The sequence below is a fragment of the Sphaerodactylus townsendi genome, linkage group LG02 (assembly GCF_021028975.2).
Source record: "Sphaerodactylus townsendi isolate TG3544 linkage group LG02, MPM_Stown_v2.3, whole genome shotgun sequence".
In the NCBI taxonomy this organism is placed as follows: domain Eukaryota; kingdom Metazoa; phylum Chordata; class Lepidosauria; order Squamata; family Sphaerodactylidae; genus Sphaerodactylus; species Sphaerodactylus townsendi.
The window spans coordinates 36,239,669-36,311,757 of NC_059426.1; the positions used below are offsets into that span (position 1 = coordinate 36,239,669).

General features: G+C 43.2%; 1 protein-coding gene across 3 annotated transcripts; it reads right to left on the bottom strand.

The window, feature by feature from the left end:
* Positions 1-1,321: 1,321 nt before the first annotated feature.
* Positions 1,322-53,857, bottom strand: TANK (TRAF family member associated NFKB activator). 3 transcript variants are annotated; one of them, XM_048485829.1, is made up of 10 exons: positions 53,773-53,857; positions 52,299-52,411; positions 37,658-37,778; positions 32,842-32,950; positions 27,023-27,153; positions 16,272-16,430; positions 14,163-14,236; positions 13,325-13,443; positions 9,477-10,021; positions 1,322-3,535 (listed from the first exon to the last, which is right to left on the bottom strand). In XM_048485829.1, the coding sequence occupies exons 3-10, from the start codon at positions 37,754-37,756 to the stop codon at positions 3,359-3,361; spliced, it is 1,413 nt and encodes a 470-aa protein (XP_048341786.1). In that variant the 5' UTR covers positions 37,757-37,778; positions 52,299-52,411; positions 53,773-53,857; the 3' UTR covers positions 1,322-3,358. The 3 variants fall into 3 exon arrangements, with proteins under 3 accessions (XP_048341786.1, XP_048341787.1, XP_048341785.1); XM_048485830.1 differs by having other exon boundaries at positions 13,358-13,443; positions 16,251-16,430; XM_048485828.1 differs by having other exon boundaries at positions 16,251-16,430.
* Between the last annotated feature and the right edge of the window lie 18,232 nt (positions 53,858-72,089).

The following is a 72,089-nucleotide window of genomic DNA, read 5'->3' on the forward strand; positions in this document are numbered from 1 at the left end:
GCAGCTACAGTTGAGGGGAGCAAACCTGGGGCTCCCCGTCTCCTTTTTCCAGCTCGGGATTGCCTTATGCACCAATCAGCTCCCCTGCTACCCAAAATATCCTGCCAAGCCCCACTTCAAACATGGCTAGGGGGAGGGAGAGGCAAGCATCTTACTATAATCAAAGGTGAGAGAAAGTAGGGGAATTTTATTCTGTTCTCTCCCAAGATCAGCTTTCTTCTCCCACTTTTAAAAATAATTCCTCTCCCTGTTGGGTTGAGTCTCCTCTGCTGAGCAAAGATGGTATTGTTAGTACTTCCTAGTGCCTGAGCTTCCCTGGGTGAGCATAATAAAGCAGATGTCCCCACTGGCAGCAGAAGCAGCAGTTTTTAACAAGGGGGAAAAAGTTGCATTAGACTGGGGGCTGCTCAGGGTGTGTATTTGCTTCGCATCCACCAGAGCCAACAATTATGCAGAGATCTACAAAAACATCATGGGGGTCCAATTTTTTTTTTAAATGAAAAGCGTGGCATTGTGTACTTCAAAGAACTACCTGCAGGCCCTTACGCTTGCATTTGAATTTTGTAGGCCTAAACTTTTCTTTTGGAGGGGTGGTTAGTAGTCCCCATGGGTGGATCACTGAAGGGAAATAGAATTAACATCTCCTTTCCAGAATTAAGATCGATTTCCAGTCCCGTTTGTGTGTGCGTGTTTTTATGTTTCAAACCTTTGAAAGTCATTCAAAAGGACTTGCGTAATGTGTGAAAAAAATGTAAACAGAGTGAGCTTTAGAGAAACATGCTATTTGACCAGAATAATTCAATGACTGAAATGTACTATCAGAAAAAATACAGTACAAAATTACATTTCTTTTCTTCCAAAGCCTGTCTGGACTTACTACTGGATTACTTTTAAGTTCAAAGACAGAAGGTTATGTCCGAGCACCACAGTTCTTTCAAGAGCAGTCCAGCTGTACATTACCAGTTCGCCACCAAAGTGGGAACTGCAAGATCATCCTATCTAAGCAAGACTAAAACAGTTGAGTCTCTGCTATATCACTTATGCATTCATAAATGGTAGATTTGTTATAATAAAACCAAAGCATACATTCTAGGTCACATCAGAGACAAACCCCCTCACACTACAGAGTATTACAGTGCAAAGGCAGTTAACAACTTGTCAGAATCAGACGAGAAGTTGAAATCACAATTGTAGAAAAATGCTTGGTAAAGCCAAATGAGTTACAATTATTCAAGGTATGCATTCTTGTCCCTTGAACTTTAAAATGGGCATTTGCTGGAAATAACAGACACTTAAAATAAAGCCAGTCAAAACATCAAGAGCAGATACAGACTATTTATTAAAAATTACTACACAATTAATACTTTTGGACTGAAATTGGCACAGCCCAAGATTACCAGTCTACAAATATTATCGGGTTCTCGAAAATATTACAGTAAAACTCTCAGGTCAAGTCTCATGATTACAAAAAGCTCAGTATTTACATCGTTCACCTATGTAGAAAATGGTTAAAAAAACACATACAAAACCCCAACAAATGTAACCAATGTTGTAAACCTCATGTTTAACACCCCCCAAATCCAGAAGCTGAGCTAGCATTTTACTTTTAAAAAATAACTGTAGGAGAAAGATAAATGTATTTGCCTATTAGACTCTTTTTCCATAAAATTGGCAGACATTTTTACTGGGTGACATTGGGCATTGAGAGAGAAGAGGGTAGTCAAGGCCCCTTTCTTTGTGGGGCCCAGGTACATTAATAGACATGGTAAAGTCAGCAGCTCTCCCTTCAACTGTGAACAAGATCCACATACATACTTTTTATGCACATTTCTTTCACATTACTGTATTCATAGAACTGGCTGCATGCGCCTTTCAATGCAAATAAGGATTTGCATCCACCGCCACCTGTTGTCGTGCATGATTAACTGTTTGCAATTAGATATGAAGTGGGGCCTATAATTTAATCAGAATACCCTTTTCTCTCTTAACTGGGAACTTCAAGAATAACAGTTGTTGAACACGTGAGCAGGAATTGCAGAGTTGGAACTTGGGGGCAAGAATCGGAGCTGGTTTACAGCTTCACCTACATGGGCAAAGTTTGAAGGATGGTAGATGTACACATTGGGATCTACCAAAGGATTACATACTAATGGGAGGAAAAGCAATAGGGTAGAAGGGACCACCCCAAAGGTCTGAATGGATGATACTTTATTGCATATTTATGGTACCGGTGTCACTGTTCTTACAGATGTACACTTCTTTAAAAAAACAGCATCCAACTACTAAAAACATAGAAAGTTAAATTCCCCAATGAAGGAACTTCTGAATATAAAACAGAATAGAAAACAGAATCCCATTTCACCTGATAAAGTCACACGTAAATTGTATCTTGTAACTGCAGTGAAAGGCACTTGTGTGAAGAACACATGCATAAAGTTACATGTTGTGTGAATCAAATCTTGAAAAAATATCTTCTGTTATAAACTGCTATGGAGTAAAATTATTTAAAACCTTAAAAATCCTTCATTGATGCAAGGATTAGGATTTAAAAAAAAAACAGAGCAAATTTTGTATTTTTAAGACATATGTGATACCACCATTCCATTTGTAAAATGTCACACCTGGGACGCTTTACTCACAAAATCAATTTTTACTACAATTAAGGGGGTCATATACAAAATGAGATAAGAACTAAAATTGTGAGATAAGAACTAAAATCCAGTTCTATTCTAAATGAGTTATTTCAGTCCTAAAGACTGAAAAAGTATTATGTGGGACACTGGTCAGCATTCCAAATGTGTCCAATCGTTTTAAAATGCAATTATCTCAATTATCTCATATATGCCCATTTGCGTCTTATGCGAGCCACAATTTGCCATCTGAATTACTACAACTTCCAATGGCCTAAGGAACCAGCTTACCCAGCAAGAGCATTTAACGGCGATGGGTGCAAGTGAAATACTTGCTCTTAACTTGTGGCTCACATCACATCTTTCTCAGACCTCAGTACTCAGCATCAATTATATAAATAGGCAGACCTTGCTTCTAAATTAATATACTTAATGAGGGTGCAAAATGCATCACATTCCGTGAGCACATTTGTTTAGAGATGTTTCCGATGCAAACAATAGTTCTTTAGAAGTACAGTAAGAGATCAGGTCATCCTCCTTTGTAGTCCCACACTGGATGACCTATGTCTTCCCAGCTCCAATTTTTGAGGTTAACAGGAGCATATTTATACATGCTCCTCCCAACAGTGGCTTTAATTACAACCTAATGGTCCATACAAGTCTGTCCAAACTCATTTATGCAGAAACTATCGCGTTTCAGTTCCAAAGAAATTTCCTCTGCAGTTACACTACGTCTTCTTGTCGAAGTGTGAATTCAGATGCCTTAGAAAGTCCTCGCTGGACGTAAGAGATGGTGGGAACACTTTTTGGCAGAATTCACATACTCCAGGCTGATCAAGTTCTGGGTCTGCAGAAGCAACCGTTGATAAGTCATTGTCTTCAGCATGATACGGTTTCCAGAGCGGCTGCAAGAGATAAGGGGGGAAAGTTAATATTCTGTGCAAAATGAATGTTTCTCTTTCTGGACATAAATGCTGAAATATAGAAGGTTGGATTCAACCAGCTTTGGGGGAGTGAAAAAAAGGAAGCTGGGGATTTCCTCTGACCACCCCAAAAAGGCCAGTTGGGAATCCCCAGAACTATGTTCGAAAAAGCCAGGAGGGATGGATTGGGGCTAGTAAGGAAGAAAACTCAGCAAGATTGAAAAATCTGGTTGAATCTAATATAAAATATCCAGTTAAAAATGTATTTTGCTCTTTAGTGAAGTTATCATAATATTACGGCTTATAAGAACTCGCCTATTTACTGTTTTTTATTCCAGTAGCATTTACTATAATCAGCAGAAGCATTTCTTGCTAAAAACTGCCATCTGATACACCCAAGTGCTACATTCTTTATTTCAGTCTATGCAGAAATGTTACCCTAAGGCACTGACCTAAGAATCCCTACTCAGATGGCATCCCTATTTTCAAGAAACAGAACACGTTTAACAATGCTTCAAAAATACATGCTTGTTTTACTGATTGCAACGTGCAAAACGGATTTTTATTGTATGGTGACATGGCTGCACGGGGAAAGAATTTGAAACCACAAAGGCTAATTTGGGAGCTAATTTTTTTTTCATTATTTCTTCACTATAATCTCTTAGCCTTCTGATTGTTACATACTCTTGATGGATAATTTGAATTTTATCTGTACAAGGATGCTGGGGGACAAGTATTTAGCCACTGTTCTCAGTTCTGTGCCTTTCTTTTAAAAAATGAACCTTTTGAACGGCATCCAAACTGCAGCAAATTTGGAAAGAAGGGGAAAGGCAAAAAGCAAAAGTGTTCTCAACTGTCATATTGCTGTGTGATTTTTAACCCTACATTTGCATTAGGAAGACAAGGACAGTACATCTTTGGGGTTAGAAATGCAACATGGGTTTGAATGCTCTGTAAGCCATATAGGGTTTATTCTAAGCCTTCCTCCTATTGCTCAAGGACTTGATGCTGCCTCTAGTCCACCCCCACCCTCCATCTGTGAGTACACCCCCATAACTTTTCCTAACTCAAAGGGGAAAAAGTCAGAAAAATAACAAAGACAGTGTTCATCTGCCCTTTTGATTGTATCATCTATTTATTTTAAAGAGAGAACCCAGCTTCCTATTAAACGCCCATAAGCCCACCTTCACAAAACAATGATTCCCACTGTAGTCCCCTCATTACCATCACCACACACACAAAAAAAATGAACTCCGAACCGGCTTTTTAAAGTTCTAGAACCTTAAGAATTCTGAAGCACGCTGGCTCATTAAAAAAGAATATCAGCCACAATATCTTTTCAGGAGTCCTTTACCTAAACAATGTTTAACGTTGTCACAAGGTCTTGGCAGATTTATAGCATGGCTCTTTTACCGTGGTCAGCTATCAGTCCTTGTAGAACAGAAGCTAATTAGGTGTAATTACAGCAAGTTCTCCTTACAGTCTACTTTTTGTTGGTGTAAATTGCTTCGGAAAGCTGTCTAACCACTGATGCGTGTTTTAAATATCGCCACAGAAGTGTGCTTTTAATTACTTATTTGCAACTCCACCTTGATTTAATCTGGCAGTTTAATAACTGTCATAGGAAGTACGATTACTTGACCAAAATATACCTGCTAGTCTTATAATATTTGATCAAGCATCCACACCAGTGAAAGGACCAATTCTTAAGGATATTTGTTCACTGGGTTTAGAGTTTCTATATAACAGAGCTAAATGCTTGACTTACAAAGCATTTTGGTAGAATGAATTTTTCTTTGTGGAGGGCATTAAGTTACACAATGGCTTTATTCTGCATTCTTTCTAATGATTCTACTTTTGCTTAAGTGCGTTGCGTGCGCTATGGTGAATTTCAAGCCTTCCATTTGAGATCTCAGTTAATAGTCTGGCTTTTACTTAGTTAAAAAAAATTCTGCTCCTCTAAATGTGACCTGCTTGAATGATTGAAAAGTAAAAAGATTCTCTTCATTAAACCTATCACTCAATGTCAGAAGGAAAAGTAATCTTTTAACTATTCCCTGCATCCTATTACAGAAACATACCAGAATCAAAGTAGCCTTCAAACCCCACCCCCCCAATAAAAATACACGAATCCTTAATTCATGGCATCACTGATTACAATTTGCCCTCACTAACACACAGACACACATCAGTTGAATACCCTACTCATGATGGTAACCCCACTAATTGTACTGACTTTAAAAGCTTATTTTAGTTGCATCTGGTTGGCAAAAATGAAGGATTTATATCTAGAGATCAATATGAGCAAATATTTTTCCAAATAGGTATTATTTAAAAGATTGATCAGCTTTTTAGATTCATAGCCCACATTTCAGTACATCAAGCCCTACACAGTTTGGCTCACAATTAAAATCATCTGTGGTGTTTTAAGGCAATAAAATTAGGGTTACAAGTATTCACTACGCATGCTTTAGAATCTGCTGGAGGGAGCTAGTAACATAATAATAAAAATCCGATTAAAAAAAAATCTTAGTTAAAATAACAAACTCAAGCAGCAGTTATGAAACAAATCGTCAGGATTTTGAATCAGCAACCGGGAAAGCCAACAATATAAAAATGAGCATTAAAACAGACCTGAAAAGCAAAGAGCATGAAAATGGGGAGAAAAGGGCAAGGAGAAAATATTTACTGGGGTGCTGTGTGGTTTCTGGGCTGTATGGCCGTGTTCTAGCAGCATATACAGGCCGTGTTCCAGCAGCATATACACAGCCATACAGCCCGGAAACCACACAGCACCACAGTGATTCCGGTTGTGAAAGCCTTCAACAATACAGAAAAGATTCAGTTTAAAAACCAGCATAAGCAAATCACATTTTATCCTAGTGCCTAAAACCACGTTGTCGTGCAGGTGAGCTTCAAGAGGCAGGGCACTCCTCAGGTAGATTCATAGATATGTGCGACACATTTTGTTCAACTGCTACCACAAACGCATATTTAGTGATTCACAAAGTATCTTGGCTGATCTCTTCCTGTTTTGCTTTTTTTGTGCAAAATAAAAAAAAATCAAGCGCTCTGCTTGATGGATCAGAACTCCAGGTGAACCAGAACGCAAGAGTGCACCAGAATTTCCCGTCCATGTGAATTTCTGTTGAGTCCGTACTGTTTTTTCAGAATTACAGTTTTCAACCCAGGTGTTTAAAAAACTGCAATTTACTGAGGAAGCCTGATTGAGTTTTTTATATTTAGTGTCTGCAAGGAAGAGCTAAATTTATTACATCAACTGAGAGCCACAGCTCTAACGACTTATGGCTGCCAATTACACTGCATTTAACTTTCACCCTCCTCATCTTTATTTGTTAACACATGTACTAAGTATATGACAGAAAGTCCTTATTGAGGGTGGAGGGAGAGGAGAGAAATACAAGATCAGGCATGTAAGTCATCATGATAAGGGGACTGGCACTGGCAAATCCTTTCTACAAGGATTCAGTCATTTTCAACGAAGTGCCTTCAAAACCGTCACTTTTACAAACTACTCGGCATGGTGAGCAGCCCCAAACGATGTTTGTATGGCTTATCACACGAACGAAGCTTTAGGATCCATCTGGTGAAGACCTTAGCGAGCTTCAGAACTGACAACCGCTCATGCCAATAGATGAATAAATCTGGGAGATTCTCACACGGACACTCCCTTCTCCCTGCATTTCTGCCTAGCTTGAAAATTAAAACACTTCCATGGAAAACTATAGATTTGCCTGAAGAATCAGTATGGTTTGTTCTCTCTCTCTTTTCCAAACCACGATTTAATTCTGGTCTGGAAGGAAAAGAACCAACCAAAGTTTATGGCTTCAACATAGGAAAGTATAGTTTGTGTAGAATTTGAAGGTGTTTTACGGACTTTGTGTGAGGAAATGAGGGCTGAGGATCTCACAGGCTTGTTCATGGAAACACAAAACCATGATGCGTTATTATGTCTGACCTATGCAACTGCTGCAGTGGCAACATCTCAAACCAGTCTTTGTAAAGGAGCCAGGTACAAAAGATGTGGCTATCAGTGGAGAATTCTGACTACGCACTCACATAGTTCTCCCAGCAATGGGGCTCACAGCCATTTCGAAATGCCTCTAGAACTGGACACATTATTTTCAGCAAACAGAATTTTCTTACTTTCCGAATGGTTCTTTTGCAAAGGGCTGCAAAAGGGCATTTATTCCCGTCTATCATTTAGCTGGATTCAAATTATTGATTTTTTTCCCAGTGATTAAAAATTATGTTCAACACTTGTAAATTAAAATGAATGCCTGCACTCAGCGGTAGCAGTAAAGATAACAGAAATATTTAAAGCAATTAATACAGCTGTATATTTAGTGGATTCTTAAGTAACATTGGCTTCTCTTGCAGAAGCTTCTGGATAAGAGACACAATTTTAATCAGTGGTCTAATGTCCTACGTTTCTACATGGATGCAACTAACAAATATTGAAACCATTTTTTTTATTGCCAGTTGTCTTCCCAAATGTAAACACTTAAAAATATTAAGATTTCCAGGCTACAACTGGCTTAAAGAACTGGCCCTTCGCATTCAAAATCGGATGCCCTAGACATCATCTTTTTTTTTTAAATGCAAGTTTTCTAGCCTGACACTCTACATCTTGTAACAGTTCGAACACCAATTCTCCTGCATTTTTTAAAGCTGTATCTCTCTGCATCTATTTGCAACCACACTGCCAGCTGTTCCAAATGTTTTAATATACAATACAGGGTGCCATCTATTTAAAAACAAATACATGAGTACTAAAAGAACAAGCAGGCAATTTAATGCAGAAACAAGAGCCAAAATACATTGGGAGGGAAAGTCTGGAAGTCTGGTCTGATACTGTTACAGGTTATTGCATATTTGGATGGTGATCCAGCACCAAGTGGCAATGGCAGGTACATAAAGGGGGAATGGCAGGCTGCTTTTGCAACATTATTGGTAATGCCTGAGTTGGCCAGCTTTTGCATGGAAACTATAAGTCCCCCATGTGCTCCTAATGTGAGAAGTTACATGTGCGCTAAAACATCTGTGGGTGAAAGCTGCAGTCAATGAGGACTAGTTTTGGAGGTATAAAGTACTAAGTATTTTTCAACCCAAAAAGACCCCTATGGCACAGAGAGAGATGCTGTCCTCCTCATAGAAATGGAGCGGCAATATGCATGGTGGGCATCAAAGGAGAAAAGCATCACAGAGAACATTAGGAGAGAATGCTGCTAGAACACGGCAATACAACCCGGAAAACACACAGCCCCCCGCAGAGAACGTTGTTTAGAAATATCTTTCAAAAAATGCGGCATGACGCTGAAGAAGATTTATGCCCTGCTTTCTGAACTAAGGAGTCTCAAAGTGGTTTAAAAACTCCTTCTCATCCCTCCCCACAATGGACACCCTGTGAGGCAGGCGGGGCTGAGAGAATTCGGACAGGACTTTGACTAGCACAAGGTCACCCAGCAGGCTTTATGCAGAGGATTGAAGAAACAAACCTGGTTCATCAGTTTCGAGTCCACCGCTCACGTGGACGGGTGGGGAATCAAATCTGCTTTTCCAGATTAGAGTTCACCTGCTCTTAACCCACTATGCTATTTTGGCTCTTAACTATCACCTGTCTTGAGTACTGGAAAAGGAAAGATACAGATGAATGAATGAATCTGATTTAAGAAAACGCTGCAGCAGCAAATGAAGGCTTCAAATGGGAGTCTGCGAGCTGCTGAGCCCAAGCCGAACTGCAAACCACCACTTCATGAATGCTTTGAATTCAGAATCCCCGACAGGGCTGCAAACGGAGTATGCGTTAAATTAAACAAATGCTCCCGATTGCCATCTATTTTACAGTTTATAGAATAATCGCATGCCAATGCAAACTTGATAAGAAACAAAAGCAATATACCTGCTGAGGTGCCCCCACCGTTCCCTCGTTAGCTTCTAGAGAGGAAAAGGCTTCAAAATTATTTAAGAATGGTGCTGTAAAGCCCAGAGCTTTGTCCAAAGGACTCTGCAAGAGCTCGTTTGTGTGGGTTGGAGGTTTGATTTTGTTCACAGCCAACAGGTTATGCCCGGCCGCAGTAAAAGGAACAGCGGCGCGTTCTTCAAACAAGTGACACGTTGCTTCACTGAAGTTCACAGCTGGATCTCCAAGCTCCCTGTCAAACTGTGGATCCGGAAGCAAGCATTCTGGCCCCACCGCACAAGGCACTGGCAGAGTATCTGGTGTACTCTGCAAGAAAGTCGAGTCGCTGTCTGTAGGGGGGAACTTGACGTTCAGTTTAGAAAGGGACTCTACAGAGTTCTCTTCCTCATCTGGGCCTATGCCTCTCGGGGTGATGGACGGGAACTGTGGAACGAGGTCTCTATTGAGATCCTTTTTAACCCAAGGGTTGCAAAGATCATCTGCGTGTTCATCGGTACACTGAATCGGCTTGGAGAATGAAATTTCTGTGAAGACAGAGGCAAAATGTAAATGGTTATATATAGTGCCGCAGAGACTTGTTTCAAGCTCATTATCAACTAATCTAAACTCTTTTAAGGCTCCACCGTCGACAAAGATGGTCCGTCAGGACATATAAACAAAAAGGGACCCTAAATTTGCATGGATCATTAGAAATTTTCTTCCCTTCTGGCAAATCTTGATAACAGTTTCCTTGAGCTGGCTCCCCAGACTGGAAACAAAGACATTTTTTTAACTAACATAGATTTCTGCTGAAACTATTACTTGGTCATTTTGATCTGTGTAGTAACGGAGGCTCTTGAACAATGAGAGGGACCCACACACTAGTGGTAGTTATTTGCCCAGTTTCTAGCCTCTGGGAATCAATTCACAACACTACAATAACATATTTGGGAGTAGATTGTGTCCCACCTCTGAGGATATTTTACAGATTAAAGAGAATAAAGAGCCACACCAATTCATCTTGTTTCATTTTAGCTAGATTTGGCTTGAATCATGGGTTACGTGCGTCTCAGTTCCTGTAACACCCAAGACTAGATTTCAATGATGTTGACTAATTTCTGAGAAAAGTCCAGTGTTTCTGCCTTCATAAGCCCTGATTCGTACCATCATAATTTCATTGCATGGGTCTATGGGGAAAGTCTGTGCTTATGGAACACCCTTCCTTTTGAGCCTGTCGCCCTCAGGCACCAAGCAAAAACGTTTCTATTAGGCTTCTACTTAAGGGTGTCTTTTAACCTCCTTTTCATGTGCTTTTAGCCTGAAAATTATTATCTTAAGTTGCTCAGTGGTTGTATGTCTTCAAGCCGTGACTGAGCTTTTAATGCTGGATTTTAATTAAAAACGTCCAAAGTTTTGTTTTTACAATTTGTTGTTTTGTAAGCCGCCTCAGGCAAGTCCCTTGGAAAAGCAGCAAACCACTGTGCCAAATAAATGAACAAATCATGAATGCTTCAGCTTCTGCTATGCCAACCCCATGCATTCACCGAGTGTGGCCTGACTTCAGTCCAGACCCGGCTTTTGACAAGTCACGGGAAAGCAAAATATGGGGCTAGACCATCTCTGCAGCACTGACGGACATGAGAGATTCAGCACGGACTATATGTTATGGATGCTGTCTGTACAATTAAAACAGCTGTTTGAAGTCCTCCTCCAATCAATTGCAAGATGCTGGTGCTGTCAATGGGATTTGATTATTATCATGCTACAGGCAGTGTTGAGACTTTGATTATGCATGAATGGTGTGCCTTGGGTCCTTGAGAGCTCTCCAGTGGAATCTGCTTGACCACTTTGGGCTACGGTGCTAGACTGTAGCGGGACCCTGGTCTGACTCCGTACAACAAGTTCTGACATTCTTGCAGTTGAAAGCAATTATTTTCATACTATGGACAGTGAAGTGACTTAGATCATGCATGAAATGAGAGCTCTCCAGTGGAACTTGCTTGACCATTGACTTGCTTGACCATTGTGAACGATGGTGCTGGATTGTAGCAGGACCTTGGTCTGACTCAGTACAGCAAGTTCTGACATTCTTGAAGTTAAAAGCAACTATCATCATACTATAGACCAGTGTTTCCCAACCTTTTCGAGGTCAGGGTACCCTGGACCTCACTCTTCCTATCTCACGGTACCCCTGCCACCACCCTCCACCTTCCCCTCCCATTGCCCCTGCTTGCCACACATCCCACCTTCCCCTCCCAGGGTGAAGGGAAGCACTGGGGGTGGTGGTGGCTGCTGACCTTGTGGCAGGCTCTGCCCCATGGGCCAGCTCCATGTCCTTGCTGGCGCCGGTGGGAGACACCACAAAAATGAGGGGGGGGGGGGGTAGTGTCACCGTGGTACCCCTGGGACATGCTCACGGCACCCCAGGGTACCACAGTCCTTAAGAGCTCTCCAGTGGAATCTGGGATTCCTGATTGAGAGAGAAGAGCTATCTAGTGGAAACTTTTGGCCGCTGTACTGGATTGCAAAGGGACTGTGGTCTGACACAGGTCAGCCAGTCCTGATTTTCTTGCCATTGAAATAAGGATTTGAAAGCCTTTTTAAGAAGATATCTATGGAGTCTGATCTTACAGAAAACTCCATAGCCAGCTGCCTGCAGCACAGGCTTGCAAAACAACCAGCTATTCAGAACACTATAACTGCACAAGTCCCACAAAACAAATGAGCGTTTAACAGAGCTGTGGCATTACAGGTGCCAAGCATTTCCGTAGAAACTGATGAGTTGAGGTTATGCATTGTGTCTCAGGATTCACCCAGAAAGGGATACATATACCACAAACAAGGGTCAAACAAGGGTACATATGATATTTTTCTCTTCTGGGGCAAACAGCAGCTGAAGATATAATTTGAACTGGACGAATGGAGCAGGAGGAAAGATTAAGTTACCCTTCCTTACTGTTGCTGCCCAAATCTGATTCAGTTCTCACATAACCCATTGCTTTTAACCTTAATAAGCTGCAGGAGATCCAGTACCACGAAGTGCCTGTAAATGGTCAAGTTGACCCCCTCACCTCCTGTTCTACAGAACCTGACTTGAAGCACCAACTTATTTTTTTGTCCCTAGCAAATTAACTGATGCCCTGACCCAGATTGTCCCAGGCTAGTCTGACCTCATCAGATCTCAGAAGCTAACCAGGGTTAGCTCTGGTTAGTATTTGGATGGGAGGAAGAAACGCCAAGGTTGCCACCCAGAGGCAGGCCCTGGCAAACCACTTCCATTCATCTCTTGCCTTGAAAACCCTATGGCCATGGTGGCCAACCTATGGCACTCCAGATGTTCATGGACTACAATTCCCATCAGCCCCTGCCAGCAAGTCATGCTGGCACGGGCTGATGGGAATTGTAGTCCATGAACATCTGGAGTGCCATAGGTTCGCCACCCACCACTGCCCTATGGGGATCATCAGGGCATAATTATTTACATCCCCTCCCATAGTCATTATATGGGGGGAGGGGAGAAGTACATGAACACCATTCACTTTTGAAGTGTGGCCAAAACTGCTTACTCCTGTGCAATTCAACAATAAGCCAAGTAGCTTCCCGAACCAAGCCGCCAAGTGAATGAACTTCACAAGCCATGAGTACTTCACAAGCAGTGCCCATTTCCCTCACCTTCCCTACAGCCTACATAGGGGCTGAGATTGTCTTAACATAAGCTGCACCATATAATGAAATATAAAATAGGAAGAAAGCCTTAAAAGAGCTCTGGAACGACGCTCGGCGTTAAGGCAACCTCCAAAACGAAGCACAACTTTTAGCCGAAAATAAGAGCTGCTGTAAAGGGATACCAGTCACAGGTTCTCTCCGTAGCTTAAATTTACTCAGCTGGTCCGTCTGTGTCCTTGCTAGAGTGCGTATGCGATGAAATTCCTCCTTCAGTCCCCAGAAAACGTTCCCGAGTTCGTCCCTAAAAATTCAGAGGTCAATCAGCCTTTGTCCACTCAATCTTCAACTGAGCAATAAGCCCATCAGGACATTCCTGGAATTATCAGAACACCTTAGTCTAGCAAGCCAGAGGTGTAATTAAAAAACAGTGAGCTTTGGGATGGGGCTTCCTGCCTTGCACCTTCATCACTGCATCACAGACTAGAAAATTTTGCTGGCGCAGCATCTCTAGTCACACCACTAACCTGACTGGTGCCAGCAATGACTTTTATGAGATGCCTTCTCAGGGATAGGAACCCTGACATGGGTCAGATCTATGCACCATAAGAGGGCAACAAGAATCCAGAGGGGTTTTGGGGCGGGTGGGCGGGCGGGGGGAGGGTTCCCTACTCATTTAACCCTTGGGAGCAAGAGGGAAGGAATGCTGGAGCATAAGGAGGAGCCATAAATTACAGAGCCAGCATAAACACTAGAGTGGAGCCCTGCTGGCACAAGGAGGAGGGTAATCACCCCCTCCTATTGCTGACTTCCAAATTCTCTCTCATGCCATGGCTGGGAGTCCCTTTCCTACTGGAACAGCATTTCTGAGTGCCTTTCAGGCTGTGGTGGGAGAGGGCTGAAGAACAGGAGGTCTGCTCCATCGATGAAAAACCCTTCTGTTGGGCCAAGACTGTCTGCGAGACCTGCACCAATTACACAACCATCCCCACAAACTAACCAAGCGATAACTCCTCAACATACCTTTCAAAGGAAATAGCAGCACAGGCCCCCGTAGGGAATTCCGGCCTAGATGAAACCTGCTTGTCGCTTTTTAACTTTTAAGGGACGGGGGAAAAAAAAGTTCATATTAACAGACCTTACTGGTTCATCCTCAACAACTGAACACATCAACATATTTAATACTGTAACAACATAGCCACTGGATCAGTTTTTGTTTCATATTCAAAAAAAAAATGTCATAATCCTAAATGGTCAAACAGGTTTCCCAGAAATCTAATGCAGAACCTCCTCATTAAGGTGCTAGAAAACGTTGAAGGAGTAGTTGGGATGTTTTGATTGTTGAGATATGTTAGAAAAGGGAAGCACATTAATTTACATTAATGTCGAAGTGACTTTGGTTCTCATCATCAACAGGTTCTAATGCCCCACTTTAATAAGGGGAAAAAACTCCCCTCAAAGAAATTCAGTGTAAAATCATCCCTTCTCATTCAAAACAGTCATTTATTAAAAAATCCCACTCAAATACATATTAAAGAAGAAGAGTAGTTTGGGTTGATACTCTGCTTTTCCCTTCTTTTAAGGAGTCTCAAAGTGGCTTACAAACTCCTTCCTTTCCTTTCCCCCAACAGAGATCTTGTGATGTAGATGGGGCTGAGAGTTCTGAGAGAACTGTGACTAGCCCAGGGGTAGGGAACCTGCGGCTCTCCAGATGTTCAGGAACTACAATTCCCATCAGCCTCTGTCAGCATGGCCAATTGGCCATGCTGGTAGAAGAACTGATGGGAAGTGCTTCAGACCTGAAGTATCTGGAGAGCCGCAAGTTCCCTACCCCTGAACTAGACAGGAATTACCCCACTTGGGAGGTTCATGTGTAGTAGCAGGGAAACAAATCTAGTTACCCAGATAAGAGTCCTCCACTCAGGTGGAGGAGTGGGGAATCAAACCTGGTTCTCCAGATTAGAGTTCCCTGCTCTTAACCTCTATACCATGATGGCTCTCAGTTCAGACACAGAGCTAATATTAGTTGTTATATATCAGCGATGGCGAACCTTTTCAAGACTGAGTGCCCAAATTGCAACCCAAAACCCACTTATTTATTGCAAAGTGCCAACATGGCAATCTAACCTGAATACTGAGGTTTCAGTTTAGAAAAAACAGTTGGTTCCGAGGCGTGCGTTACTCGGGAATAAACTTGGTGGTAGTCAGTGGCTTTGCTTTGAAGCAACCATGCAACTCTTCCAACCGGTGAATCATGACCCTAGGAGCGTTTACTCAGAAGCAAGCCCCACTGCCAGCAACCGAGCTTACTCCCAGGTAAAGGATCATGCTTTAGTTCTTTGCATGAAAATCAGTGGGGTTTAGCAGCGCTTAACAGGGTTACCTATACTGCTTCCCCAAAACTAGGTCTTAGGTTTAATGATAATAATCGAACCCAGTGGCCCAGGCCAGCCTAGATAAGAGCATTCTGTTTGCGCGTGCCCACAGAGAAAGCTCTGAGTGCCACCTCTGGCACCCGTGCCATAGATTCGCCACCACTGTTATATATGGTATAAATCAGATCATAGTATCACATTAGTTCCCATCTAGGAAAGACTATGACATTCTGCAATAAACTGAGCCAAGGCTTAATCAAATGCTTTCTAGCCTGTATTAAAAGAAGTTATTATATTTGACTGCCACCTTGTGGATTAGCCCTGTATTACATGGGCGTTGATTCAACGTCTTTTAACTGAGAAACAAAGTTGTTACAACAATCCTTTTGTGGGTTTTTTGTGTCTCTCATATATAATATACACACACTCTCATATACACACATACATACTTGAAAGGTTGTCTTAGCTGAAGTTGGCATTGTCTCAGAATACATGCATCAATATAAAGGCAAGGCAGAATGTACATGACATTTCAATCCAAAAAAATATCGAGTTTCAGAATTATTGTTCACAAATAATTTAAAATACATAATGGAGGAGGGGGAAAATAACTTATGCATTTAATAATTTAACTATACTGAAATTTAGTTTATGGGTTAAGAAATTAATTTTAACTGTATACAATTGACACTGGATACATGTCATAGTTGGCAAGTATTTTTGTAAATAGCCTTACCTCTTTTTCATATGTTAGTACCTGTGTGCAGTTTGGTGCTTTGCTTATTTCTTTGAGCTGTTTCTTGAGAAGCCTTATTTCATCTTCTTTGTTGGCAACAACAGATTCAAATTCCTTTTCTTTTAAGTTATTGCCCTCTTCTGTTTGCTTCAGTTTGATGTTTCTGATTTCCAATTGTTCCTTAAAACAAAAAGACACGTACAGCACGATTGGATAATTTCCAGGCTCTGAGCAACCTGCTACAAAACTGACTGCTAAATTAACAATTGGAAATCAAAATGAAAACCCAGCCTTGAACGTACCACCATCACTTTAGGCTGAAGTAATTAAAAACCATTTTACTGTTACATATAGTTGTGTCTCCTTGTGGACAATTATTCAAAACAATCGTGTGTTGGGTTGAATATATAAAATAGTTGCACCACTGGTAATACATGTTAGTGCTTATAAAATGTTGGAGATGTTGTCTTATTCCATTTATGCTCTATGTTCACTAATATTTAATTAGTTTCAATGTGTGGTAGAATCAAGATAAAGTACATTTAAAGATGGTGACAATTGTTTTCAAGGATCGTACTTTTTGGAACAGCCAGAATGTAGCTACTTAGCATTTAATGACTTAGGGGTTTGCAAGACTCAAGCTGCAAAGCTTCACAGATAAGAAATTAAGGCATTTAAAAAGTTGTCTTCTCTCTTACACTGTTAAGCGATTAATTGCTCGTATATGATGACAGTCTCTATAGAAAGGGAATAAAATCTCAGCAATATAAAAACAAAAAAAATATGAACTGAAGCAGCATGAAAATTTTCTTCTTTAAGACTGAATCTTCCCAGGCTTGATAGAGGCACGTCATTTAACAATTTGTTGCAAAGAGGAAATAGAACCCAAGAAACCTGAAATTCAATACCACTATCTCTGTGAAGGTTAGGTCCCTCCTCTTCATTTGCTATCAACAGGTGTGTGTGTGTCTTAAACAACTTAACGGTTATGTATAAACACCCTTTTTAATGTATAACATTTTGTAGAAGGATCATCTTACATACATGGCTTATCTTTCTTTTGGATAGAGGGCAGTGTGCTCAGTACTAATGAATACTTTATACCAGGGGTCTGCAACCTGCAGCTCTCCAGATGTTTATGGACTACAAATCCCATCAGCCCCTGCCAGCATGGGATTTGTAGTCCATAAACATCTGATGGGATTTGTAGTCCATAAACATCTGGAGAGCCACAGGTTGCAGACCTATTTTATATCATTCAGAATAAATGGGAAGAATAGCAGACACAACGGACAGTCAGTTGAAGGACATAGGGTAACCACAGACAAAAAAAGATATGAAGAATGGGGTACCAGAGCCCTTTCTCAAAAGGTTGTATAACCAAATCAAAGACCACCCCACTCAAGTGTACAATATGTTGGTTCCAGAGGCAAAACTACCAGGGGGCGGGGGGGGGGGGAGTTGCACCGGGTACGCGCCAGGTAGTGGTGGAAAATCACCCCCACTGCACCCTCCCCCCACTTACCTTAGTGAAACAGGGCAGGCTGGAGAAGCGGCCTGTTCCCTTCAGGCTGAAAATGGCCTGGTGGGAACTACATGGCCTGGTGGGAACTACTTTCTCACAGGAACTACACTTCCCAGGAGAACTTGGGAGCCCCAAGGTCTCATGGGAAGCATAGTTCCCACCAGGTCGTTTTCAGCCTGAAGGGAACAGGCCAATTCTCCAGCCTGCATGTTTCACTAAGGTAAGTGTGTGGGGGGTGGGGGCAGAGTGCCGCAGGGGGAGGGGGGCAGAAAACACAGAGTGCGCACCGGATGCAGTATGGCACAGCTACGCCTCTGGTTGGTTAAACTAGTACATGACCAAAATAAACATTTTATTGCTCAAATTTTTGAAAAAGGACACCAAAACAGTATCTGTGTGTGTGTGTGTGTGTGTGTGTGTGTGTGTGTGTGTGAGAGAGAGAGAGAGAGAGAGAGAGAGAGAGGATGTCTACCTGAGACTCTCTGGCCCCTTCCGCACATGCAGAAAAATGCCCTTTCAATCCACTTTCAATGCACTTTGCAGCTGAATTTTACTGTGAAGAACAGCAAAATCCACTTTCAAACCATTGTGGAAGTGGAGTGAATGTGCCTCATCCTGCATGTGTGGAAGAGGCCTCTGGAGAGCCGCTGCCAGTCTGAATAGAGAATGCTGACCTTGATAGACCAAGAGTCTGATTCACTATAAGGTAGCTTCAAGGATGACCAGGTGTGAGGAAAGAAAAAGACACAGAGGAAAGCTAATTAAATTTAAACTGCGAATGATGTTGAGTTTTGAAGTGAACAACAAAAGAAAAGCCTCCCTAGATTTACGCTGCACAGTGATTTCTTCGAAGAAAAGGGGGGAGAAGATGGTAGATTAGCTGAAAGAAGTTAGACGTGGAACTAGAAGCTGGCAATACCAATGGAATTCAGTAAGACGTGGAAAAAAAGTATTATAAAAAGCACAAAGCGGAGATTTGAACCGCCTCGATACATCCCGTTTGAAGTAAGTACACTACTTTCCTTTCTCTGAAATGAAATGCAAAAATCTTACACCAGTTAATGCTGAACACATTTATGCTGCATTTCCCCCCCTCAGCTCTATCACCTCAGCCACCTAAAGATTTCTCACAGTACAATCCTAAACAGAGTTAACCTTCTAAATTCACTGAAACCTTAAAAGGCCTGTCGCAAGCCCAGATGTTAAAGGTATAGATGTCTCAACAAAGCAGGCCTGAGAATTTACCATTTACCATTTCAACAGTTTTTTACTTCCACATCCTTAGAAAGGTAATTCTGAATCACTGGATGCATACCCGGAATCAAATCTTACACAACGAAGAACAAACTGATCATTGATTTTGCAACACTTCCACGGGAAAGTTAGTTCTAAGCTCAGACACACATTATACATTCATGACAAATTAATCGGTTTTGATAGTCACATGAGTTTCACAAGGTTGGATCTAGGTGCTACACCCAAAAACTCTCAGATGCGGGATGAATGAGACTATCTAATCTTTCTGAAAGCGCTTTTGGTGTCAATCTCAGAAAACATATTTAATCTTTTAAATTTCAGATACATAAGAGATGGTATGTATGTCTTCCTGTTCCTGGTTTTATTAACATTTCACAATATTTTTGCATCTTTGAGATGCTTTCATATTTAATCATTTCAAGAGTGGTTAGATTAATTTTCAATAAAAAAACCCTTAAAAGATAACATGAATGATCTTTGCCTGGGATTCAAGGATTTCCACCAGATACCTAGATTCAACAAACATCTGACCTCTTCAGTCAGAGGTCTGATACCCTGTAGAGATACTTCCAGGGGAGAATAATTGTCTCAGTATAGCCCTGTGATTGAATCGTTACTTGTTTCTTAATCTCCACGTGCCTGTTTTAAAGGGAACATTTCCTTCATGAGTAGACAATCCATTACAGGTGTACCTTTGCTTAAGAATGCACTGTTGTGATCCAGGATTACTCTGTCATCATTTATGCCTGGGACTCCCCCCACCCCCCAAATACCTGAGTTGCCTTCTGTCTCTGCCTTCAAATGTATTCTCAAAAGCCACAATCACTATGAGACCACTGACAAAATGTCCCAGTGTCTAACATTTTGAAGTGAAATCCACTTTCAAGAAACGTGCTCTACAGCACTTTCCTTTCCCTGACATGAAATGCAAAAATCAGTTGAAGCTGAACAAGTTTGTGCTGTATTTTTCATTTTTAATATTTTTAAGTATATAGTTCTATTTCACTGCCATGTTACACATTATTAGAGAACAAAGCCAGGATGGTGTAGTGGTTAAGAGCAGGTGCACTCGAATCTGGAGGACCAGGTTTGTTTCCCACCCTGCCACTTAAGCTGTGGAGGCTTATCTGGGGAACTAGATTAGCTTGTGCACTCCAACACGCCAGCTGGGTGACCTTGGGCTAGTCTTCGGAGTTCTCTCAGCCCCACCCAGCTCACAGGGTGTTAGTTGTAAGGGGGAAGAAGGGAAAGGAGTTTGTAAGCCCCTTTGAGTCTCCTTATAGGAGAGAAAGGGGGGATATAAGTCCAACTCTTTTTCTAATTATTATGTGTAGATGAAAACCCACATTTGCCATCAAGCTCCTCTGAGCCTTCTCTCCGAGGCCAACCTACTCCTCCTTCATCCTCATGATCTACCAGTAAAACGTTGAAGACCCACTTTGGGTTGTGACCCACAGATTGACAACTGCTGCCTTACATGAAACTGAATCAAACCACGTTATGCCCTTATTTACCTTCACCTTTATCTGCTTGCTCTGGGTACATGGTTTCTCATTTTAGACTTTAAACTCTATGAGGCAAGGACCTGTGTTTTTGTGGTTACTCTGTAAACAGCTTACACATTTATGATGAAATGGAAAGAACAGTGAGAGATCTACTCAAGTCCAAAGCAGGATTACGCATAAAGTTTAAGTGCAAGAGAAAGACCTCTAGGACTACTAGGGATAAGTACAATACAATAGCACCAATTGATTTTGCAACCTCACGTTCCTTGAGGTGTCCCTGTTATTCAAGGACTAATTCTTATGCCATGTGGGTACGATAGGAAGCCTCAAGTAATTTCTTTCACACTCTTAAGTGTATTTCCAAAAATGTAATACGTGAAGTTCTTAAGACAGTTCTATTCTGTATTTCGTTCAGTGCCAAAAAGATAATCAACTTGCAGTTCTCCCCTAAACAGCGTTATGTCCTGCGGTACACAGGCCTTTCTAAGCCAAACTCATATCCAAAATTTCCTGATTTATTTTGACTGGGAAATATTTGGAACAGCAAAAGCACTGCTGAAATGTTAGGGCATCTGGGGGGTTACTTTGACTTCCAAACCGACCCACGCACATACAACGTTATTAACTTGCCAATGCTGTGGATAAACCCAGAAACTAGTCCAGAATCAAAGAGAATCATATGTAAGAATTAGAGAATATTCAGGTCCTGAGTAAACTAGCATAAGGTGACCAGATTGTCACCTTTTAAAACCGGGATGGGGGGTGGGTGCGTGCGCGCGGCCGCAGCAGCGATTCTGCAGGGCGCTCCCTGGATTCCCGGCCCTGTGTCCCAAGGCCGGGAAAGCGGGAAGCGCCCCAGAACAAGCGGCAGCTGGAGCCTGAAGCATCTGCGCTTCTGGGGTGCTACCCTGTTTCCCGTCCTGTGACAGGGCGGGAAAACAGGGAGTGCCCCAAAAGGCAGTGCGCTCCTGCAGCTGCGTGCGCAGGAGGCTGCCACACTGCCTTCTGGGGCACTACCCTGTTTCCCGCCCTGTCACAGGGAGCGCCCCGAAGGCAAAATCGGGACAGGTACAAAACTCCACGGGACGTGGGACAGTTTGGTGTAAGGCGGGACTGTCCCGCCAAAAGCAGGACATCTGGTCACCTTAAACTAGCAGCAAGGGAAGATATTTTGCTGTATGAAGAAGTTTCTTGGTGGCAGTGACGCCACCAAGCCTCATGTCTGGTTTGTCACAGATTGCCCAGCATTTCTGACCAAATCACCAAGGGCAAGTTCACACACCTAAATTGGCAGAATGCTGTTCAGTGTGTACATATTTTCCACTGAATGTTTTCCTATTGTTCAGTGCCTGTGCTATTTTCTCATTTTAGACTTTAAACTCTATGAGGAGGAAAGGAGTGTGTAATGCTGAATATAAACCAGGTTTTATTATGGTCAAAAACTCTGAATAGATCCATAACCATCAAGAGTATTAATTGGACACTTATTCACCATCATAACTGAATCTATATTTACAAGTTTATTGTAAATATATTTTTACAGTGAGATAACTCTTGGGTATCCTTCTAACCACAATTTCTCCAAAAGAAAACCACAAGATGACAGCTCGTATTTTGTTTTCAGTTCTAAGTTTCTGAAGATGTAATTGTAAAGCTTGTGTTTTTTTTAAACCCACTCTCAAATTAGATTCCTATAACAGAATTATCAACGGTCACTAAATCAACAAAGTAGGTTTTGTTTGCAAATTAACACATATTAAAACTTGCTTAGTTGACAGAAAGTGTTCATAGCTTATTTTCTGCAAACAAATCCTAAAATAAGTTTTCAAAAGATTATTTTGATGATGCTCAATTTTAATTGCTTTTATCATTAATACTCTTCCGTGAGTACACTAGAACTCATACATACAGCCTAATGAATGGTTAAGAAAACAATAAAAGAAATCCAGACAATAGAGCAGACAGCATTACTGAAACTAGGAAGCTCAAGTCTTGTTTAAAATTACTTTGGAATCCTGTAAAATGTTCTGAACTCACTAACAGCAGATTTCTAACCACCAACTTTTAACAACCCCGCTCCTAGAATTGTGCTTATCACTGTAGAGCAGGGGTGTCAAACTTGCGGCCCACCAGATGTTCATGAACTACAATTCCCATCAGCCCCTCCCAACATGAGCATTGGCTATACTGGCAAGGGCTGATGGGAATTGTAGTTCATGAACATCTGGAGGGCCGTGAGTTTGACACCTGTGCTGTAGAGAAAATACAAGAATGTTGAAGGGAAAGAAAAATGCTTTGGTGTAGGACCACATCTGCCAATGCTGCATCTAGTCACCCCACTGTCATTTGACCCCAATAATTCCATGCATTTATTCATGCCTTTGTTCATGAGAAACACAAATTATTTGATCAACTCTCATTGGGATTGTTACAAAATTTTCAAGAACCAGCTGATTCATTTTCCCCACTAAATAATTGACACAAGTTTCTTGGTATGTTACAGTTCTAATGAACTATTCTTGTAATACTTGTTTGAGCATTTTAACTGACAAATCCTCTACATTCAAATTTGTTTCTTTTGTTTTTTTGGACCACCGATCAACCTTTGATAAGGGTCAAATTGATAAGGGGTAAAACCTTGAAGCTCAAATGCTTTAAGTAGTTTGTCACGTGGGAGAATGATACATGACAAGACCCTGACATGCTTTTTTCCAGGATGTATTATGAGCAGTGAAGGAGGGAAGGGAAAGGTGGTAAGCCTATACATTGATCACCTGTGCCTCTTCGTGGCTATAACTCATGAAGTCTGCTTGGGATCAAAGCGTGCGTGAACTTCTACTGAAAAAAAAGATGTGATGGATCTGAAATAAGGTATGCTAGCATGCAAGAGGAAGGCCAGTTATTCAGCCCTTCACCATCCCAGCTTGTTGGTCTTAAGGTATAACTTTATAACACGGCCATCTATGCTTTGAAATGCTTGCTAAGAGGTTATTAAAAAGTTACCCAAGCTTAGAGAAACTGAACTTCTCTGGGAAAACATCTTTCAACAGTCCAAATAAAAATGCAGGACTTGTGGAAGCTGCTGTCGTAAAATTACTGTATATACTCAAGTATAAGCTGACCTTTTCAGCACATTTTTTATGCTGAAAAAGCCTTCCTTGGCTTATACTCAAGTATATACGGTAATTCCAAGTTGACAGCCGGAGCTGGGGCTGCTGTAGGGATCCAGTATTGCTGCTGTAGGGATCCAGTATTGCTGCTGTAGGGATCCAGTATTGCTGCTTTTTTTCAAACTCGCTAGAGAGCCGTAAAAACAAGCTGTAAAATAGCATTACGACTATGTTATTGGTGTGTTGCATTCTAGATGAATACAATTATTCATACAGTAGTTTACTGCCAGATACTGATGTTGTTGAAGACAAAGACTTTCTTTGGATCAAAATTTAGGCTGGCATGGCTATGAATCCCAGAATTATTCTAAATTTGGAGGAAATCAGTGGTTCATTTGTGTTCCTAGAATGCTCATCCCTAATGCAAACTCTGTTAAGCAACTCTATCTCACCTTGCTCCCAAATCTTCTGTTTTAGCTGCTACTGAGTCAAGTTTGAAGGCTTATATTCATTGACTCGAGTATAAACTTATTGTTTCCCAGTTTTTTGTGGTAAAATTAGGTGCCTCAGCTAATATTCGGGTCGGCTTATACTCAAGTATTTATGGTACATCCTTTGGTCAGCAGGACGATTCTTTCACTGTGTGTTGTCAGAATCCTTCGGCCTAGGGCCCTTTCTGCACAGCCAATAACACCGTTGTGCTGTCAGTGTTATTGGCAACGCTGCAGCAATGGAGCGTTCACATGGGTGGGCATTCCGTAGACAGGTAGCCCATCGGCTGAACGCTGGCGGTTCACACGGCTTTGCAAACAGCATTCTTTGTTTCTCCAGAGTAGATGTCACAGGCGTTCGGCACCAGGATAGGCCAGTGTGGGCCGCCATTGTGGGGGGCGGGCTTTGTGGCACCGATTCCTGGCAGGCGCTTCACACGACGCTGACCGCAGAGCACCGTTGTTGAAAAGACACGCTCAGTGAGCGACTTTCGAATAAACCGTTGTGGCCCCACTACAGCGTTGCTGCATCGTCGTTTCTGCAGCGATGGCCGTGTGAACTCCTCACCTATAGCACTGTTTTTACTGTCCTTTAACTGGCTTTTTTGGCCCATGTGGAAACGGCCTAACACTTCGCTTCAAGGTATCACTGAAGAGTTCATCCAAAAATCAAGCAGAAAACAGACAACACTAAAAATGAATACTGAGTACGGATGGGGGAAAAAGCAGTGCCGGGGGGAAGGGCAACTTGAAATGCTCGCTGTCTCCCTACCGGCAGAAAGAACCCAATCCAGGTATTGAATAATGTTTTTGTTTTCTCAGGGCATTCTCAAAACTACTGGAACTTTGACTAAGAATTTTTCATGTCAAACAATAAGCCTACAGAAAGCAAGCAAGAACTGAAGCCTACGACTCTAGTTTCTTATTGTGCAATTACTTCATTTCCAACTGTCCTTATTGCTGACTATCTAAACTTATTTCTTTTTGAGTTTTTTAAAGGAAAAAAATTCACCTGGTTTTAAATGTCGTGCCAAAAACTTTCGGCAGTTTTTTTTTTTAAAAGAACATCCAAACTATTCACAAATAGTCTTCAGAGGGCTGGCAGTACAAATCCACAGGAGGGGCTGATAGAATAGCAGGAGTGGCGTGAGTGCCCAGGATGGTGGCACAAGAAGTATATATGCTGGCGGAAGGGGCACTAATGCCAATGGCACTGCTGCTATGCAAAAACTCCTCCCCTGCAGGAGCCTGGTGGGGGTATTACAAGGGTGTTCTCAGGGGGTGGAGCCAACTTTAGTCAGCTTCCTGTGGCCTTTTGGCCCACAAAGGCTGGTGGTGACTCGCATCAGCTAAATGCAATGGGCTTCACAGGGGCGTTGCGGGGGATTTCTGCCATTTTTCCTTCTTTCCACACTGGCTGAAATCCCTTCGAAGTTGGTGCGGCTGCACCGGTGCTATCCCCAGCCACTGCAAAACTGCCCCTCCCCGTGCACTGCACTGTAAACTGCACTGTAACACTGCCATCCTAACCCATTTAGGATCAATGAATAGTGTAGCTCTGCTTAGGATGGCAATATAAATACTGGAGAGGTAAATTTCACCTGTTATAAATATTTGCTGTGATGTGATATGGGAAAGTTCAATAGATTGAAACCATACAACCAGTGGTGGGATCCAAAAATTTTAATCACAGGTTCCGATGGTGGTGGGATTCAAATAGTGGCGCCGCCGCACACACGCACCTCCAGTCCCTATTTTTTCCCAACTCAGAAAAAATTAGTAACCACTTGCAGCCAAATTACTGTCCAAAATGTAAAAGGATGCAACTTTGTTTAGTATGCACTGTAAGGGATATCATCGTGTCAATCTATACTGAAGAATGTAATGAAAAATTTTAAACAAAGGTGTTTTTCTTAAAAAATAAAAATGGCACTTTAATGGGTGGTTTGTTCCTATCACCGCGTAACTGTCCTCTCTGTCTTACTTGGCGATTTGCTAGTGTGCAGCTATTGGTGCATGCTAAATATCTCAAAGTCTGGGAATGGAAACAATGCTAGAAGTTCCTCAGTTTACTCACAGCACAATCCTACACTCTAGTCTAAACTCATTTATTTCCATGGGTTTACATCAACTCTGCAAGGATTACAATGTAAAGCGGGTGTAATCCCAGGACAAATTCACTGGAATTCTGGCGATAGGCGTTTATGCACGGCTCCAAATACGACACGACGACGCCTGAAATTAAAGCGCCGCCCCCAGGCCGCCACCGGATGCGTTATACAGCTAAGCAACGCAAAGCAGCGCTTGTAGCGACCTAATCGCTTCCCTCATAGCAGGAAGCGGCCTCAGGATACAGCTAAAACGCGCAACCGCCAGTTAAAGGGGTTGTTGTTAGAGGAAGGCGCTCTTCCCTGCTTGACAGCTGGTGCCGAACCAGCGCCGCCAGGGCAAAACGCTATTCCCTCCTCCCTCCTTTACTTACCGAAATGTCGCTGAAGTCGTGTTGCGTGCCGCTTCCCGTATTACCTGACACTGTGTCCTCCACCGACCTCCAGGGTCGGAGGCAGCGGCGAAGCTCGCAGAAGACTCTGCGGCACTTCAATGCGGTAAAATCGGTAGAAGCATTACCTGGCTTATCGTCGCGCGGGAGCATACCACTATACCAGCCTCCTACGCCTGCTGCGCTGCGGCTTCCGTCTGCGAGCGGAGAATCCACGCGGCTGTAAACTCTCGCCCGGCGCATGGGGCGACTGGGAGGCCCGGCAGGCATAAACGGCCATAGCCAAGAGCATCATTTTAAGGATTAGGATCATATATCTTTATCCTGTATCTTGTGACATATGACTTATCAGAAAATCCTCACACCACACAAAAGCCACCGTACCTTTAAATGTTTCTCCCTTTGCGTTGCCAACTTCAACTTCTCGTGTAGTTGATCATAATTCAAGTTTAACAAGGTACCATTCCTTCTTATTTCATTGTCATCAGGGACTGGAACTGGGTCGTGTGTATTCACTGCAACATTAAAAGAGTTTTCTTTTGACCCTTGTTTTTCTCCGAAACAAGCACTAAACAAAATGCTAACCAAGTAAAATACCTGAGGGTTTCATTCCAGTTCTGAAATCCAGTATTAATATTCTTTACCCAGCTACTATATAATCTGGAGGTGACAAACCTGAAAACTGTAGCAAAAACAACTACAGCAACCAAACCCTACTACTCTTTTACAGAAGAAAGAATGTCCGATATTGTAAAACACATTATTAGAAAAGAGTTGGGGATCAGTCTGAAGTCAACTGAATATTTAACAACGTATTAAACCCTATGTCGTGGTGATGGAAAGTGCCATCGAGTCACAGCTAATTTTGGTGACACCCACAGGGATTTCAAAGTAAGAGACATTCAGAGGTAGTTTGTCTTTTCCTGTCTCCATGCCACAGCCCTGATATTAAGAACATAAGAAAAAGCCTGCTGGAACAGACCGGAGTCCATCTAGTCCAGCACTCTGGTACTCGCAGTGGCCCACCAGGTGCCTTTGGGAGCTCACATGCAGGAGGTGAAAGCAATGGCCTTCTGCGGCTGCTGCTCCCAAGCACCTGGTCTGCTAAGGCATTTGCAATCTCAGATCAAGGAGGATCAAGATTGGCAGCCATAGATCGACTTCGCCTCCATAAACCCTTTTAAAGGTTAGTGGCCATCACCTTGGAGGTCTCACATCCATATACTAGCCAGGGCCAACTCTGCTTATCTTCTGAGATCTGATATTAGGATTGTCATGGCTAGCCCAATTACCTCAAAAGTGGACCAGAATTTTTTTTCCCCCACATGTGCTATCAAGAAATGGAAAGGCAGGTTGAAGTCATATGAAAGTTTCAGTACCATGCAATAACAAACCCCTTTCGTGTTTCAAGGGGTGTGATGTAAGGGCGGTGTTGGATTAGGATACGGGTGGCCAACCTATGGTGCTCCAGATGTTCATGGACTACAATTCCCATCAGGCCCTGCCAGCATGGCCAGGGGCCAATGGGAATTGAAGACCATGAACATCTGGAGCACCATAGGTTGGCCACCCCTAAACTAATATCTGGGAGTTCCAGGTCTGAAGCCCCACTCTGCCATGGAATCTTGCTGGGAGACCCTGATGGAGTTTTAACCTAACTTACTTCGCAGGGTTGTTGTGAGGACAAAATGAAGGAGAGGAGAATGATGGAAGCTGTTTTGGGCCACCACTGGGGAAAAGGCACAGTATAATGCATGACATGAATAAGGACCTCATCTTATACGATCATGAAAATATGGCATATACTGGCAGAACTTATCAGGAACTTCCACATATTCAAATGTGCTGCTGACAGACATATCAGTCAGATTTTTGCTGTTTCCCAATCTATCTGACACAAGCCTCAATCTCGCAGAATATCTGAAGGAAGGTGGGATTACTGCTGAGGTCAAGAAGTCTCCACTACATTCAAAACGGTTCTGTCTATGGGCTAAGAAGTCATCCTGCATATTAATCCCACCTTTGAAAGGACGCCCAACAATCTAAAGAAGTGAGACCACCATGAATAGCTGTGGGGAGGAATATAGCCTATTGATCACGTGTATTTTCTTCTGAAGTAACATATGTGGAACTCTGTTCCATGAATTGATTCAGCAGAATTTGCTGCCACACAGCATGTTTAAGATCATCCCCACCCCCACCCCCCGGGGAGATAAATCTATTGTTTTGTCCTGAGTCAACAAATCATGTCGATGATTGGGTCAGCCAGTGCCACTGACTGAACAAAGATCTTTTTAATCAATGCACAACTCAGCACAGTCTTTCGATTTTGTTAACCAGAAAGGGAACAGAGTCAAATGACTCAAGTAGCCTCACTTTAAATATCCTTCTTCAGCCAACACACTTTGTTCCTTCGTTCCTCTTTTCTCCATTTCTACTTAATCGCTTCCACATTACCTTCCCTCTTGTTTTCGTCGTTTCTTCTTTCCGTTTTTTGTCCTCCCCACCTTTCTCTTTTAATACCCCCACATCTTTCTTTCTTGACAATAGCATTTCATGGAAATAGGAACAACTGGGCTAGAGTAGAGCACCTTCCTGAATCTTTCAGTGCTAGGGCTTACCAAGAAGCAGAAAGAAGAAACTTGGCTGTAATCCCTAGTACAGGAATTATTGAGCTGTAACTTTTCCACAAACACATAGCCACTTTTCGGCCAATAGTCACTTTTTAGAAGAAGGACCCCCAAATCAGAGATTAAGAAAAAAGGAATGGCAAAGCCATTCCAACAAGCTTAAGTTAGTATGCTGTGGGTTTTCCATGTTGTATGGCTGTGTTCCTGTAGTGTTTTCTCCTGATGTTTCACCTGCATCTGTGGCTGGCATCTTCAGAGGTTCAAGTTAATTCATCCCTGTCCAAGATGCCTAAATGTTCCATGAACATTTTTTTCACCCTCACTGTTAAACATCTCAGTTATCGAGGTGGTGTATCTTGGAAACATAGGAGGCAGTTTCTAAATTAACATGACATACATTTTCCAAGAGGTATTTAAGTACTATTTGATCGGTTATTCAAAGCTAAAATTTACATTTGATTGAAAATAAATCTTTCATCGTTTTCCAGAGAAACCATAAGCAAATGAATCTCAAAGACTCTTCACTGTGTCTGGATACAACAGTGATTTCCAGTGTTGTGGCAAAGCCTCCCCAGGATCAACATAGGATTCTGCTTTAGATAATACAGCTTTACACTATAAGACCCGAGACTGCAAGTAATTTTATGATGGGATCCCTTTTAAGACACGGAAGAAGGTGACAGGCAAGGCTCCGTCCTGACAACGTGGTCTGCCAGCGACTTTCCCTGCAACAGTCACCGCCCACTTCAAACAGGCCTTTTGACCGGCAACTGGGATTTGGGAAACTTAGGCCCTTTCCGCACGGGCCATTTAAAGTGGCCCAGGGATGGCAAAAACGCTGTCCCTGGGCAGCTGTTTGCATAGGAGGTGCTGCTGGATCGCAGCAGCACTGTCCTGGTCGCCCAGGAGCGGCGTGAAGCCGCTCCTAATAGCCTCGCTCGTTTAGCGAGGTTATTCTAAAGCGTCGTCTTCCCATCGGCGCGGTGTGAACCGCACCGCTGGGAAGATGGCACTTTCCCTGTCCCCTCCACTCATCTCGTCCTCCAGCGTGCTCTGGAGGCCGTCAGGGACCCGCCCACGCTGCCCTCTGACCTCGAGGGTCCCTGACAGCCTCCAGAGCGACGCTGGAGGACGAGCTGAGTGGGGGGGGGGGAACGCAGAAGAGGTGGCTCCATGCAAAGCCACCTCTTCTGCGCTAGCTTCTGCGGGGTCACTCGCACACTCTTGTGCGAATGGCCCCCACCCCTACACCGGCATAATTTCTGCCGGTGGAGAGGCGCCCTTTCTGCTGAGCCCTTTGGGGGTAGGGTGGTTTACCAAATCGAACAAATAAATAAATAAATAAAAATAAAGGGCCAGAATTTGGCACTGGGGCCTCCCATTCCTGATTCCTGTTGTAACATCAACAAGGAGTTATTTCTCATTCTCATTTTTTATTTATAATTGTGAGAAATCACTGGAGACCAGACTGTTAGGAACAATTCCCTGAACGAGAAATGCACAGACAAAACAGATTCTTTCCATAATTTCCAAATTAGAAAAATGCACAAATTAAAACCAACGCGGGAGATAATATGATCAAGGCAGGGCTGGATCAAGGTGTCTGCCAGCCAGCAGAAGGCACCGACGGTTGCAAATCAGTCCTGCATTTCCCTCCTTACACCCATTGTCCTTTCTTACTATGACTAAGTTTGTCCCTGAGTTGCAGGACCCAAATAAAGTTAACAGCTATGTGGGTTAGAAAACTGCAGAGGGGAAGGAAAGGGATGAAAGGGAGAGAGCCATTTTGCCACTTATCCTCCATTTTGTTGGTTACTCCCTCCACTCTGCAGCTTCCCAATCCCATGTGGTTATTACTCCACATGTATCCTGCAACCCCAGGAACCAACTGTCCCAGAGTCAGAAAGGATTGCTGGAGCAAAGAAACATGGGAAAGGTTTGTAACTCTTGCACCCAGGGCTCACAGGATCCAAACCATAGACACTAACAGCAATCTATCTTATTACATTATGTACAGTATCTGAAATCACTACCTCAATCACTCAGCCCAAGGAACGTCTTCTGTTATACGTATCTGAATAGTAAAAAATCCCGTTGATCAGGTTTGCAGTGAAAGTGTTCTCAACTCTGTCTTTAATCACCTTGGGTGTAATCTGAAGAATCAGGCGAACTTAAGTTCAGCTAGAATCTATGACACCACTACGGGCTTGTATACTTGTTCATTAGGCAGGACACAATTCCAGAGTCTTATGAGTCCATGGTGCAGAGTGGCAAGCTGCAGTACTGTACTCAACGCTCTGCTCATGACCTGAGTTTGATCCCAATAAAAATCAGTTTCAGGCAGCTGGATCAAGGCTGACTCAGCCTTCCATGCTTTTGAGCTCGGTAAATTGACTACCCAGCTTGCTGGGGGGTAAAGCGTAGATGACTGGGGAAGAAAAGGCAAACCACTCCATAAACAGAAATGTTGTGTCATGGCACCACCCCATGGGTCAGTAATGACCTAGTGCTTGCACAGGGGACAACCAGCGTGGTGTAGTGGTTAAGAGAAGGTGCACTCTAATCTGGAGAACCGGGTTTGATTTCCCACTCTGCCACTTGAGCTGTGGAGGCTTATCTGGTGAACCAGATTAGCTTGTGCACTCCAGCACATGCCAGTTGGATGACCTTGGCCTAGTCACTGTTCTTTGGAGCTCTCTCAGTCCCACCTACCTCACAGAGTGTTTATTGGGGGGGGGGGGGGGGGGAGATTGTAAGCCCCTTTGAGTCTCCTTACAGGAAAGAAAGGGAGTATATAAATCCAACTCTTCTTCTTTATTAGGTAGTATTGCTGAGCAAAAGGGCTCCCTTCTCAAGTATATCCACAGAGATTTTGCAACCTTAAATCCAAACTCTTCTTCTTAAATATGTAATTAAGCACCATTACCTCAAAGAGAAGTATATGCATATAATTACAAGGGACTCGCCTTCAAGAAAATGGGGTCCTAGAACTACAAAGAGTGCCTTTACTTTGTGACTAGATTAACATGAGAATTGCCAAATGTCTGAAAAGTAATGCAGAAAAGTAATGGTGCTGTCAAGTCACAGACTTCAGGAATGGTTGGCCACTGCTTCCCTCTGTGTGGCGACCCTGGACTTCCTTGGTGGCCTTATATGCAAATAATGACAAGGGCTGAGATCAGGTCAGCTTGGACCATCCAGATCACGGTGACCTCACATGCAAATAATGGCAGGGCAAAGAAGCAATGACAGAAAGTTACCAGTACAATACATTCTGGAGTGCATCGGCTGACTGCAATCCTCAAATTACTATTCAGAAAAATTTGCATTTCCTTTCCCCTTAGCTTTCTGCTTGGGAACTCACAACACTGGAACTTCCGTTCTGCTTTCTCATTTGAACAAGAAGAGCCATGTGTCCCTTTATTGTTTATGGGTTAGAGTTCACAGTCAGCTGCATGTTTGGAAGGCAAAGAAGAACCGAATCAGAAGGAAATGCCGTTGGGAGAAAACCACGAATGCATCTGAACTGAGGCTGCTTAGTAGCAGTTACAGATTGTGAGGAAAGATACATACCTCTGTTTGCATTCAAAGGAACCAACTGTGATTTGAGATTTGCAACAGTCCTTGTCAGAGTTTCTATTTGTTCCTGTTGTTCATGTATCTGCTTTTCATAGCTGTCCGTCTGCAAATACAATTTAAATTAGCAGTAGGCATGCTGTGTACGGCAGGCAGATATAGAAGCTGCTGAAATTTCAGTGCTAGAGAGCTAGGCGTGCTGCATAAACATTTAAATAGCATTCCCAATCCCAATAATCAAGCTTGTTTTAGTAGGTGAGGCAGCAATTTCCAAAAGTTTCTATTTATCTCTCTCCCACTTTTTACTTACTGCATTTTTGTCCCATTCTTTCTCCAAAGAACTCGGGTGCAATTAGCAAGCTTGGGTGGATCTAACACATGCAAATCAAGCTTGCTAACTGCATCCTTTATACTTGTTAACATGCAAATGGTTCTTTATCCCATCCTGGACATTCCACAGGTGTATATACTCCACTTACCTTACTACCATCAGATCCCCTGAAGATGCCAGCCACAGTTGCAGGCAAAATGTCAGGAGAGAATGCTACTAGAACAGGGGTAGGGAACCTGCGGCTCGAGAGCCGCATGCGGCTCTTCTGCCCTTGCACTGCGGCTCCAAGAGCCGAGCCGCCGGCCCCATTCTTGCCTGCAGGGCAGGCGCACCAACTGGCCGCTGCGGGCTTCCCCTCTCACCCGCCCCATTGGAGCGGGGCGGGCGCTTTCCTGGCAGTCGGCGAGGCCGAGCTGCCGGCTTCATCCTTGCCCGCCCTGCAGGCAGCAGGGCGGGCGCACCAAACTCGCCTGTGGTCAAGGTTAAATGGCCACTGCATTGCGGAAGGTTTCCCTCTCACTCGCCTCCGGCTTGAGTGGGGTGGGCGCTTTCCCAGCGGCCGGCAAGGCCGAGCTGCTGGACCCATCCTTGCCTACCCTGCAGGCAGCAGGGCAGACGCATCCATGAGCTTCTCAGAATGAGCAGAGTAAAAGGTAAAAAAACCCAATATATACAGTGTTATCTTTATTTTAAATGTCAAAAATTATTTGCGGCTCCAAGTGTTTTCTTTTCCCGTGGAAAACGGGTCCAAATGGCTCTTTGAGTGTTAAAGGTTCTCTACCCCTGTACTAGAACAATTTTATAGTATCTTCTCAGTTTAAGGAAAATTTCCTAAAAATGTTACATAGGGGTATCTCACCTTGCATAAATTAGTGGGAATCTATGGTAATTTAGCCAATATATGGTGGTACTGTAAATCACTGACAGCAAGTTTCCATCGTATGTGGCTGATCTGCCCATGAGTAAAAAAATACTGGAAAATATGCTCAGATATAATGGTAGCAAGGTTTTGCATTATACTCCTCTTTGTCAATAAATACTCTTTTGTTCAACTATGTCTCTAAGTTTCTGAAAGCTTTATGCTGTACAGTGTTGCATCTTATCACAGAGACTAGCAGAGGCGTAGCTCCAAGGGGGCGGGGTGTGTGTGCGCCAATGCACTGGGCGCGCGCCCCTGCAGGGGTGTGGCGAGGGTGTTTTGGGGCGGGGCGGGGCCAGAGAACGCACCGGTGCACCAGGCGCTTTCCCCCCTTGCTACACCTCTGGTGACTAGCATTGTGTTTACAAGACACTTGAAACAAGAAACAGCCCCACTAATTCAAAAATGGGCTCAAAAATGTTTCAAGTCACATCAACTGATAAAATTAACTGGTTCGAGTAATAGGAAAGACACTAAGTAGACCAATTTGACTTGGAATTCTGTGTTACAAAAGTTCTGTCATTGCATTTAGTAAGCTTTGATTTTTTTCGTTTTGTTTTGGTTATGTTATCATTGTTTTCTTAGTATTCTTCTCGGTAAATGAACAAACTTAAATGAAAATGATAAAATAAATTATAGCCCAGTGAAAGCTTCTGATTAGCTGGGCAAAAGCAATGCCACGATTTCTTCAGCTACTCTGTTCTCTGGAATTTTCAAAACGCTCGCTTTCAGCAAAAGAAGAAGAAAATGGGGGTGGGGGGAGAGGGGCAGAGAGGTTCCAAAGTTGCTCACACACGTTTGAAACAATGAACAGGCTGACTCCAAGAAAAGTGTGAGGCAGTCGTTGCCTCACAGACTCACTGCAAAGCTACAAGGTCAGAAAGCCACACATTCCAACAGCCAGGAAGACCCCAGGAAGCAAAGAGAAAAAATCACCGAGACCCAAATTGAAAATGTACAACAGTAATGTCTTGTCAACACTTCTGTACAGAGCACAGGCATGACAGCTAAAACAGACAGAAGAGAAGATGCTTTTGACAGCCAGCGTGCGCAAGCGATTCTTTGCGAGTCAGTTGGCAGCAACAAGTTACTGACTAAAAGATACACTTGACAACGAACCATCCATTTGTATCAAGTACCATCTGGCCAAGATGACTCCGGCTTCTATGCATTTGACACAGCTCCGATCTTTGGAGGCTGGTGAAACAAATGGCCAAGTGGCAACTTAAGGAGTAAGCTGTGGGCCCTACAGAAGTAGAGAGCTGTCAGGCAATGGAATGGGACAACAGAAAACCCCATTCAAAAGTCACCATTTTGAGCTCAACACATTTACATGTTGTGTTCTTTAGGAAATCTTTTCATTTGCTTTACACTGGCTTTGCTCACAGGATGTTAGATGGGCAAGCAGGCTTCCTTAGCTCAGATTTTCAAATATATTACATGCCGGATTTGAATAACAATAATCTCTAGGTCAGAGGCGTAGTTCCAAGGGGACGGGGGTGCACAATGCACCGGGGGCACGCCCCTGTGGGGGCATGGCGAGGGCATCTCGGGGGTGTGGGGTGTGGCAGGGCATTCCGGGGTGGAATGGGGGCGTTCCAGGGCAGGACAGAGGCAGAGGGTGGGACAGAGGCAGAGGATGCACTGGTGCACGGGGAGCTTTCCCCCTTGCTACGCCTCTGCTCTAGGTAACCAAGCAGGAAAGTTCCTGTAAAAGAGAAACAAGCTGGTTCCTGTTGCCAGCATAACATAGTGGCAAAAGTGCTGGACTATTATCTGGAAGATCAAGGGTCAAATCCCCACTCAGCCATCAAACTTTATATTATATTTATATTATATTTAAGAGTGGAGGGCCCCATCATCCAACGCAGATTAAAACAATCTATACAATGATGTCCCTTAGTTTCGGGCAGTCTTCTGCAAAGTCAAGAAAACACTAAGATTTACAGGAATATTTTTTTAAAAAAAAACTTTTTTCAAAAAGTATGGAAGGGGAACACCTCCAAAGCTGTACAAACAATATAAATGAAGTGCCCTGCCCTCCAACTGTGCAAGATACGTTTGCGCACACAACCATAACCATACAAATGAAGGTTGGGCAGATTAAAAAAAAACCTTTTGAAGAATGACAACCAAAATCATACAAGGTCACCTCATAAGATCTTGGTCACCATTCCGGATTACACAGGCAACTCCACACATCATCTCCAAGGTCCCAGGCCTCACAATTAGTTTTCAGTGGCATCTGTTGAAGGGCTTAGGCCCCACTGCTAAATATCAGGATAACCAAGCCTCTGCCGCTCATGTGGAGGAGTGGGGAATCAAACCTGGTTCTCCAGATTAGAATCCACTTGCTCATAACCACTACAGTATCGTCTAGTTCAGTCGTTAAATATCAAGTAATCACTGCAGAGAAGTGATGCCGTCACGTGTGAAAAGGCATTGTTGAGCTTCACAAAACAGATACAAAGGATTCTTCCTCTTGTTGCTATAATTATTTATAAGGGACCAAAGCAAAATCTGTTCCAAGCACCCAGGAATCATTAACAGCTTGACAGTCAAAAAGCATTGTACGTCAAATTGATCTGAAAATCATATTTATTTCCGTAATAAATGCCAAGCCTTTAAAATTTTCACTTCAGTATGGTTTTAAATTATTCTGCACAAAACGAAATGGGGAAAAATTACAATGCATTTAACACATAAACATGAAGTGCTGTTTCATCTTTTGGTTTAACAAGCAGTGCAAAACAGCCAAAGTTGAGAGAAGGCCCTTTAATATCAACAGGAGAGAAAAAATTTTTTGCCATCAAATCACACCTGACTTATGGCAACCCTGTAGGGTTTTCAAGATGAGAGACATTCAGTGGTGGCATGCCATTGCCTGCCTCCACAATATTCCTTGGAGGTCTTTCATCCAAATGTTAGTCAGGGTCAAGGTTGAGAGTATGTGACTGACCCAAGGTCACCCAACCAATTTTCACGGCAGAGCAGGGATTCGAACCTAGATTTCCTAGATCCTAGTTCAACACCTTAACTACTGCATCACACAGGCTCTCAAGTCAGAATGAGCATGCGTTTAACTGGCTCCCATTAAAATCAATGGGACTTTCAAAAGTGTCTGGCAGATAACATTTTCATGCCACATCAGTTCTTTTAGACTTTGAGATAATGTGCTAGTTTTATATTGTACACACACCAAAAAAAGGGGGACTGTTTATCACATTGCCTCGTCTTGCAGAACACAGACATGTTTTCCCCTGTTCATATTTGTAAGCTGCATCCAAACAGGAAGAGCGTACTTGGAAGAATGCAGTCTGAGAAGCAATACCTGCACACCCTCCTAGTCTTCATCTCCGAACATCAGTAGGTTTGTACCAAAAATAAAACTTTTTCAAAAGTGACAACTAGGCTGCAAAACCCAATCCTTCGCAGGAGCAGGCAAGACCCACTGCAGGTAATTAACAACATTTCCCCGTGTTGTGAATGTTTCTGTTAGGTGTGTGAAAGACAAGTCCATGTTTACAACAGCTCACGGAGTTAGGGAGAAAATACAGACATACCTTTTGCTTGAGCTCTTTCACTGCAGAATCTCTATCCATACATGCCTGGCGAAAGGCTTCGAACGCCTTATTAAGCTGTTCCGCGATATTTTTATCCATACTTCCCAGCAATATCTCATCACTGAAGAGATTAAGAAAGAAACAGATCTGATTAAAATACCAATGGGGGATAAAATGGATAGCAGATCCGCTGCTCTGTTACTTGTCTGGGGGCAAGCAGCTATTGCTGTCGGGCAAGATTTGCAGGCAGTGATGTAGCCCTGTCACGGCTCTGCAAAACAATACTCTTCGCTGGCATTGCTGTAAAGGCTACACAAAGTAGAAACTGACTTCTTCTTAGCACAGGGTGGCTGCGTTGGCTTGAGTGGCAGGTGACACCAGAACCATGTCAGGCAGTAGATGAAGCTGTCTCGTCTCCCAGTTCTTAGGGATGACTGGTTTCACCTCAAAAACACCAAGCTAGGAGTATAGTCTGAGGTTAGAACGAGGCAATTTCACCAGGGAACCCACATTCAGTTTCATGACAGAAGAAAATGCAAGTATGGAGGCACCTTTAAAACTGACAATGTTTTATTCTTGATGTAAACATGCATGCACACTTCTTCAGACCAACATGACTATCCACCTGAATCTATGGCTGTTTCTGCACAGTGGAAGGAAACGGCTCTCCACCGACATAATTCATGCCAGTGGACGCACGAGACCGTTCGAATGGTCTGGTGCAGGCAGTGCCAAGGCTGCTGTGACGCGCAGAGGCAGCTCTGCATGGAGCCACCTGCGGGTTGTCCTGTTCAGCTACCTCTCCTACCTGCAAAGCTCTGGACGGCTGGAGGGACATGTCCACGCTGCCCTCTGACCCCTGGGGGCTGGAGGGCATGGTGGGCATATCCCTCCAGCCATCCAGAGATGTGTAGGGAGGAGAGGTAAGTTAACGGGAAACCAGAGGGGCCAAAAGCGGCACCTTCATGCCGATGCGCTTTGCACTGCGCCGGTGGGAAGATGCTGCTTTTGAAAAACCTCGCTCAGGGAGCGAGATTCAAAAGTGGTGTCTTCACGCTGGTTGGGGGGGGGGCCCAGCATGGCGCTGCCGCAATGCAGCAGCACCAGCTGTGTGAACAGTGCCTCAGGGATAGTGTTTTTACCGTCCCTAGGGCGCCATTTTCCGCCCATGCGGAAACATCCTATTAGTTTTGTGATGTGCATAGAAGATGAGCACAGCAGCACTAAAAGAAGCATTAAAAACCAATAGTCCAGTACCTTTTTAAAAAAAATAAATTTTATTATTTTTCACAATTAACAAAAAAATACATACTCGCATTATTAACTAAGACGGATCTTAACACTAGAAATAAATGTCTTTTGATTAACTTCAAAGGTGCTCGACTTAGCCTCAAGATGCAGTTAAAACATATTATAAGGGGGGGAAAGTCTAAGGAGAGGTTGCCCTGTACAGCTTGCTTTTTCACTCACTGATCCATATGTTCCCCAGAAGCTGTACATAAGAACATAAAAACAAGCCAGATGGATCAGACAAGAGTCCATCTAGTCCAGCACTCTGCTACTCACAGTGGCCCACCAGGTGCCTTTGGGAACTCACATGCAGGCAATGGCCTTCTGCTGCTGCTGCTCCTGAGCACCTGTTCTGCTAAGGCATTTGCAATCTGAGATCAAGGAGGATCAAGATTGGTAGCCATAGATTGACTTCTCCTCCATAAATCTGTCCAAGCCCTTTTTAAAGCTATCCAGGTTAGTGGCCATCACCACCTCCTGTGGCAGCATATTCCAAATACCAATCACACGTTGCGTGAAGAAGTGTTTCCTTTTATTAGTCACAATTCTTCCCCCCAGCATTTTCAATGAATGCCCCCTGGTTCTAGTATTGTGAGAACCTCATAATAGGACTTTATGACCTCACCTGTTGAATTAAGTGCTTTTGCCATGGAGGAGGTGGAGGGGAGTCATAAATCTCCCTTCCTACCAATGTTAATTGTCCCTCGGAAGGCATAGCTGGGAGCCTTTCCAAGCTCACCTGTTCAGAGCGCCATGCTCCCCAGAAAAAGTCATGGCCTAGCACCTTGATAACACAGAGGCTAGCCAGATGCTTCTTATCAGCAGGCCAAAATAGCATCTGCTTTTCCTTCTTTGTTCCCAAGACCCAGTATTTCCAAGTAAAGCACATCTGAACATGGAGCCATTTTGTGGCTAATAGTTGTGAGATCTATCATCAATAAATGTATCTAATGCCCTTTAAAAAAAACACCCCTAAACCACCGGTTCTCACCCTGGGGGTCGTGACCACTTTGGGGGTTGAACGACCCTTTCACAGGGGTCGCCTAAGACTCTCTGCATCAGTGTTCTCCATCTGTAAAACGGATAAATGTTGAGGTTGGGGGTCACCACAACATGAGGAACTGTATTAAAGGGTCGCGGCATTAGGAAGGTTGAGAACCACTGCCCTAAACTAATGAGCCTTTAACACAGTTTGTGACTGTTAATCCAATTTCCCCTTTGGTAAATAGAAGCTTGCCTAGTATTTAGCCTTAAAGTACCTCAATTATTAATAGGCAGTGTGGTGTAGTGGTCAGAGTGTTGGATTACAATCTGGGAGATTGAAGCTTGAATCCCCACCATGTCACTGCAAGTTGGGCCAATCACACACACTCAACCTGATCTACCTTACAGAGTTGTCATGAGAATTTTGAGTCCCTGCTGGAGAGAAATGCGCAGAATAACCAAACAAACAAATGAAAGGAAAAAATGCTCTAGTCTCTGGCCTTCATTATATGGATGATTAACTTAAATGGATGATTACATTAAAAATGGCCCTGAATGGATGAAGCTGGATGAAATCTAGACACTGATGTTGACGTGAATTAATTAACTGAAGGTTCAACATCTGCAGGGCTGACTTATACGGGAATACTCTATAATATAATAACCAGGGTCCAGACAGTGCAATCTGATATAAAGTGACTGCAGTCAAGAACATCTATTTCAAATTGAAATGTAAACTGAAGCAAGCCTGCACAAAACTGTACTGTTAACCTGAAAGAATTTCAGTTGATATCTGCTTTTTATTACATATTAATCCATTTTCTAATGCACGTTAGTTCATTGAAGTCAGTGGGCTTAACTCTGGCCCTGCTGAGAACTGCACTGTTAAATTAAAACCTATATATTATAAAAATCTCACCCTACTTGTCTGATTTTGAAGGAAGAGCAAAATAATTCACAACTTAACAAAGAAAAAATATTGTTGGAAAGACAGGCAGCTTTGATCCTCCCATTTTAAAAATTTTTACAGCAATGCACCAATGCCAAAATAGTCTCAAAAATCCAATGTGCCCTTCTTTCTCACTCTAACCCAGGGATCAGCAACCTTTACCACCCAAAGAGCCATTTGGGCCATTTTCCATGGCCCTGAAGATCTACTGAGCTGGAGAGCGCTGGAAGGCAGAAGCGCCGGGCAGAGGAACTCCCTTTGCCCGATGGAGCAGGCAGCCGCCTGCTCCGTGGGGAAGAGGGGGGATGACAGCTGCGGGGATGGCAGAGGGGGGATTACGGCTGCTCTGGAGGGACACGCCCACTCTACTCTCCGACCTCCAGGGGTCGAAGGGCAGCCTGGGCGTGTCCCTCCAGCCCTCCAGAGCAGCGCTGGAAGGAGAGGTGAGTGGAGGGGACATGAAAAGCGGCATCCTCACGCACGGAGACGTCTCCGGTTCGGCCCCTCCACTCACCTTTCCTTCCAGCGCTGCTATGGAGGGCTAGAGGGACACATCCTCCGATCTCTACAGTATACGGCTGAAAGAGCCACTGTATAAGGTTGAAAGAGCCGCAGGTTGCAGACCCCTGCTCTAACCAAATAAAATTAATATTCAAGAAAGCATCGTGGCCACCAGCCTCGCACAAATTGGCACGGATGCTGGTACAGAGGCACTTACCTCAGCAGGAGGGTGCCGTGTGGCTCTGTGGTGCCCAAATTCAGAAATCTCCCACCACACTACTACTTCTACACCATTGGGGCATGCGCCAGTATGGAGGAGAACATTCTGGGGTGTTCTTTTGGTGATGCAGGTCTGTGTGGTGTGGTGTAAGTCATTCATAACATGGACTTCCCAGGGAAAGAAGAGAATTTTCTCCACTGGTGCCTGTCCTTGGACACAGCTCTATACCCTTTGTACAGCTATCTATCAATTGGATCTTTAATTTACTAATCTACTAGGAAAAATGAAGTAGGCCGTCTGGGTAACAGCGTAAGTTCCAGACCAATACATTAGCAAGTTCAAATTCCTACTATAATTGGCTGAAAAGTTATCAACCATCACTTCTGTACACAAGCATATTCCTCAATGCTGAATATTCCTTAAATGCTGAAAAGTTATCAACCATCACTTCTGTACACAAGCATATTCCTCAATGCTGAATATTCCTTAAATGCTGAAAAGTTATCAACCATCACTTCTGCACACAAGCATATTCCTCAATTCCTGAATAACTTTGAACACATCTCCCTATCTATGAATTAATGCTAGTTGCAAAAAGCAAAACCCAATTATCTTTCCTAAGATCTAAAACCAAACAAATAAGCACAGCTTCCAGAACATAATTAATTAAACATGAGAAATTTCTAATTTAAACAGTCAACTTTGGCACTAGCAGTCTTTTGCTTTTCTATTTATCATCAAGGGAAATCATTATTATTACTTAGGGAACATTTACCAATTTCTACAAGCTACGGCAGTTCAGACCCTTTGGAGGGATACACTGATGTTAACAGAGCCTGTGTGATTTACAAAGATTACTAGGATCAGAATCCGTGCTACCCAAAGAGATTGAAAGTATAGCACACTTGTTTTCCTAGCATATCATGTTACAGCTATTTTTTTTTTAAAAAAGTAGAGTTAAATTAAAATATTTCATATAAAATGAACAGAACCATCACAACAAATACACTTGCAACAGGTTTGTAAAGCAGTCACTACCCAGGCTTGCTTCCAGAGTATGAGAAGTACTTTCAGGAAACCAAGCAGAAAAACTTTACCCAAAAAAGTATTCCCACTCACCTTTCTCTTTTTAACCACAAGCACTGCCATATGTATCTGTGGGCAAACAGCTAACTTACGTAGATTACTTGGAAAAGTTGGCCGTATTAAGCATCACAATTTTGTCTCACACTAATGTACCCCACCTACCGTATATTCTCGTGTATAAGCTCTAATCTCAAGATGTAAGTCAAAGCACCTAATTTTACCACAAAAAACAGGGAAAACTTATTGACTCACGTATAAGTTGAGGGTGGGAAATGCAGCAGCTACTGGTAAATTTCAAAAATAAAAATAGATACCAATAAGATTACATTAATTGCGGCACCAGTAGGTTAAATATGTTTTGAATATTTATTTCAAAGAAAAACAGTAAACTAGTTTCTCTGGGAAGCCCTGATTCTCCCTTTAAATCCACTCAGAAGGGGGGGGGGGTTGATTTAAAGGGAGAATCTGGGGAAAATTTGAGGGTGCCTGTCAGGGGAGGAATGTTTATGTTAGCAGTACCAACATTTCAGAGTATCTTTAGGAGACCCTCCTGATGATACCACCAAGGTTCGGTGAAGTTTGGTTCAGGGGGTCCAAAGTTATGGACCCTTAAAAGGGTAACCCCATCTGCTATTAGCTTCCATTGGAAACAATGAGGGATGGGAGTACCCACTTTGGGGATCCATAACTTTGGATCCCCTGAACCAAACATCACCAAACCTGGTTGGTATCAGCAAGAGATTATCCTGATGATACCACCCAGTTTAAGTGAAGTTTGGCTCAAGGGGTCCAAAGTTATGGACCCTCAAAATGTAGCCCCATCTACTATTAGCTCCCATTGGAAACAATGGGGGATGCGGGAACCCCTTTTTGGGGGTCCATAACTTTGGACCCCCTGAACCAAACTTCACCAAACCTGGCTGGTATCATCAGGAGTGTCACCTGATGATACCCTGAAATTGTGGTGCCACTAGCCTAAAAACTGTGCTCCCTGGCAGCCGACAAAGTAAAAACCCTAAAATATTTTTTAAAATACCCCTCACTTGCGTATAAGTCGAGGGGGAATTTTGCAGCACAAAAAAATGTGCTGAAAAATTTGACATATATACGGTAAGTATTTACGGTAAGTATTTGCATACATAAAAATGGTATCCAAGGGTTTCGGGAGACAGAAAAAGACCAGCTGGGGACAGTTAGTCTGCTTCTAGAAAAAAAGTCTTGTTCTTGAAGAGATACAGAACACATGTCATGTGGCACAGAAATTAAATGGACTGCTTCCTCCCCCCACCCCCATGAAGTCCAACCCCAAACCACACTGGAAGAAAATAATCTTCTTACCTGTGAATGCCAAAGGCTAGAAATGTGAGGATTTTGATTTGAGGCTATTATTATGAATTCTATTACATCCTGCCTTTCTTCTGAAGATCTCAGGACAGAGTAGCATGCAAACTGATCTGTTCAACAATCCTGTGTGGTAGGCTGAGAAACACACTTCTCAAAAGCCAACCTGGTAGGCTTCTTGGAGGATGCAACTGTTGCACCCCACACCTCCGGCCTCCAACTCGGCTCACTTTACCTTCCCGGTGGGATCCGCCCTGTGGCTTCAGATAGGGTCTAGTTACCTTCTCTTGCATTGACAACCTGACTGGCTGCTCAAAAGGCTCTCTCAGGAGTAGCAGCAGACCAGTTCTCTCTCTCTTCTGGCCATCAGGATCCCTGGCCTTTATACCATCCATCCTTTGCCTCATCATGTCCTGGCTTCTATCCCCAGCCCGTCCTCTTTGAGGGCTCTTAAGCCTCAGTTTTCTCCCTGCCCATTCTTTATTTGGAGCAGCATCTGGTGGTGTTAGGACTTGGGAAGTTCCAGACTTTCCTCCCTCTTCACCCCTCTGTAAATTGCCGATGATTTCACTCCAGTGGCAGCGCACCTGACTGGCCGTGTGAGAGCCTTTGCTTGCCAGTTGCTCCAGCTGTTTGCTGGCTTCTGCAGCCCCCGACGGACCTAGGTTGAGGAGGTTCTGCCTCAAGTTTCTCCGGGGGCCACTCTTCTAATTGTCCTGCCAACCAGACCCTGAAGGTAGGACTCTGGAGGATGCTGGGCTGGTCAGGTGGGGCGGCAAGCTGGGTGTTGGGGCAGGAGAGATCGGCAATTGGGAGTTCAACAATGTGCCACTATAGCACATTATGGTCTGCAATGTGCCACCATAACACATTACACTGTATTAGGTACTGCACATGAAGCAGCCAAAACTTTTCTGCCTTTTTTGCAAAAAGGAACAATGGCTACTATATTTTCAACTTGTTTCAAGGTTAAAAAGGACATTCTCACAGCAAGAGACATAATAAGGGAGTTGTCATGAAGACATGCATTGCAATAAGGGAGTTGTCAGAATTCAAGAAAGTGATAATGCAGCCAAAAGAACATTAAGACGAATTTATAAACTATTACTTCAATTTGACACAGAAAACAGATCAAGTTAAAACTTGTATGGTTAGATAGGTACAAACGTCTGAGGAAGAGACGTCTTTCTAACAGTGGGAAGCCTTATGGACAAAACACATAAAATGTACAGTTAAGAGAAAATTAAACATTAGGAGAAAATTAGTATAAGATGTTTTACTGGTGGGGTATATTACCCCAAAGGATGTACAAGAACTATAAAGGAAATGTTGGAACTGTAAAGAGGGGGATGGCACCATTTATCATATGTGGTGGATATGGAAAATAATGGAAAGAAAAATATGTCAAGATCCAGAAAATTTTTAAAATTAAATTTGATATGGAAGCCAAGAACACGCCCCTGGACATTCTGCCAAAAATATTCCCAAAATCTCAGAAGAATTATTTAGATACATGATAATAGCAGCCAGTGTTACATTCACAACAAATGAAAGTGAAAGAGTATCCATGCCAGGAGAACTGGGAAAGCAAAACCATACTCAGAAAAAAGATGCTAGTTTAGTCAGTTGAGGTGCAGCAGTTGAGAAAATTGTATGCTTCCGCATTATAATATAGTCCTGAGCAAATATGAGAATTATCATTTATTTTACACACTGTCTTTGTTTTGGCCCAGCTCTCTAATCTATCCAGGTCATTTTGAATTCTGACCCCTCCTAATTTGGTGTCGTCTGCAAGTTTGACTAGCATGCCCTCTATTCCATCATCCAAGTCATTGATAAAAATATTGAAGAGCCCTGTGGTACCCCCACTAGTCACTTCTTTCCAGGATGAAGATGAGCCATTAATGAACACCCTTTGAGTTTGATCAGTCAACTAATTACAAATCCATCTAATAGTAGCATTGTCTAGTCCACATTTCACTAGCTCACTTGTGAGTATATTATGGGGCACCTTGTCAAAAGCTTTACTAAAACCAAGGTATGCCACGTCCACAGCAGACCACGAGATTGGTCTGGCATGACTTGCAAAGCCAGTTGTTCACCTCCACTATTCTTTTTTCTCTCCATGGGCCACGTCCTTCAACCGAGAGTAGAGATGAAATCACCAATGCAAGTTTTTTTTAATCAATTCTATTTAATCACAACTTATCATCACTTATTTCATCACAACTTATCACATGATATTTATCAAATAATATTGTCTAAAATAATATTGTCTAACATTGTCTAACATTATTATCCTGTTTACCAAGCACTGTATAGGGCAGTGGTGGCGAACCTTTGGCACTCCATATGTTATGGACTACAATTCCCATCAGCCCCTACAACTGGCCATGCTGGCAGGGGCTGATGGGAACTGTAGTCCATAACATCTGGAGTGCCAAAGGTTCACCACCACAGGTATAGGACATCTAATGAAATTTATGTTTAGAACTATTATTGTGATAATCACCATTTAATGCTTATTATACCAGTATTTATTGCTCATCACTGTTGCTATCATTTATTGTTTATATCATAGTCTGTTACATGTATACTTTTTCTTCCTTTTTTCTTTTGATGTATTTGTAATTGCTGTTGTGATATTGTTTCTATTTCTTTTTTCTTTATTCTGTTTATAAAAAATAAAATCCCAAATTAACCACTCCCTGTTTCACCTCAAAATCAAGGAATACACCTTTCCTACTCTGGACACCCCTCTCTCTAATTTTTTTTTTTTTACTGCAGCGATGTCCACAGATTTCATACTCATACATTCAACCATTTGGCCCATGATCTTACTACAACCTCTAAATTTCAAATAACACTGGGCCCAAGAAGGCCAGAGCTAAGTAAATGTCTCAAAAGGGTATCTCACACAGAAACAGGGGGGTTCTGAAAGAGGATATAGAATTGCACAAACAAAGACCTGTAAGGAATGACCTGAGGAATCTCACTTTCCCCGAATGATCATAATCCCAAACCTAATTCCACTTTCACTTTTGCTCTCCCTGACATGATCCACGGTTTCTCTCCATTTTCTGTTTTCTTCCTTTTCACCCTCCCATCTACTTGTCTTATAGCACAATCCACGGGGAGGTGGGGGCGGGGAAGGAACTTGGTGAATCAGTGCGGGCTCACAGCAACACAGGCGCCCACCCCGCCAGAGCAAATGGCAAATGTGCCAACGATAGCATCAAAGAAGGCAGCAGGTGAGCACAGCCCAGCTCGGTGGCGCCCAACCCAGAAGTGGGCTAATGTCTCAGAGCTGTGCCAGCCTAAGACTGGCCATTAGCGCAGCTGGGGGTGGCACCGACTGTAGTTGGCTTCCACACGACTTTCAGCCTAGGAACGCCCGCCCCCAGTGTAGCCCTCAGACTTTTTGGACTATAGAGGGCTCTCAGGCAGCTGGGGTTTTTCTTTTTTTCGCTGTACCACTCGGAAGCCCTTTGGAGGTGGCGTGGTGGCAGAGCCATTCCTGGCCACCACAGCCTCTGGATTGGGCTGCCTGTCCCCCTTCTACCTCTTTCCCTCTATGCTTCTCCCCTCCGTTTCTTTTTCCTGATTCATTGTCTTCTCTCCTCTCCTCTTCCCCCTTCAGCTTTAATTCCTTTTCTTCTTTCACCCATCCTCATCTTCCTTCTTCTCTTTTCCGTCTACCCCCTCTTTCCCCAAATGACCTTCAGTGCTGAAGTAAACCTGCAACAGCCATTCTGGATTACCAGAGTTGCCTAGGCCGTCGAAAATAGTTGCTGAACTCTTGTGTGGAAATTCCATGATTTCTTGACATTTTAAAACTCCCCCATCCTCTTCTTTATTATTTTACAATTTAAAATGGCCTATTCATGGCCCCAATGTGAATTTTCTTTGATCTGCACTCTTGAACCATTATTCAGAAGTAGATATATTGATATGAACTTTGGGGGAACTTATTTCAATGAAGTGTGGGGGAATATTAGACTGAAATTTGCCTACAACTATAAAAATAAAAATACCACCACCACCACCACCCCCCAAAAAATCCTGATCCGAGGCTCAAAAATCTGTTTACAACCTAAGTTAGATATGACTGAGAGCCAAAATTTCCTGTTTGGGAATGAAAAGACTTGTGCGTTGTGAGGTGAACAAGAAAAATTCTATCAGGAATACTTCAAATGCTTAGAGGTCGATTCCGCACTTGCGTTATCGACCTAAGTTCGTTCAACCTAAGTGTTCCGCACAACCACTGGGATCGACGTGGTTTTGTACCAGCTTCACCCCGTGTAAAGGTCAAATTTCCGGCTCCAGTTGGGAACTACTACTTTTTCAGGGAACCACACTCGAACTCAGCTCGATTCCAGTAAAGTGAGGAATCTCTGGTGCCAGGAGTCCTCCATTCAGCCAATCACAGATGAGTGTTTTGGGCATGCGTACAGCTGGCCAATCAAAAAACGCCACCTTCATCCCTCCATTCCTGTGGCAGTTTTTTTTTATAACGTGTGTGGGGATAGACGGAACATGGCCATAGAACAGTAGCCAATCGGAACAGAGCGGCGAAGAGGCACAGGATGATTCTGCCCTCCGAGCTGGGATCAAGCTGGTTGCAGTGGGGAACAACAATGGCTTCGACCTAGGTTAGTACCCTTCTCAGGGAACTGGGTCGAATCTATTTTACTCGTGTGCAGAATCACCCAGACAGAGAATAAAAACAAATGCTTTGACACCACTGAATATCCAGTAGCGAGGATGTTAGACAGGCAGTCAGCTCTGACAAGAAAACAGGAAGCATGCTCTTCAAAAAACACTTAAAAACTCAATTTAAGAAGAAAGAGGGAGCATGGTATACGCTTATCCCTTGAGTCTCTATCATTGTTTCTCCTGGAAAGAATTCAGTCAAAACACTCATCCTCTAAAGAAGCATATGACATTTTGATGCCTGAGGCAGAAAATCAAAATGACACTTTCACAGTGGCAAAAAAATTATAAATCGGACAACGGAAAGTTTGCTGCCATTTAATGGGCACTTCAATACCTGCCAGAAGCACAAAGAACTCTTGCATTGCCTCACCACAGACCTAGCCTTGTCCATGCTAAGCATCCTCCAGTTCTGCTGCTGGTATACAGTTATCCCTCCTTTTAACACTAATGAAAGCGTTTCCAAAATGTTTCTACTTAGAACAAGAAATGGCGGGGGGGGGGACATCTTCAATCCACGAACATATGAGCCTCACATGTAGCTTTGAAGGAAGTATATGATGTCTAAAACACAGGTAGAATCCAGCCAGCTTTTCAGCTCAGCCTCACCCAGTTCCGATCTTTATTATAGTTCCCTTCCTACATAGTCCCATAATCCCCAAATCATGGAGTTCAGAGGCGGGGCACAGTTGCGAGGGGGCAAGGCACAGGTGTGGAGGGGGGCAGCGCCCAGGGTGAACCCCGAACTGTGCTGTACACAGCTACGACCCTGAGAACACCCTTTTGGTGATGAAAAGGAACCCCCTCTTTTTTTCCAGCTGTGGTTGGACACAATCCCCTGTTCAGAATTACTTTCACACTGCGCACACATTATGAAAATTAGCCACATAATTTTGTGCAAAAAAAATGGAATACACCAAGAGAGTTTTCCTAAGCAGGACCTACAGAAATGAGTGAAAGCAGGGGAATACAGCCAGGCTATAATGAGGAATTTTTTGGAAGTAGTAATTGGTGTCATTTACTACTTCCAAACATGCAACACTGATTTTTTTTTAAAGGAGTGCTTTGGGACTATGGCCCAGACCTGAAGCAAACCAAATGTGCCTGGCAGTGCAATTCGAAACTGAGTTATATCCTTCTAAGCCCTTGATGTCAACAGGCTTAGGAAGTTGAAACTCTGCTTAAGTCAGTAAAATTAATCTTTTTCATTGCTTTAAGAAAAATAAATCCTGAATTCAAGTTTGAGGGGGAATTTCTAGGGAACCCATCAATTTCCACCAGTTTTAAAGCATAATTTAAAATCAGAATGTCTTGACAAAGGCATTTTACTCCTCCTTTAGCCGGTGGTGGGATTTAGCTCCAGCTAGGGCAGCAGTCTGCCTGGGCTAGTGCAGCGACTGGGAGGCCTGGGCAGCCTCCAGCAGGGCTGCCCCCCCTTGGGGGGCTGGCTGGCCAAAAATCGGGCAGCGTGCCTGGACTGGCGCCGTTCCCTGAGTGTGCCTAGGTGCCAGCTGTGCAGCTCCGGTGGCCCCTTTCTTTGGCCAGGCATGTGGCTCGATCTGCAGCTGGCCAGCCCCCCATGGGCCTCCAGTGGCTGTCTCCCACCCGGGCCTCTTGGCCAATGTGGGAGAAAGCCCCCCTCTGGACCACACAGCCAGACCCTAGGCATGCAGCGAACTCCGAGGGTGGCCACCTTTGGTGGCTGGCACAAGAAGCCCAACCCCTTCAGTGGCTGGTTAGCTGGCCCAGCAGCATGTGGGCCAAGCCACGGCTGCCACCTTCCCTCGCCTCCCCCTGGTCCAACACCAAAAAGGGGGGTGCAGCAGCCAGGTAAGTGGGGGGGGGGGGGGGGAGTGGCGGGGGGCCAATTGGTGGCTAAATAATTAGAATCCCACCACTGCCTGTAGCTTTGTACTATGCTCTGGAACTACTTTCAGGCCTTTCTCTACAACGACTTGCTTACAAGCAAAGTGATGTGAGTACTCTCAGACATAAATAAAAGTAAGTATAATATTGGTTGCAGTGACGTCCACAGCATTTCTGCCTCTCGGTTTCCAGCTACAAGAGAAAAATGAATTGCACTAGACAGCTAAATATGTGCAAGTTGTCTGAACAGGAACACAGTACTTATAGTTTTAGCCCACTGATCGGTAGATTACTGGAACTCATGTTGTTGTTCAGTTTCACACAGTTCTGACACTAGATACACAACTTGTGTGACACAACAAAGTGCATAAAAAAGATCAGTTGAATAAACTTGTTTTTAAATGAGCTTTGTATAGACACAGCCTTTCTGTAATGCTCCTCTCAGTAAAGTTTGCATCTGGCTTCCACTCCTTCAAAAAGAAAAAAAATCCAGAGATTCACCTTCTCTCACCAAAGCTTTGAAGTAGCAGGAGAAACCTGACTTGCTGGACTTCAGTCTGTTTCAGAGTTTTTACAGAAACAGAAAAATTGTCCTGCACACCATTATTTTCCTAGCGTTTTTCGGGTTTGGCTTCAAAAGACCTGGAAGTTTTTGAAAGTCAAAAAAAGCAGAACCCTCACACTGGCTTTTTCAAAATATTTCGGACTTTTAAAGCCAAAGCTGAAAAATTCCAAGTCGCAGAGCCGACCTCGCCATTCAGCTGTACTGCCTCCCCTGCCTCCTCCTAAATCCAGCAGGAGAACTGAACACCGGATTTGGCTGTCGGCCTTGGCATCCATTTCTTACAGGTTACACTTCTATTTAGGCTTTTAGAAAATTCCCTTCCCTTTATTTTTTTTCTTTAGATTTTGGATTGTTTGGCGGGGGGGGGGGGGGGGGATAGAAAAATCTCCCATCCAACTGTTCTTGGTCCATTGTGTGGATTATTTGGCTTGCACTCTGAGGCAAGTTCAACAAATCCCACACACAGAAAAACATCAGGTGCTAAAGAAAGCACACACAAATAACCCCTACCAGACCATGGCCACACAGCCCCGAAAACCCACCACAACCAGTTGAATCCGGCCGTGAAAGCCTTCGACAATACAAATAACCCCTTATCATTGAGCTTGTAAATTAATCTAATTACAGACGTAAAAATAAATCACCAGAAGTCACAGAAGCTCACTGTTCAAATCTTCCAGACTGGGAAAAAGTAAGTAAAACTTTTGCAGTTCTATTAACAATAAAGGATGAGAGAAACAACACAAGGACAAATCACCTGTATGTTACAGCCATCACCCGTATGAACATGTCAATTATCCTGTATTCAGTATATTACAGATTTTTTAAGGACGGTATCACAATAAGTGTGCCTTTTGTTTTTATGTTTCTATTGTTCTCCCCTGTGCACTTCATAGTTGTGAACGTTCAGTATGCTCTCATGCATGCGATTTACAGCCTGCGTTCTATTTATTTTATGCCATTCTTTTAATTCTACATATACTGTTTCTAATACCAGGCAGTGATTGCCAAAGTCATCCTCTTCTCTTTGTCAGCATAAGTAGCTTTTTCTTCTCTGGGACCCCCAGTGCCTTGGGGGCATCCAGTACCAAATTGGGAATACAAGTATGCTTCTGTCCCACCTTACCTTTTGTTGATTTCATCAGTGTACTGGTTCAGATCCAATCACAAGCAACTGTCTACATTTCTTCGCTTTCTTTATGCATTTTTCAGCATGCATGACCACAACAGACGGTAAATCTGATGATGACAAACAAGAGAAGAGGTTCTATCAGTGATTAAACTGAAAAGATGGAAGGTCCGGGGTTCAAATTTGTCTTGAAGATCTACCCTGCAGCCTGGAATTCCCCTCCCCAGTTAGGAGCGGGCTGGAGGAGGCTACTCGAAGAAAGAGACTTTGCAAATGGGAACTGTTACTGCTACTTTATATGCTGCCCAGACATGGATGACCTGAATCTCAGAAGCTAAGCAAGGTTGGCTCTGGTTAGCATTTAGATGGGAGTCCATCAAGGAAGACTAGGGTTGCTACAGAGGCAGGTGTGGCAAACCATCTCTCTATATCTCTTGCCTCAAAAACTTCATGAGGGGTTTCCATAGTCAGCTGTGACTTGGTGGCACCATCCATCCATGCATCCCTATCATACACTGGAGTCCTGTTCCCCAACAGTGAAGACAGGTTCTGGGGCTGAGTGCTAGATGAAGTGTGTCTTCACAACTATGAGAAACCGATCCTGACAAACTATTTCAACATGTATTGTTGAAGGCTTTCACTGCCAGAATCACTAGGATGTTGTGGGTTTTCCGGGTTGTGTGGCTGTGTTCCAGTAGTATTTCCCCCTGACGTTTCGCCTGCATCTGTGGCTGGCCTCTTCTCTGAGGGAGAGGGCAAATCTGATTTTCCTGATTCTAACACACCATAACTCACCGATCAGGTTTGGAGAGAGCAACAGGAAGTTTCCTCTGCCTCCAACTCTTAACACGTATGCATTTCAAACACCCAGTGCTTCATCTTTTCCTTTCCTGGGCGAGGAAAACCCAGACTTCGCCCAGCCCCTTTGCCTTGATCCAGGCATAAACCGGTTCCGAAAAAACCAGCCGTCTAAACCCAAACCTCTTCCCCGGCACTTGCGCCTTTCTAAGCAACTGCATGAGTTACACTCAGCCACTCATCCGAACTTGTTCTTAAAATTTCTCCTCCTGGCCTCATTTTTTTTCTCCCAAGATTGCAAAAGACGCTGGTTCAGCTTCGGGCAAATCCTTGGCGGGGGAGGGACTGCTAGTTAGGCTGTTTGCACTCACTTAGAAGAAAAGCTTGGCAATTCCAAGAACACTTTTTGGCAAATACGCTCACGACAGTGCTGTTAGCAAGAGATCAGCTTTCGCGGTGCAATTTGGCATCTCCGGCTGAGCAGGAAAAGGAGCGGTGCGTTTTAAAGAAAATGAAAGCAGGCACAGAAGCAAGGATAGAAAGTAGCCACTTCGGTGGAGCTCAAAGGCAGAGGGCAAAGGGCCAGCCTCCAATGAGCACAGCAGGAAGAAGCGTTTGCTAATAGCAATAACAGCAAGCCAGCAGCGCTGAAGCCTCTTAGGAAACTGCTTACCAAGGGAAACAGACTAGCACGGTCCCCAGCGATCTACTCGGCGCAAGCACACAGGAGCCAAACTGCAACCCCTACGCCCAACCCAGGAACCAGAAGTCACTTCCTGCTGAGTCCTTCTAGCCACGTGACTGGCCTCCAAAATCTCTCAAGAGGTCCTTCCTTCTGGGTTCTGCTGTCAGACGCAGGATGAGGGGGATCAACAGCGCGATCACAAGTCATTGCACCATTTTAGGACTATTATCTTCAACGTTAAGTGTCTTTGCTCTGTAAGCCCTGTGGGATGCAGGGAGCTGAGGTGTGAACAAAGATGCACTACTGAACCATGCTATTTTGCAACAGTAGTTCATACTGTTTAAAATTACAGCTTGAGATGAAGATTTTTTAAAATAAAAATATGTGTCTTTTTGCCTTGTTTGTAGAGGTGATTTTTTTTTGCAAGAACACCAGTGATCTGTGAGTTTGTCTCCCTAACATAAGTCCAGACAGGTGCCTTTAGAAGATCAGAAGCAGTGCATGAAGTTAATGACTACTCTATGACCCAGCACCTGTCCAATTTGGGTCATTGTTGGTAGGTACCTGCTGCAGGCTCACTAGTCCAGGCACCCAAGCCAAGACACCCCTCCCCCATTCTGTTCTGTTCTGGTGAGCTTGTGGGCTTGCCAGTTGTCAGGAACTGACCCTGGTGATTTCTAGCTTATTGCTGTGGTAACAAATTGCATTGATAGCAATGGTATCTGAGTGATGGAAGGGTACTTTCACTTCATGTAATTGTTACAGGATATATGTCACCAGCCTGCTATATATCAGGAACTGACCTTGGTGATTGAGGGGCATTCCTAGCAGGAATACCCCTCAATCACCAGGTGGAATAAGCTAGGAATGTCCCTGAATAAGCTAGGAATACCCCTCAATCACCATTAGCTGAGGCAGCCACTCCCCCACTCCCTATCTGGCCTGGAGAGACCACTGCTGGCTGACTTGGCCAGTCCAGGTACCCACCCCACCCCTGATCTGTCCTGATGAATTCCCCACTCTCTAGGCTCTCCAGTTGACACCCACCTTCCTCCCATGCTGACTGGGCTGTTGAGGCTTCTGCAAGCTCCCCACTCAGTGCTGACCGCCTCCCCTAGGTCTGACCTGGGCAGGAGAAAGCTGCTATGGGTTCGCAGCTGAGGCAGCCACCCCTACCTCCTCCCCCCAAGGTACCACTACCACCTTGGGTCTCACTGGTACTGGCTTGTCTGCAATGCTTTGCTGGTGAAAATGTAGACTACAAATAGGCCACCATCTAGTATCATTGCTGTATTTTATAACTTATGTTACTAATGTAAATATTATCAAAACCGTGGGCTTCATGTTCCCAGGAGTGTTTCCTAGCGCCCACTAGCTTCTTCCACAAACACCTTCTCTCCTAAGCAGGCTCAGTGGAACAGTAAGCATTTCTTTTTTAAGTCTGTAGGGAGCACCCACTAAAAATTTGCTGTCCCCATCATACAGGGTGCTTGACCTAGAATTTTAGAAAGTTTTATAACATCTGTTTCCATTTTGAGACTGGCCCTGCCTCTCATGGCAGCGGTTTTGTGCTGGTGCCTAGGGTTACTGACAGTGGTGGGATCCAAAAATTTTACTAACAGGTTCCCATGGTGGTGGGATTCAAACTGTGGCATAGCGCCAATGGGGCTGGGTGGGGCACGACGGGGGCGTGGCCGGGCATTCCAGGGGCGGGCATTCCGTTTAATTCAACCAAACAACAACAAAAAACCCCACACACGAAATGATGAAAATAAAGACATGAAGGGGAAAGGAGTGAGGACAGGGAAGCCAAAAAGAAAAAAAAATGACACTGAGGGGAAAGTTGGGCAACAGCATGAAGGCATGAAAACACCATCGGGAAAGATAAAGTCGTTTAAATATGACCGCACTGTGAGGAAAGCTGGCTCAGAAACGTTTCACCTGACAACATCATTATAAAAGTGTTTTCAGAAACCACAGAGGAAAAGCTGTTTGGAAACGTTTTCGGAACCAAACAGGGAAAAACTTAAAGGAAATATTGTACTGTAATCCTGAAAATATCGTGTTTTGTGCAGAAAAGGGCACAATCTAACCTAGTCAACCACACTCTGTAAATCCCAGCACGGGCCCGTCTCTGAGTCAGTTCTATGATAGTGGGCTGATTCAGTTCAGTTTCTTCTCTTGCCACTCTAGTCACATCTGAACCTGGGAAATCATCTGGAAGATAATGGAAATACAAGTTGAATCTGATATGGAAAATGACTACATTACCCAGCCCTTCTCATACGATGTCAGATACAACTATGCAGATGACACACAGTTCTATTTCTCTTTAACAAATGAGTTGAGAAGATAGCGTGACTCAGAGTAGTCCCAAAGCCCATCCTTATTGATCTTTCTGTGTTACAACAGAAAACTTGTTTCTACAGAGTTTGAAGAGAGTCCCTCCCTCCACTCTTCCACATGATGTTTTCGGTTATATCACGCTCATATTCATTAACATCCCATTCTGTATCTACATTTTCAGACACTAGATGGCCTACATCAGATGGTTAATTTTTCCCCTCTCAGAAATACTTCTTTCATTTAGGACAAAATACTTATAAGAAAACCAAATACTGGCATTATTTTTTTTTAAAAAAAAATACAGGACAGAAGCCGAATTACATATTTATAATTTTAATTTATTTCTATTGGAAAGGTTTAGTCACTCATTAAACTATCCCACTAGGTTTGCTAGCTCTCCCTCTGTAGTGGGAGACCCCCTGCTGACAGCATTCATTGCCTTCTGCCATTCAAAGCGGCAGGTAGGAGAAAAAATTAAAAACCACTGGCGTCACGTGTGGCATGAAGTCACTTCTGGAAGAAACCCAGAGGTGATGTCACATCACGCTGTAAATTGCCAGAAATGCTATGGTTTCACCCACAGTGCTGAAAGCATGTTACAAGAGCAAGCTAAGCAGGTCTACTCAGAAGCAAGCTCGATTTTATTCAATAGGGCTTACTCCAAGAAAAGTACTCTTAGAACTGTAGCCTACATATTCTTAGAGAGCTCTCATCATATTTCACTGGTACTGTATGTTAAGTAAGGAATGTGGTGAAATGTTTCTCAGCCATTCTGTGCCTGTCTATTCTTGCCCACATTAGCGACAGTAATTATACAACAAGTTGAAAGACAATTAAAATAGGTTTACCTAGATGATTACTAACAGGACGAACCTCTAACTAGCAAACTTTTCTACTAGAGAAGTTCCTTGTGAAATCTTATTGAGAGAATGGAAGTATTTCCTGACGGATTGTGCTTAGATTGATTGGGGTAAATAAAATGTTGGAGCTTTCCCATCAGTTCGTTGAAATATGCGATTGGGCAAATTTACAGATTTGGAATTTACTCTGGTTACTGACTGAACAAAAGTAAGACTAAGATAATGAACATAAGAACATAAGAACTAGCCTGCTGGATCAGACCAGAGTCCATCTAGTCCAGCATTCTGCTACTCGCAGTGGCCCACCAGGTGCCTTTGGGAGCTCACATGCAGGAGGTGAAAGCAATGGCCTTCTGCTGCTGCTGCTCCTGAGCACCTGGTCTGCTAAGGCATTTGCAATCTGAGATCAAGGAGGATCAAGATTGGTAGCCATAGATTGACTTCTCCTCCATAAATCTGTCCAACCCCTTTTTAAAGCTATCCAGGTTAGTGGCCATCACCACCTCCTGTGGCAGCATATTCCAAACACCAATCACACGTTGCGTGAAGAAGTGTTTCCTTTTATTAGTCCTAATTCTTCCCCCAGCATTTTCAATGAATGCCCCCTGGTTCTAGTATTGTGAGAAAGAGTGAAAAATGGCGTTGAATATTATAAAGTCCGAGGAAACAGAATTAGAGATGATAAAGTGTACTGTCACTAAAACATAGTCAGATGTTTGGGAATAAATGTAACTGGGCAAAACAATAATCTTTATAAATGGAATTACTAGAAAGGTTTGCACAAGTATAAGTGAAGATATACAGAAATGGGAGAAGCTGAAATTGTCATGGTTAGGAAGACCCAGAGGTGGGATCCAGCAGGTTCTCACCAGTTCCCGAGAGTGGGTTACTAATTATTTGTGTGTGCAGAGAGGGGGTTACTAATTGAGTCCGCTTTTCCATCTCCACGTCCTTGCCTCCCCAAGAGGCATACTGCCTTTGAACGTGAGGGTTCCATATAGCAATTGCGACTAATAATGTAACTCCCTGAACTGGGTTAATCCCTTTCAGGTACTGCAATTCATTGATTCTTAGCCTTTCATACCTTTTATCTCACCAGTCTCACCAGGTTTGCCTAGGTATGCCTCTGCCCCCTTTGCTAAGGGGGGGCTGGCGAGGGAACCTGTTACTAAAATTTTTGGATCCCACCACTGGGAAGACCCATTATTCATGGAGTACTTTCCCACAGTGCCTTTGCAGTGAGGCCTTCTCGCATTTCCTTGTTTACATGTGAGGAGGTGACCCACTGGCTTCTGCATTACTTGCCTGCCCCCACTTCCACGTCACTCCCCTGTCCAATGCAAGATTGAAGATTGCCAGGTTTTTCCCCCAGCCATTTAAAGGTAATATCAATATTCCTTAAATTGATATTGTACAGGCTGCTATAATTATTTTTAGGAAAATGCTTGCAATCATTCCCTGTGAGAAGTGTGTGTGTGTGTGTGTGGGGGGGGGGAATAGATATTTCCTTTTAAAAAACCCAACTATAGCAGTCTGCACACTCTTGTGTTGGATGAGGGAGCAACCCAGAAACAGCAAAACCTCGAAGGAGAGGAAACACTGGGGTTTCCCTACCCTCGCAAATCATGGGACTTCTGATATCTTTGGTGCCGTAAGTGGGATCGAGTCTGTATGGAAATCTCTACCCTGGAGGAAACCTACCTTCGTTGCGAGGCAGAGCACCAGTGATGAATTGGCCAAAGAATATCAGCAGTAAAAATCAGTATCCCACCAAGACTAAGTTTTCTAATTCAAATGTTACGGGTACATACATACAGAATGGCAGAAGACCATGTCCAAGTTTATATGAAACAGGAAGAACCCAAGGATAAGAATGAAGTTATTGCAAGATGGAAAAAAATTAAGAAGGTCTCTCAGTACCAGATATTAAATTTTATCAGCAAGTGGTAGTTTAGACAACAGATTGGATCACTGATCTGCAAAGGAGTGTAAAACTGGAAATAATGGATACCAAAGGATGCCAAATGGAATTTAAGAAGTTTGAAGCAAGGAATACATAAGTAAGTATTTATGGATAAGAAGTAATTGAGGACAATTCAAAAAGAGGATGGAAGACATACTTTTAGAGGTAATTTATTAAAAACATGGTTTCAGGGTAGAGGAAGAAGAAGTCAACTTCTCTGCTGACTTCCCCAATCATCTCTTATTGCTAAAGTTAGCAATGGTTATAATGGAAAATGTTGGAGGTGTCAAAATGCACATACGGTACTACTTTTTATTATATGTGGTGTGTATCTCCAAAAGCAAGGAAGTATTGGATTATAATACATGATGAAATGCAAAAGATAATGAAAGTAAAGTTTGCATTAGATTCAAAAAGTATTATTTTTTTTGACAAATAATGTACCAAAAGTGTATAATAAACTATTTAACTATATTGTGACAGCTGCCAGAGTTGTATTTGCAGCAAGATGTAAAGCAGACCATCACCCACCTCTTATAGAATGGATGAAAAAACTAATGGAATGTTCAACAATGTCAAATTTGACATCTTTGGTACACAACAGATTGCAGAGTATGGAAGAAAACTGAGTATTTTTTTGGACTACATAAGCTAAAGGGTCAACTAATCAGCATAGCAAGAGTTATACCTGTAAGATCTTAGCACTTATTTATTTAGCTGTATTTAGCTGTATAACCTCTGCTTATTTAGCTGTATTTAGATCTTAGCTCTTATTTAGACTTCAAAATGCCAAATGGAATTTAAGAAGTTTTAAGTTTGGACATTAACAGATGTAAGCAAGCTTCCCAGACTACTTTATCTGTAATAATGAATTTTAATTTTGGGAAAATAAAAAAAAGTGTTGGAGTTTTCCTCTGTTTGAGGAAAAGCCGAATAGAGGAGAAAGGCTCTTTAGGCTGAAGCAAATCTTGCTGGTGGAAGATGGGATCCATGCCATTATTGCCAGCAACAGATATATTGTAGATAGGTATCTAGTAGGGTTGACATTTCTGCACTGGCATATCCTATGGACTTTTGGGGGTGGAGCTGGGGAGCATTGTGAATGCTGTGATGTCACTTCTGCGTGATCATCTGGAAGTGATGTCACAGTCCCACATAATCTCGGGATTTTCCCAATTTCTATGGTAAAATCAGGGGAAATTCCTAGAACTTCTTCGTTATTGTGATATTACTTCCAAAGTGATGACCTAGCACCTGCAACAACATCTTTTCCCCCAATGTTTCTCTGGCTGCTCAATTGATTGACTATGGACAATTGAGTGTGATGGTGGGAGTTTGCCCACCACTGACAAGTTCATGGTAGAGCTAGCTTCTACTATACTTGTTTTATTTGTTTCTTCACAAAATCTAGACCGTGCCTTTCTGCCTTAACCAGGATTGCCAAGGCAATTAACAATTTAAAACACACTCGATAAAATACATTGTAAAACCATTAAAATAACCCTCCTCCCAAACATACCTCATTAAAAACAGCTTTGAAAAATGTTTAACACTGTTAAAATATTTATACAATACAAAACCAAACATTGGTTAGGAAGGAGGTATCATTGAGGGAATGCCACAAGAAACAAAAAAGTCATCACACACTGGTGGAAGAAAGCAACAGAAGGGTATGGACAAATCTCCCTGGGAAAGAGTTCCAGAACTTTGGTGCCATGATGGAGAAATCCTCTCTCAGGTTGCCACCAGCCTAATCTCAGAAGATGGAGCACCTCGAGATATAACTAAGCCGCCATAAACTATCACTATAGTAAGAGGTTGGGGTGAGTTTTTCAATAAATTTACAGAATATTTCACGGATTAAAGGAGTGACCTGCAGCACCCCAGTTTGAAACCAGAAACTGCACTCCTTCCACAGTTACCTATCTTGAACACTGTATTTATTTATTCTGCCATGGCCTGTCCTGTACTTCTGAAAGTCAAGAGGGTAATACTTCTTTTGTTTCTGATAAAAATCAAGTAGAAAAACAGTTGTTTGCCCGACATTCTCAGCCGTTCAAAACATACTGCAGCAGCTGTGGTGGGTGATAGATCAGCATACTGTATGATGTCCTAAAGCATGTGCCCTAGTACATCAATATATTGATACATGCATGTACAGTAGAGATGTTTTCATTGTATTGCTCAACTTTCCTGCCTTCTACTGCAGCCCCATATGCTCCCCAAAAGATTGCTCATTCTCTGCTTGTATACAAAATGTAATACCGGTATTTGTGTTACCTTGTAAATCATCTCCTTGTGCTCTGTCTGCATCCTAATAAATAGTATAGCCAATGCACCTCATAATCAGGAAGTGTCTCAGAGAATCGTGAAAATGCAGCTCCGTCGAAGGCTTATGACTGATGCTGGCAGGGAACTTCCACCGAGGAATCCCCCAGTTAAGGACTTCCTTGTATGCAGCTGCACACAGCCAATCATCAGGAGACATGCTCTTTGCAACTCAGAATTTAAAGCGAAAACATGATGTAAAGCAGTCACAGAGGTCTTTACCCCTGTAAATAACCCCATGCACTTTGGCAAAGCTACTCACAATTGATACACAGGTCTAGTGTATGTGAAAAGGATAAGGAATGGAGTGATTTGTAATTAGGTGCTTCTAATGAGTCGTTTTTGGGGGAAGGGATTATGCATCATATTATTTAAATTGCTAGTGGGTTAACCCATGTTCAGATAATTCTTAACTGCAGATTCACAAATTTACAGTTTTTACTAGGGTTGCCAGGTACTCCTTGGTCACTGGAGGGGGAGCGGGGCGTAGGATTGCCAGATTAAGGCTGGGAAACTCCTGGCGATTTGGGGGGCTGGAGCCCGGGACAGGGACCTCAGTGGGATCCAATACCATAAAACCCACCCTCCAAAGCTGCCATTTTCTCTAGAGGAACGGATCTCTGTGGTCTCTGGAGATGAGCTATAACTCCAGGGGATCCCCCAGCCCCATGTTGAGGCTGGCATCCTTATGCAACGCGACACTTGTAACTGAGAAGATGTGTATTATGTAATTTGGGACTCCTACTCCACTTTCCTGATGCAAGTGCTAGAATGAAAAAGCTGGCTGGTGTTTTCAGTTTCCACATTCCAAACTGGCTCAGCAAGTATGAAAATGCACTTGTCGGTATTGTCTGTTTTACTGGCATGAGGTTATGTGGGAAGCATACAGTGAATCTGAGAGAGAATACTGTATATGCAGAATAAATTGAGGTCTATGTAAAGGAGGTTCAACTGTGGCGATTTTTAGATGATAAATTTACAGAGCAGTTGTTGCTCTGTTGCCAACTATGATCCAGACACCTTCCTGTAAGAAAGTGCTTGTATCCAATTTTGTCAGCACTTCTGTGAACCAATTTAATACTCAGATAATATGGGGAAAAGGGGATTGAAACCAAAAGGACTTTTAAAGGACTTTTAAAAGTTGAAGAAAAGTAATATCTATAATACCTAATTCCCAAGTGTGCCCCCTGCCTGTGAATAGTTAAATCTGAAGATAAGGGGGCACACTTCCCTTCGAGAGAGCCCCTGGGTCTGCAGAAAAATCTGGAATTAAAAACAGAGGTTTAAATCCCCTCAAAATTCATGAAGAGGTTTTTTAAAACAAAATTATGGTGCCACAGGGAGCACCACAGGGAGCTGACCACTGCGAAGTGCAGGGGGCGGGGGGAGCTTGGGCTGCTCTGAGGACTTCTGGGCTCAGTGGTGGCAGCTGTCCCAGCCTCAGAGAGCCAGGTGCAGCTGGGGAATTCAGTCTGCTCCACAATGACCAGGCCCAGCTGTCTGCAGCAGCTGGGAGAATCCTCCCCTCACTCATGAGTTTCATTGGTTCCCATTTATTAAAGCACTAATACATAAAATATGAACAGGGAGAAAAGCCAACTATTAGGAGATAAAAACACCTTAACATCTAAGCAACGTATGCAGAAATAAAACAAAAGTAATGCTAATAATAACAGATGAAACACAAATCTTGTCTAAAACACATGTGAATAATTTACAGGGCTCATTTATTCACATAAAACACATGTGAATAATTTACAGGGCTCATATAAGCTTAAACCCTTTAATAACACGGGGGGGGGGGGGGACCTTACACATACTGCATTTGGAATATATTTTTCCCCCAAACCAAATTCCATTATCTAATGTTTTTGTTTGTAAAGGCAGAAATCACTGTGTTTCACAGTACTAAATTATCAAGAGCATTACACCCTCTTTAACATGAGGCAATATGGTTAGTTTGTGTAGATTCACCACTCCCTTTTGCATATTGAATTACTCATGCTAGTACAGTTCCTATTTTTTCAACACAAAGAACTGTGCTTTGAGTCTAATATAGTAGACAATAAACTTAGGCCGTTTCTGCATTGTGGCAGAATTTATGCCGATGGAGCCACTGGACTGTTTGCCCGGTCCTATACGGGTGGCCCTAAAGCTGCTGCAAATCACGGGGGGCAGAGGGCAGCGTGGGCATGTCCCTTCTCCCTCTGGAGCCTCAGAGGAAAGACAAGGTAAACAAACCATGCAAACAGGCAGCGCCTGAAAGCGGCACCCTCACACCGGTGTCCTTCGCACGGCGCTGGCAGGAAGCCGTTTTGGAGGGGAGAGCACTGCGCTGCTGCGCTACAGTAGCACCAGCTGTGCAAACAGCACCCTAGGGACAGTGTTTTTACCATCCCTAGGGCGTTGTTTTTGGCCCATGGAGAAACGGCCTTAAACTTCTATGAACTTTAAAGGGAAACATTAAAAACACTTTAAATGTAATTTAAAATTAGTTCATTTTTTTTTGTTTTTAACTTAGGATACTTTTCTACTTCATACCTATCTCTCTCTATAGTGATGTAAATAATCTCTAGGTTATCAGGAAGGGTATGGATGCAATCCAGAGGAGGGGGCCAAATCGTTGATGGGAGACAGCGTACCCTATGCCAGCGGAAATGCCTTCTCCAGGGCACTTACCTTGGTGGAGGGGCAAACCTGCTGGCGGGTGGGCACTGTGGCCTGCTGAGATGCCTGAACATGGTGCTGTCATAATCCACGCTGTTCTGGTTAGATCCTGCCATGTCTCTCCATGTCTCCTGGCTGGGACGTGGGATCTGCTTTCCCTCCTCCCCTCCTGCCCTCCGTCTAGTGCAGTGATGGCGAACCTTTTTGAGACCAAGTGCCCAAATTGCAACCCAAAACCCACTTATTTATCGCAAAGTGCCGACACAGCAATTTAACCTGAATACTGAGGCTTTAGTTTAGAAAAAAAAACGGTTTGCTCTGAGGCATGCGTTACTTGGGAGTAAGCTTGGTGAAGCAACCATGCAATGCTTCGAATGGGTGAATCACGACCCTTGGAGGGTTTACTCAGAAGCAAGGCCAGCCTAGATATGTGTGTGTGGGGGTGTGTGTGTGTGATTTTCCGCTCCTCCTACATGACAAACTTTGTGCGCACGTGCCCACAGAGAGGGCTCTGAGTGCCACCTCTGGCACCCGTGCCATAGGTTCGCCACCACTGGGCTAGTGCCCTGCTGCTTTAGTTTCATTTTCCAGGAAAGGCCTAATCTGCTTGTCAAATGTCTATAAACTGTTGCCCTCCACAGCCTTGTTTTGACCTAATTGAAGATCACACTTTCTCTGGACCCTGAGAGGTCCAACCTCCCTTGGAAATTGGTGTTCAGGGATGATGTTGTATGACATGATGTGGGGCATGATGTGGGGTATAGTGGAAGGTAGGTTGGGCACTATGAACAACTCTTCTTCTTCTCCTATGTGACTGGCACAAGATGGTTTAGCAAGCTTCCAAGTCAGAGTTTTTGGACCAAAGACATTAAATGTTCAGAATCTCAGATGTTAAGAGAAAATTGGTACAAAATGTTTTAAGATGGTATATACCTAAAGACATAGCTAAAGTTGGTAAGAGTTTTATTTATTCATTTTATTTTTTATTTCTTACATTGATATCCTGCCATATCTCCAAAGACTCAGGGCGGCTCACAATAAAACATTCACGATAAGTACAATGAATACCCTAAATATAAACATTTAAAACATCATAAATACATAACTTTTAAAAACAAATACCAACAGATAGCGTAAAAACCCCCAACATGGGAGCACAAAAGAAACAGATGCATATGACATATCCAAATGAGGACCAGAGATAAATTTAGAGAGAAAAGAAGGGTCAGGCTGGCTCAACAGAGAAGGCCCAGTGGAACTGAGACAGACTGGGCAGGGCCCGGATTTCACCAGGAAGAGCATTCCACCAGGCCAGGTCCGGGTCCATAAAGCCAGCTGAAATGTTGCAAATATCAAAATACTAATGCCACTTTTTATCACATGTGGTGGACATGCCCCAAAGCAAAGAAATATTGGATTATAATTCATGGTGAGATGCAAAAGATATTGAAAATAAACTTTGAATTAGATCCCAAATGCATGTTATTAACAGCCCAGTCCAGACTGCTGCCACACTGCCTCCAGAGCTCTTTCTGGAGGCGCACGGAGGGAGAAAACAGCAAAAACTCTTCCCACCTCCGGAAAGCGCTCCAAAGGGTGACGGAAGTCCAGGGCTGTAGTACAACTGGCTGCAACCCCAGGTGGGAGCCAACTAACGTCAGCCCTGCCCTTAGGAATGCCCCAACCTTGATACCAGACTGACCTATGGTGGACCAAGGGACCCGGTTTTTTTTAACACAGTGGCACCTCTACTCCCTCAGCCAACCTGTGGGGTGCCTAGCAGTACAGTGCCAAAATAGGGGAGCCTGTTTTGGGCATTGGCTTAGTGTACCTGATAGGAAAAAGAACTTCGTCTAGACTTGTCTCCCTCCAAAGCAACTTGCATAATGTTCTTTCATACCCTTCCTGGCAGGATTAAGTCTACATAGAAGAGCTTGCCCTTGAGAGAGATCCCATCTCCAGGCCTGCACCATACACCCCAGTCAGGACAATAAATGTATTGATGTGTCTAATTATTAGATGTTTAAAATTTGAACTATATGCAGATATATGCAAGCTTCACAATGATTATTATGTTTGATTTTATTGGAATGCAATAAAAACATTATTTTCAAAGTCTTCACTAGAGTCTGCCAGCAATGCGGTGTCATCTTCTGCACATCTCAATTTGCTAATGTTCCTCCCACCCATATCCACATGAGGGCCTGCCAATTTTGTGATCATGACAACCAGTTATGATTGTCAAAATAGTGTCAACTACAGATACATGCTCGTAAATGCACTGGTTTAGGCAGGTAACATTTTCTTGTGATTCCTGATAAGTTGCAGCCCAACCCAGTTTTTCCCTGGGTAAATTATTAGGAGATTTCCAATATACACTAACCATGTCATTCAAAAGGGGGAGGGAGCTGAAGCCACATTGGAAATGGTGGAAGGGTTCGTCTGGTGCCTTTGTCACCAGCACTGTGCAAAGCGGCACAAACACTGGCACTGATGGACTTACCTCGGCAGCCAGCTGCTGTGGCACCCAGACTTTGAAGTTCAGCCCAGTGGTGGGATCCAAAAATTTTAGTAACAGGTTCCCATGGTGGTGGGATTCAAACTGTGGCGTAGCGCCAATGGGGCTGGGCAGGGCACGACGGGGGCGTGGCCGGGCATTCTGGGGCGGGGCATTCCTGGGCAGGGCTGTGGCAAGGCTGCAGCCGCTGTGCCGGTCCTTAGGTGGGAAACGAATGCACGCAGGCGCAGGCTGCCACGCACACCGGTGCACCTCCTGCTAGACTGCTTCAAGTTCTGCGCGCTACTGCTGAGAGGAGGGGCGTAACTAAGGCAAAAATCATGTGGCAAAATCACCCATTAGTAACCCCCTCTCGGCACACACAAATAATTAGTAACCTACTCTCGGGAACCTGTGAGAACCTGCTGGATCCCACCTCTGGTTCAGCCCTGTGGCAGTGGACTTTCACTGCAACAGCCTTAGACAGCATGGAGGGGGGTGTTCTGGGGACATTCCCAGGGGCAGAGCCAGCTTTCGACTCTCCGAGAACTTTTGGCCCAGGAATGCCCCCTACACTTGCAGACAACTTATGCCAAAAGTGTGGCATAGGCTGGCATTTCCTATGGGATTTTTCAAGCAGCCATTCCCCCCCCCCCCTTTTCCCCTCTTCTCATGCCGTTGGAGACAGCATGGGTGCACTGTTGCAGCGCCATTCCCAGTCATCACTCTATCCCCCCAATTTGGATTGGGCTGTAAGAATTTCTTTTTATGTCACAGCCATCAAATGATAAATACCCAAACATGCCCTCGCTGACAGTATTTTTTCTTTAAATAATAATTTTATTTTTCTCACATAAAAAGACTCTGGAACACTCTGGGACAGTATTTCTTCCTCTGCAAATACCTCACTATGTATTTGTCTGATTTAAGGGAATTTGTTTTTCCTAGTTTTCAGTTCCCTCAGAATTTTAATACAAATCTACATTGCACTAATTGTAAATTGGATTTTAAACTGTTTTCCTTTGTTTTCTATGCTGTGTTAACAACCATACATATCAACAGTGCAAGAACAGCTTTGAGTATATCATAGATGAGAATATCGTTAGTCTCTGTGGCACAGCCGCCCTGCAAAGCGTTGGATCCAAATTAAGCATAAGTGGAGCTTTGTTTACGGAATGGAAATGTTCCACATTTCCTCTCATGCTGCAGGGTACTGTAAGCCAAACTAGACATTTCATCCTCAAGCCCACTATAGTGACACAGAACCATTTCAGATTTTTTTTTAACTTTTAAAAATGTTGCGTGGCCTCAATCCTACTGTTTCGGCTCTTGAAAATGAAAGCCTCACACACTCCCCATGCTGCAGGATCGGATCATGTAGCATTTGTAAAAGTAAAACAGAAACGTTCTAAAAAGGTGCCACATCCTCATGGTGGACTCACTGACCCAGTATCATGTACTTGGATCTCTCCTCTCTTGCCCCCCCCCCAACCCCAGCTATTGTGTCTGGTTCAGGAAACCCACAGAAACGGCACCTGAGAATGACAAGGGATCTGCTCCACAAGTGTGGATTGCGACAACCCCCCACCACTCCCATTCCTACATCCCAGACCCTTTTCTTGACAGAAGTGACCTTCTCAATAACTAATCCTTCTAAATATCTAATCCATAGGTGTCAAACTCGTGGCCCTCCAGATGTTATGGACTACAGTTCCCATCATCCCCTTCCAGAATCATACTGGCAGGGGATGATGGGAACTGTAGTCCATAACATCTGGAGGACCGTGAGTTTGACGTCTGTGATCTAATCTACCTGTAATTGTTCAGAGTAGGAAGCACTGGAAGGCATGAGTATTTCCGATATATTTCTGTAATAGTCCATTCAATAGTATGGACACAGGAGGGGGAGTCATACAGTGTCACTGATAAAGTTATTAGCATTATTAAATATGGAGGGACATGGCTGTTACATAAGTACATTCCATACTGCTTCCCCTGACACAATGTGTTTAAAAATCTGCCTTGTGTTCAGCTACGAGGGAAAAAGCAGTTATCAAACAGGCTTTTTAAACCCTACAAAACTTTATTAGAACACACCAAGTCTTGAACGTTGCCTAGCAACAAGTACCTGGCAAAAACAATGATTGGAACCCATCCACTCCAAGAACCATTGATCTCAAGCCATTGTGACCCCTAAGATATGTTGAAGGGAATATTTTGTCTAATTGCCAAGACCCAGCTTCTGCGCAGAATTAAAAAAAAAAAAAGCAATTGTACAAGGGGCCCCAAACTTAGTGCAACTTATTCTGCAAACCCAGAGGGGACCTCCAAATTGCGAAACAAAACAAAACAAAACAAAAACTCTACTTTGTTTCTAAACCAGAAATAATTGGGGGTTAAGTCCTCCCCTATATGAAGATAAAACTCTAGAGCAACCCAAAATGGAATTCAACATGGTAGCAATGCCCACTTTTAATAGTAGGAGGAAGTAAAGACAGAAAGAAGAAGAATGGAGAGAGGAAAAGCAGAACTGGAAGAAAAGTGGAGCTGGAGCTGGAAGGAGAGAATGGATGATGGTGGGTGAAAATGCAATTTCCTTTCATTCGTGAATTTTTGTGGGTCTCCCTATTGTTGTATATTGTTTTATATCTTGCCAGTCAGCCTGACTGGAACATCGTGTCCTCCCATGGGTGTCTTTTAAAGGGTTTTATCACCATCTGTCCATTTTATTGTTTTATTGTTATACGTTTTAATTGCTATGGCTGGATATTTATACTGATTTTATTGTGTTGTTTTGTATGATCTATGATGTTTGTCACCCTGAGCCCTATTGGGAAGGGCAGGATATACATTTTAAAATAAATAAATAAATAAATAAATAAATAAATTTCAATCCATGTAGCATTTTTAAAATTCTTGGTTCTGGTTTGTTGATTATGTAGATAAACCAGTTACATACTTTGCAAACATTGTTTATTTTGTGTTTATTGATCACTAACAATTTTGTAATATTTGTGTTATTGGGTTAATCATATCTCTTTCCAATAAATATGTCTATACATATTTGATTGATATTTTGGTACATTATAATTCTGGCATATGATTGTTAACTTTTTTAGTGCATTGAAATAAGTAATAGTTTGCACTTGAATGACTGGCAGCTGTAAAGTATCTCAAAGGAACTCTTTAGTCCCAAAAAATCTTTTCCTACCATACTTGTAATATACTGGCTATTCTTGCATCCTACATACTTTACCAATATAACTTAAAAGTTTAGTTTTTACAAGGGCCATATTTGGTTCCATACTGAGTCACATTTGCCTCTAGAGCCTACTTTGCAGGTATCTGTTCTGGACAACAGTATTACTTACTCCTGTTCTGCAATGCCAATTACAGTCATCTCTTCCAAATTGCTGGGGTTGGGGGTGCGGCACACCCCACCCCAGGAACTAGAAATCCGCATACATTTTTTGGCCTTCCTTTCGTACCAGAGAATAAGTTTGATTTTTTTTCTTTTCCTTTACTTTTAATTTTGAGAAAAATGCCCCGGCATGGTTAGGAGCATTCCAGGGGCATTCCAGGGGGTGGAGCTGACCCTAGTCGGCTTCTACTGTCCTCCCAGTCCACAGATGCCAACAAAGTTGGCCTTGGACATACACCATGTTTTTTGTGGCAAACATCCATTATCCCCTATGGGGGATTTTAGCCAGCCAGTGCTTTCTTTTTCGGTGGGAGGCTTCCCATGTCGCAGAGAAGTTCTTTGGAGGTGGCAGGGCAGTGCCATCCCCACCCACCAAAGAGGTCTGAATTCAGTTTTTAGGTTTTTAGTCATTTTATCCCTGGAGGGAAAAATTTAAGAATTTAATAGTTTTAAGCAACTCCTTAATTAAATTTGGTGAAATTTTAGAGATTTGAGTGTGTATGTATTTTATAGAATTTGGTCAATGATAGCAGTAAATGTGTTTATTCGTGGAATCTTCTGTTTGTGAGATAGGACATTTTCCCCCCCGAAGATGTTGGTAACCTTATGTAATCATCTTACAGCCTTTAGAGTGGAAGGCGATTTGCTGGTAGGCCTGTCATCCTGGCCAAAGGACTTGCTACTGCCTAAGGACTAGAAAGCAGAGGCAGAGCTACCAGGGGAAAGGGGGTGCGCGTTGCACCAGGCACATGCCTGGAGAAGGGCAGAAAATTGCCCCCACACTTACCTTAGTGAAACAGAGCAGGCTGGAAAAGCGACCTGTTCCCTTCAGGCTGAAAATGGCCTGGTGGGAACTACACTTCCCAGAAGACGTTGCGAGCCCCAGGGTCTCATGGGAAGTGTTGTTCCCACCAGGCCGTTTTCAGCCTGAAGGGAACAGGCCACTTTCCCAGGCTGAACTAAGGTAAGGGGGGGCGGGGAGTCAGGGCACCACGAGGGTGAGGGGGTGGGGCGGAAAACACAGAGTGCGCACCGGGCGCACTCTGGCCCAGCTACACCTCTGCTAGAAAGACACAGAAGACAGCCATAAAGGAGATTTTCATTACGAGCATACAGGAATGGATTGTGTTCAATATATGTATTAAATAGACACAAATTAAATAGACACAAATAATCTAGATTATATTGTGCTGTCCATAAATAAACCAGGGCAGATTGGGAAGCCAAAACAGCCCCCATTCCCAAACATGGATGGAGTGGGCCCTAGCTAAGTGAGTTAGCTGGTGAGTGGCTACTAGTAAATGCAGTTTTTTAAAATAATATTTCTATTATTTTCTCAGATATAATCACAAACAGAGATAGAAAAAGAAAAAAAGAAAATACAGCTACCCATAAACTGTATATATTAATTCTAACACATTGGATCTTAAAATTACAACATAAATATCATTCAGAGAGAACATGATATAGTTTTAAAATTAGTTACTGTATATACTCAAGTATAAGCCGACCAGAATATAAGCCAAGGCACCTAATTTTACCACAAAAAACTGGGAAACTTATTGACTTGAGTATAAGCCTTCGAACTTGACTCAGTAGCAACTAAAAACAGAAGATTTGGGAGCAAGATGAGATAGAGTCATACAGAATAGAGTTTCTTCTCTGCATTAGGGATGAGCAGCTTTCCAGCACTCTAGGAACATAAATGAACCACTGTTTTCCTCCAAATGTAGAATAATTCTGGGATTCATAGCCATGCCAGCCTAAACTTTGCTCCAAAGAAAGTCTTTGTCTTCAGCAACATCAGTATTTGGCAGTAAACTACTGTATGAAGAATTGTATTCATCTAGTATGCAACGCACCAATAACCCTTAGGAGAGAAATGCCTCGGTTTCTTTTAACACATACATACACACACAACCTAGTTGTAATGCTACGCAGGCTGTCCTTACAGCTTGTTTTTATGGCTCTCTGGTGAGTTAGAAAAAAAGCAGCAACATGCTTACTGGATCCCCACAGCAGCCCCAGCTCCGGCCACCATCTTGGAATTACCGTATATACGCAAGTATAAGCCGAGAGGGACTTTTTCAGCATTAAAATGTGCTGAAAAAGTCGGCTTATTCTCGAGTATATACATACCTTCTAACCTTTCGTTCCAAAACAGCAATTGTAAGCACTTTCAATCAACAACAAATTAGTATTCTTACTATCATTATTATTCTT

Excerpts from the sequence above, each read along its gene's own strand:
- TANK (XM_048485828.1), bottom strand. The coding sequence starts at position 37,756 with ATGGATAAAAATATCGCGGAACAGCTTAATAAGGCGTTCGAAGCCTTT. Across the intron at positions 32,951-37,657 it reads TGAAAGAGCTCAAGCAAAAG|ACGGACAGCTATGAAAAGCA; the intron begins GTATGTCTGTAT and ends TTGTATTTGCAG. Across the intron at positions 14,237-16,250 it reads TACTAACATATGAAAAAGAG|TTAAAAAGCGACAAGCAGGT; the intron begins GTAAGGCTATTT and ends GTCCCTTAAAAG.